Raw genomic sequence first — 51,598 nt, forward strand, 5'->3', positions numbered from 1 at the left:
GTACATGGACCAGCTAATGCATTTGTGCTCTCACATGCAGCTACTTAAGTCGTAACTGGATCATTCGAGGTCTGCAGTTTACTTGGCTGTCAAGGCGGCTGTTATCAGCTGATAAAAGACCTGGAGTGGAAATTTACGGGTCAACACCAGAAGACAGTCTTAGAAAAAGAACTACCAGAATTAAAAAGCTGCTTTTTTTTTTTAGGCCAGTCACCATTCCATTTGTTAAAAATAAATCAAATTTAAAGTTACATTTGCATTTATATATATTCTAGACATAGTCTTTCAGTTCTGCTCATTAAAGCTAGTTTAGATACTACTTCAGAATAAGTGCCTTAGTTACAGCCCTTCACATCTACTAAGACGACTGCACAGTGTTGAGCCTTGACATTAGGACTCTGCTAATACTTGGTTATAGAAAGACAAAACAAAGTGGATAAGACATTTTTCAAAGGATGCTTTTTTTAATGACGGAACACAAACTAATTCACGTGCCAGATAACAGAAGTAGCAGCCTGAACATGTCTAAATTTAAGGCAGCAACATTGAAAGATTCATAAATTCTTTGATCAAAAATTATATTCTCTATAGCAGGCTGATTAATAGCTTTCCCTCTTCTTAAAAATAATATGCTGGAATGAACAAGCAAAGGCTCTGTCACATAACAAATCAGAGCTGTTGGTTTCTTTATTATGACTGCTTAGCAGGCCAGGTCAGAAGTTCAGATATCATCTCCCTGATGGTCCTGAGGGGCATGCCACAGAGGACGCCCTGATGCTTTGCCCTCAGCTCAATCATAGCATCCACAATCCTCTGCCTCCCCACCTCTAGGTGGAGCTGTGTCAGCTCTGCTATCAGAGTATCAAAGCTGCCCATAGTGTTGTGGCACAAAGGTTCCCTTTGCTGTAGGTGAGATGCAGACCACCTTCCTGTTCCTGATGCTGGGCTTAACAGGAGGCGGGGTTAGCAGCTGGAGAGAACAGAGGAACACACACATCAAATTTTATCAATGTCATTTTTCCATCAACAACAGCAATTTTGAGAACTGCCAATGAATTGTTAATCAGGGAGGTTTTTTTATTTACAAAAAAAAAAAAAAAAAAAAAAAAAAAAAGCAAAAGCATAGATCCAGTCCCAGTCAAAAGTTTAAGACTTGAAAAATGGCAAACAAGCCAGCTGACAGAAAATGATGAATAGACATTTTTGCAAAGATTTGGCCTTTCAAAGGGTATGTGGTCCTAAACTTTTGCTCAGCTTTAAAACAGCCCGTTTCAGTTTAAGTGTTTTCAATAAATTGCATGCTCAAGGAAGAAAAAAAAAAAAAACACCATTGTTAAGATCCAACCATGCAAAATCAGATTCCCCCCCCCCCCCCCCATTTTTCAAGTGGTCTTAAACTTTTGATCGGGACTGTATGTTCTGCTTCTAACAAAGATCTGAATGCACACTTAAAGTTTGATTGTTTTAGGACACCTAATGCTCGTCTGCTCACCTCAGTGCTGCTGGAGTCAGTCTTGGAGGTTTGTGGTTTGGCAGCGTCCTGTGAGGAATCAGGTTCAGAGGCCGAGTTCTGGCTGCTGTTCGTGGGTCTGCTGATGTGCTCCAAATGTAAAGTGCGACCTTGCATTCTGCATCCATTTAGCTCTTTCACTGCAGTCTCAGCAGACTGGGGGCCACTTAACATAACTATGGCAAATCTTCAGAACATAGCGAGTTGTTAAACTGGCATGCGTGTGCTGATTTGTGAAGCATTAGAATTTGCTACTAAAACCACACATAAAAAAGTAAACCTTCTAGAATTGAGTAGAAATGTAACATTTTACAGTTTTGTATAAAATTACAGCCCAGGACTTAATTCTAATCTCAGTGTCATTTAATGTAGGATAAACACTAGCATGACATTGCTACTGGACTTTTACATTATTACAAGCAATACATTAACATCTGCTTTTGACCAGGTAGATGATTTACTGTATCACTTTGCACACCACTGTGACTCCAGCGATTACATGGAGCAGGGTGAATACTGCCAGTCTAACAAGAATAGAAATCCCACATGGCAAAACATAATTCCCTAAAGAAAACTGGTGGCCCAAGAGTAAACAGACCTGCTGCAGGTGGAGTGGACACAAGGGTAAAGTAATGTGTTGACAGAAGTACACAAAAAAATATGACAGGATAATATCACAGATCACCTGGAATCAGCCAAACACACGCAAGTTTACTTTGATGTGGTTAAAGCATTTCATACTCAGGATTGGAGTCACTCCAAACATTTTGGTCTCCATTAACGATTTAAAGCCAAAAGCACAGGGAAACAGGGCCCATAATAATGTTTTCCTTAAGGAAAGAATTGATATAAAAACCTGAATGTGTGACTACTTAATAAAACAAGCATAAGGCTGAATAGTGGGGAAAAAAGGACCTCACCTCAAATCCTTTAAAGCAGAAATGCTGACTTCAGTGGGATGGTATTTGTCAAAGAGAAGCATCATGTCACTCTGACCGAGACAAAGTTTCAATTAAAGTCTACACTGCCCTCTGCTGGCGACCACACTGCAGTACAATGGTTTCACATAAAAGGATCATTACACAATTTAACTGGTCAATTAAAATTTCCAATGGAAAAACAACAACAACAACAACAAAAAAAACCAAAAAAACCAATAAATTTTAAATGACTACTCAAACAACATTGATGAGTAAATGTTCACCTCTGTCACATTGCTGGGCAGCTTGGAAACATACAGTACGGAGCTCATGGCCTCCTGACTGGCTGATTCTGGAATGAAAACAAGTAAACTGCGGCTACTTAGAAGAATTTTAATTCTCCAAATGTTCAGCCCTAATGCACTGTTCGCTCTCTCTCACCATCAGACAGATGTGCCGTCACCGGTGTGGGGTCCTGTCTCACAGCAGTAGCTACATCATCTTCTGGAAGCTCCAGCTCTTCCTCAGCATCATACCATTTCTCACCTGTGTTCACCTCTTGACCCGCAGACCCTGTCCACAAAAAGAATTCCTCAGATACCAGTATTCATAAATTGGTTACAGACACTTCTGCACATTATGGTTCAAACCTCCATCTTGAGGGATGAGGGTAGCAGCTCTCCTTGTACTCTCATTTTTATTTTTGAGCCGTTTTTCCTTTTCCTGACCAACCTGAGAAAAGAGAGGGAAAAAAAAAAAGTTGACCTGGTCATGGTAATGAGGCCCAAATACAGGAAATAAAAACAGCAATTATTTAAAAAACAAACAAACAAACAAAAAAACACCCACCCACACAAAAACAAAAACACCAAGCTGAAAAAAAGGACGTGAAAAACAAATATGTGAAGAACCTTTCCGCCTTGAGCATCAGGACGTCCACCATCTCCACTTGGTGCATCCAGCTTCTCCTGGGAGCTGCTTTGGATTAGAAAACATGTCATTATTTGGGGGGTCTGATCTACTCAATAACTGAACCAAAATAACATACAACTACACCGTGTTCCAATTATGCAAATGATATTTTTCTCTGATTTTCCTAAATAGTCGATTCAAATGACAGTCAGCATAATTTGAGTCATCAACCATTAGAGTATAACTCAAATGTTACTCAAAACTGCCAATGAAAACAGTAGGTTTCTCAAAAATAACTGAAAATGCACTGTTCCAAATTATTACACACAGTTTTAAAACATTTTATAGATAGTAGAGAATTGAAAATGGTCATTTGTTGAATTTGCAGCATTAGTAGATCAATTTTACTGAAGTCAAAAGCTATTTCAATCAAAAACATCTGAACAGGTCAAAGCTACATATTAACATAGGACCCCTTATTTGATAGTAGTTTTACAATTCTTGCATCCATGCAACTTGTGAGTTTTTGGAAAGTTTCTTCTTGAATGTCTTTGCAGGATGTCAGAATAGCCTCCCAGAGCTGCTGTTTGGATGTGAACTGCCTCCCACACTCTTATTTTTTTTGTTTGAGGATGCTCCAAAGGTTCTCAATAGGATTGAGATCAGGGAAGAATGGGGACCACACCGTGAGTTTCTCTCCTTTTATGCCGATAGCAGCCAATGATGCAGAGGTGTTCGCCGTAGCATAAGATGGTGCATTGCCTTGCATGAAGATGGTTTTGTTGCAGAAGGCACCGTTCTTCTCTTTCTACCATGGAAGAAAGTGGTCAGTCAGAAAAACTCCACATACTTTGCAGAGGTCATTTTCACACCTTCAGGGACCCTAAAAAGGCCAATGAGCTCTCTCTCCAGGATTCAAAACATGACTCCACCACGTCCTTGCTGACGTTGCAGCCCTGTTGAGACATGGTGGCTGTCCACCAACCATCCACCACTGCATCCATCTGGACTATCCAGGGTTGCATTGCACTCATCAATGAACAGGACTGTTTGAAAATTAGTCTTCATGTAGTTCTGGGCCCACTGCAGCCGTTTCTGCTTGTGAGCATTGGTTAGGGGTGGCCAAATATAAGGTTTATTCACAACTGCAAGTCTCTGGAGGATCCTACACCTTGATGTTTGCAGGGCTCCAGAGGCACCAGCAGCTTCAAATATCTGTTTGCTGCTTTGTTAGCAGCTGCTCTCTTAATCTGATGCATTTGTCTGGCAGAAACCTTCCTCATTGTGCCTTTATCTGCACAAACCCATGTGTGCTCTGACTCAGCCACAAATCTCTTACATTATGGTGATCACGCTTAAGTTCTCGTGAAATATCTAAGGTTTTCATTACGTGTCCAAGGCATTCTTAATAATGTGGAACATCCTTCTTTAGTAGTTTTTCCTGTAATTGGGCTCACCTGGCAAACTAATGATCATAGGTGTCCAAGATTGATTTCAGTCATCCAAAGAGCCCTGAGACACAATTCCATCCATGGGTTTAACTGAAAAACAACTTATTTAATCTTTATGACACTTAAACACAATTTGCATAATAATTTGGAACGCGGTGCAAGTGTGTGTACCTGTTTAGACCTCTTTGTGGGGCCCCAAAATTGATATGATACTATACTTGTGGGAAGCCACAGTCACTTTATGAAGACAAAAGTGCCCGTCCCCACAAGTTTGAAGGCATTTTTGAGACTCAAAATGCAGTTTTAGTGTCAGGGTTACAATTAGGTTATGGTTAGGTTTAGGCATTCATTTTTGATGTTTAGGGTAAGCAGCTAGGGAAAGCATTCTGTCAATTAGATGTCCTCACTAAGATAGCAAAATGATAGCGTGTGTGCGCGTGCACGTGTGTTTTAATGTACCAAGATGAGATTTCTCCCAAAACTTCACAAATGATCTAGACAGGAAGACAGAAAAAGAATTTATTTCCAAATAAAGTCCAAGTCATCACCCAGCCCCACCACAGAGCTGGCAGATGTATTGTTGCACCCCTAGTAAACATGTATCGATATTGAACCATTCGATACAGTGCTTTCAGTTCGGTACGCATATGTATCAAACAATACAACATTTTTAAATTTATTTTATCTACTTTTCTTCTGACGATGCTGTCTGTGTTGAGTGCTCAGTGGATCTGCGTTCGACTACTCCGCCTAGGCTGCACTGTCGAGCGCAGGTCCACTGAGCGCAGCGCAAGCTAGCAAGACAGAAGCTAAGCTCGTTGCAACATGGCAACTGCCTCAACGCTACCCGAAATTGAACCTCCCCCACCCTCATTCAGATCTGGCCTTTGGAACTATTTTGGTTTTCATGTGAAGTATGACCCTGATGGTAAGCGTGTCATGGACTAAAGTAAAACAGTATGTCAGATGTGCCACGCAATGCTCAATTGGTGGGAACTAGTGCGTTAGCGCAGTTAGCTCGTTAACGTCGTCCAGCCCCACGCACGGGGTGATCCGCGGTAGCTCGTTAATGGAGATTTGCCGCGTTATGGCGTTAATGTCATTTTAACAAGATTTACGCTGACAGCACTAGTGGGAACACAACAAATATGACTACACATTTACACCGACATCATCCTAGTGCAAAGACAAGTGGAAGCAGACAAAACAACAAGCACGCATGCTACAAACTTTACGAGTCATTTAGACAGCCGTTAGCACATGATTCTCCTTATTCTCCTCAGGCCTTCAACCTGATATGTTTAATATGCTGCTGAGAATATAGCCCAGAAGAAGCGTATAGTATAGCTTTTATTTTGGAAAGAGCCATTTCTCTGTAATAAACTCTCTTTTCCAAAGAGGAGTGATTTCTCGATCAGATAGATTTTTTTTATTTTTTATTATTTTGTTGTTTCAGAAACATTAAATTTAAAAACTGTACTTTTGAGTTAAAATATATATTTATAATTTTAATAAATGACAAATTGAAAAGGCATGAACATTTTTTTGTTTTGAAAAAATATCGAACCGTGACACCAAAGTATCGAACCGAACCATGAATTTTGTGTATTGTTGCACCCCTAATGTTTACCTGTGCAGGGATGTAACTTGATCCTGTGAGTATCTCCCCAGAGTCAACAGATAAAGGCTTCAGTTGCTGCAGGGGAAGCCCTACCTGAATCTTACTCTTCATCTCATTATAGTCCAACTCCAGTTTTTGGAGAGCACGTATAATGTTTGAAGGAGGATTCTTTGCCCTACGGTGAGATTCGGGACAAACACTATTGTCTCAGACAGAGGCTTATAGGCTCAGACACATATTGTAACTTGGTGCATACTTACACTAGGGTGAGCTGGTTTCCCTCAGTAGAGGTGTAGTATAGTCTCCAGCAGTGCTGTCTGCATATGCTGTACTGCAGTGCCAGGAGGGCTAGCTCTGCTTGCTGAGCACGGTCCATACACTCACACTCTTTATTCAACTTGCCGCCAACACTAGGGAGGGGGGGGGGGTTTACACACACTCACATTAAACTATACAGGTCATGCATAAACAGGTCATGCGTGCGTATATGTCACCTTTTTGTTTTCTCTTTCCCTCCCTGTGTTTTCTTCAGTTTGAGAAATTCCTGAAATATTAATAAACTATTTAAAAATGTTTTGCTGGAGCTTCTATGAATGACAGCTGTTTGGGTTCCAATCTTACCTTGGCGAGATAGTCCAGATCTGCCATGCGTACTTCAGTGTTAATGTGTTTGTCAGCTGTTTCCAGGTCCTCAGTTTGAGTAAAGACTGACAGGCACTGCACCACCTCAGTGCCAATCATCGCATCACAGGTGGGGACGCAGGGCATAGGGGAGGTGTGCTTATCTACACTTTTTACCTTGGTGGCAGACTCATATGACCTCAAGGTCTCAGTGCTGGCTTCTGCTGTAACATCATTATTAGTGGTGACTGGACACGAGTGACCGCTCCGGTTTTGTTCTTTCAGACTGTCATTAGCCAGACAGACAAGGATGCTCTTATCATCCTCCATGAGGCTATGGAAGGTGTCGCTTTGATCTTCAAAGGTTAAGTGAGTTGATGCAGTATGGTCAGTACCATGCATATCCTCATCTCTGCATATATGTTTTGTGGCGTTTTCTTCAGCTTGGCACAGAGGAAACTTACCCTGTTCTGGCTCCACTGCCTGCATAATGCTTCCATCGGTGTACTGTGGATCAATCATCTGAATCCTGTCAGTACTGCTGCAGTCTAGGAGAGACTCTTTGGTAGCCATTGGCCATTCTGACCTGTAACATCAAATAATGTTACTCATTACTCTCAGTCTAACAGGTAGTGCTGTTATAGAAACCAAGTTCTTGTAAATATAATTAGAGTGGCGTAAGAGTTTGGTCTATGGAAATTGCATTTTGTGTTTACTTGGGTTATTTTGGTCTAATATCTAATCTAATGTCTTTGTTTGATGATTTCAAATATTTAAGTTTGACAAACACACAAATAATAGAAAATCAGGAAGGGGGCAACATATGCACGACATTGAATATGCTGCAGATTTAGAAAACTAAATTTTTACATTTCTTTCCAATGTCTAAAATAAATTCATTCACTCTGTAGTTGGGGATAATTTAAATTCACAGTTGGTTTAAAGTAGATGTCCGTAGACACAGACAGGAGCACCAAAGCTGAAGTCAAAAAGCTGGACACTGTCAGCAGCAACATGGATTTTAGACATGCAACACACATCCTGTGGGCCCACCATCCGCCAGAGGCGGCGTAGGGGTCCGGTGCAAGGTGCTTCAGGTCGCTGTCAAAGGCAGGTCCCTTGCAATTTGATTACTCAAGCTGGCCATGGGAAAAGGGAATGTCATCTGTCTGGTATGGAAGGAAACTGAAGTGATGCACGAGGTTGACAGAAAGAAAGAGTAGATGTAGCTGGTTCACCTGAACTGACATATTGGGTCTGAAACTAGTCTCCTCAGAGGGGCTGGACTCTGCTCCAGTCTAGAGTTACATCAGTGAGAGCAGCAGGCAGGTATTCACCAGCCTCTGTGGCTTTGGTAACAGGTATGCACTGTCATTTGCACTTATGTGGCAAAATCATGGTTTAGAATGCCTTCTTGCCGGTCAGGGGTTCAAATCCAGTAAAGGGTAGGCTAGGCCCTCCATGCTACCCAAGGCTACCTAATGTGTATGTGCTACAGATAACAAGCCATACTGGCTTGTCTGTTGCTCATATTAACAAGGTCTGTGTGAGGTGTTGAATAGCTGTTTTAATGCTGCCATGCATGTAATCCCAGGGGAAGGGGTTACATGAAGAGGATGTGGAACTTATGGCTTTGGTAACACCAAACATCTAGACTAAGGGTGAGACTAGTAGCTCAATGTTCCAACATCCAGAAGCAGCAACTGCTATCACAACTAGAGGTTGATGAGGTACAAAAACAAATGCTACAGCAAAGGGAACCCAGGACATCAGCTCAAGGGTTGAGAAATCAACATCCCCGCCCTACGAGATTGGTTACCAAGCTCTAAGAACAACTGGTGGGTTGCTGTTGAATGCAAGAGCAGCTGACCTGAAGTTTATGACTAAGCTGGAAACCTGGATCCTCAGTGGCTGATTACCAAGCCTACGTAAAGTACCTGATGAAAGTCTACCAGAAGATGTGAATGCAGCATTATGGTCCATGGCCACTGTCACAATGTGTTTGGCTATACGGTAATTAATACCGCCCAAAAAAAGTCACTGGCTACCCTCTGCCACCCCTGCAGGCCACCGCCAGATCCTTCTGTCTCAGGAAAACCAGGGCCCTCACAGGTGACTCCTTGCACCCGTTCACCACCTGTGTGAACCGTCTGGTCGGCACCTCAGGTCAATCAGGTCCCACACCTCCAGACTCACTAACAGCTTCTTCACCTGGGCCAGTCGGACTGTTAACAAATACTACCCCCACTCACCTCACCAATCTGAGCCACAGTCTGAGTAACCCTCATCACTCAGGCCACTCGCATACAATCTATACTCAGACAAAGTCCTTTGCACTGTTTCCAAGAACTTTGTTCTCCAATATGTGTCATTGCTTCTTTTCTATACGTTCCTCTAGTTTGTCTACATTTCTCCTGTTTGTTATTTATTCCTAATGTCTTATTTTATTCCTGCAGAGTTGGTGTGGAACACCCATAATTTCATTTTACATATACATTGACAATAAAGGGCTATTCTAGTCCATCCTATGATGAACAGCCACAAAGAACAGTGTCCTCAGTGGAGATGGAGCATGAAGGGAAGTAAGCTAACTGTCGGAACTGCAGGAAGGCGCAATGTAAAAAGCGGGGCCTAAGAACTGTCCACACCTGTGGCCTTAAAAACTGCTAAACCAAGCCAGCCTTGGCTAGCAGCTCGAAAAGGTACACCAGAGAGACAGAAGCAGTAAGAGCCTCACCAAGGCTGAAGATGGAGCAACATTGGGAAAAGGATGCAACACATAACAACAATGCTCAGCGATTAGTAGAGCTCAGCATACCGTAGCAACATTACTGAACAGGATCCAAGAACGTCTCAAGTATAAAGAGTTTGGACAGGACCAGGTCCTGACATGACTCACACCTACTCAATAAAAACACTGCCCTAGGACTCAGTGAAATAAGATGCATACTTACTGTGATGGACTGAAGTTTGCACTCTGGCCTTGTAGCCCTGAAATCTGGTTCCAGGGCTCAGGCTTTCTCCTCTGTCGACATACCTCGAGGTCCGTGTCCAGAGAAACGCTCACCAGGCCGGCTGGTTCCTTGCACACAGCTACACAGCTGCCCGTTTGAAATGAGCACCCATCTTCATTCAGCTGGCACAGTGGCAGTCCCTTTCAAATAACAACAGTGATTTGTCTTTTAAAAAATACAACTTGGACTACACAAACTAAAGCTCTTTAAACACACTTACAGGTCTATAGCAGGCCTTCTGATCATTTGTTCTTTGTGTGACGGGGCTGCTGCAAGCTGCACGGAAGCCACCAGGCATGTGAGCCTGCCCAAACAGCTTTTCTTGATGCTCGTTCCTGTTACAGCCAAGCAAAGTTAAATTCTCCCTACTGGGGAGCATCTCCAAGTCCAGGTGAGTGCTGGGTGTTCCTTGAATAAAAAGCAAACAAATGGAACTGTTACAAGATTGAAAGTATGTGAATGGAACTTGGTCTCTAGACTCTGTAATCTTCAATTAATACTCATTAAATTTGACAGTTTGAGACAAGAAATAAGCCTTGTTCTATACTATGACGTATTGTGAAATTTATTTTTACTACAATTTTGTTGTCATTGCCTGTCTGACACGCACAGTGGGATATCTCCAACTGCAGGATCAGTAACCTGAACTTATACCAGGAATTATCCGAAAGTTACAGGACTTCACTAATTAAAAAAACGATTCCAGATTTAAAGATCTTCTCTTCAAAGTCATCTTTCTGTGCAACTGTGGCCCGCTTTTAGCACGATTATCGTTTTTAGATAACTAACTTCTCTTGGTCCATTTGCATGGTCTGCATGTGCCTGTGTGGGTTTCTTTTGGGTTCTTTCCACAACCCAAAGACATGCATGTTACATTTTGATTCTTGGCAATGGATTTAACACAGAAGATAAAATCCTGTCTAAATTAATAGATATTTTAATATCTATTAAGTGTTATTCAGTTGTAAAATAAAAAGAAAGAGCAAGAGAGAGAGAGAGTACGAGAGAGAGAGAGCGAGAGAGCTTTTGATGGCAGGCCTGAAAGAAAAAAAAAAAACCGTTTTGAGCATATCCAATAACTTCTATGGCCACAGGCGTAGAACATCGAGCATCTAGGAGTGCAGACTGCTTCTACAAACACTTGTGAAAGAATGTGTCACTCTCAGGAGCTCGGTGATTTCCAGTGTGGCACTGTGATAGGATGCCACCTCTGCAATAAGTCCAGTCATGAAATGTCCTCAATACTAAATATTCCACAGTCAGCTGTTAGCTGTATTATAAAGAAGTGCAAGTCATTGCACTTCTCAGCAACTCAGCCACAAAGTGATAGGCCACACAAAATTACAGAGTGGGGTCAGCAGGTGAGGCGCACAGAGGTTGCCAATTTTCTACAGTCAGTTGCTACAGACCTCCAAATTTCATGTTGTCTTCAGATTAGCTCATGAACAGTGTGTAGAGAGCTTTGTGGAATTGGTTTCCAATTCCATGGCTGAGCAGCTGAGGAACCCAACAGAAGTTGGAATGAGAGAATAAAATGGGTAGAGGGTTGGAAATCACACCTTCGAGTTGGGCTATTATCTGTCTAAGTCAGAGCCATCCAGTGAAGCCAGAAGGTGAGTGCACCAGCAGCATTAGTGACAGCTGAATGTGCTCGAATCCGTATCCATTTACTGTGCTGACACCAACCAAACGTTGACAAAGCACAAGGCCACTAACAGGCATGTTAAATATTCATTTTGTAAATTTTTATTTAAAAAAATTAAAGCAAAAAGTAGGTAAAAATAAAGTAAAACAGGTAGACAGCTAATGGACAGGAGCTGAAAATACCGTCTATTTTGGAAGAGGTCCTGAGAATGAATATTAGTTATGTTTTTTAATTGGCAGAGTCCCAGAACTATCCACCAATACCAATAGCACAATGTCCAAAACAATCTGATTAATGCTTTTAAAGGGGTTTCTGTTTTCTGCCTCAAGTGTATGAGATGATAGATCTATCTATCTATATTATATTACCACATCCAGCCATCTCTGTTCCTGCAGTTGTAAACCTGTAAAGAACATGAATTTTAGTGAAGTGATAGAACTTGTCTGATATGTGTCTTCACAGTAACACATACATGTGCTGGCTGGCTGTCACAGCTGTCTGGGCAGGACTGCTCCTATCTGTAAATTTAAAAATAAATTTAGTCATTAGCACACCTAATGCAAGATTTTAGTACTATAACATACTTACCCTTCACATGAACGTGATGCCTATGTATTTCTAAGGCAGGATGTCTTTGCAGGAACTGATGAAACCCTCCTCCTTCTAGGGAAAAGAAAAACGTGATAAGGTAACTAAAATTCATTTTCAATGCATGAAAATGTGCCTACACCTATACACAAAAATGCTGAAACTTATAACTGTTCTACCAGTTATTTAATTTGCTCATCAATGTGACAACTCTAGGTGATATTTTTTGTTACAAATGTTACAAATCTAGAGGGAGTTTGGATGCTCTTCTCGTGTCTGTATGGTTCTCTCAGAACAACTTTGTTAGGTTAACTGGCATTTGCTCTGAATGGTTGCCCTCCCCCGACTCCCCAGTTGAAACAGGAAACATATTAGCCAATCATGTACTGACAGCAGATATCAAAGTTCTGTATTTTCATTTGTAATTTGATTAGTTATTTCCAGATTAAGTTTGCTTGTTTTGGCTAAGTGTCATTATTTAAACCTTTTTTTTTTTTCGTTTCAACTATTAAAGAAAAAAAAATATTCGTACAGCAACTGGAGTAGCTGCTTACTTTAACTTAGTTTAACAGTTTCTCTCTGACCTTTCCGAGTTAACTTTATGAGGACTAGAAAAGTTTGCTTTACAAAACCAGTGCTGGCAAATGATATAGGGACTGCAATTCATTTTAGATCACTTTAATGGTTAATTGCATACTAAGCACTCCAAATAAAATAAGAAGAAAAGTTATAGATTCCCATGATCAAGGGTTGTTTGTGTAGCCTTTGTGGAAGGCTCTGTGCAGGAATGCGGGAGTGAACCGGAGCAAGGTCGAGAAACAGTAGCGCTCACAGTAAGATGGTACCTTAGGCGCATGAAACTGGGTAACAGGTCAGGGAAAAGTGTGTGTGTGTGTGTGTGTGTGTGTGTGTGTGGCCATCCCTAGGTGAAGCTGCACCCAATGGAGGAGAAGAATGGGCTAAAGCAGGGGTGGGCAACTCCAGGCCTCGAGGGCTGGTGTCCCTGCAGGTTTTAGATGTGTCCTTGAACCAACACAGCTGATTTAAATGGCTAAATTAGCTCCTCAACATGTCCTGAAGTTCTCCAGAGGCCTGGTAACAAACTAATCATGTGATTCAGGTGTGTTGACCCAAGGTGAGATCTAAAACCCGCAGGACACCGGCCTTCGAGGCCTGGAATTGCCCATCCCTGGGCTAAAGTCTAAACCACCGCACTTCTCAACAGGTTTTGACCAATCAGACAGAAGCACATTCTCTTTTACAAATACCACTAGTACTGCTGGTTAGCATCATCTCTCTGGAATGGGAAAACCTGGATTGGGACTGAAACCCTCTTTTACCTTAGATAAAAAGAACATGCAACAACTTCATTTATTCATTTTTTCCTAAACCACTGTGTCTTTTAGACTCCATTCCAACACAACTCTTCAGTTCTACTATTAATTAATTATTAAATTTTAAATATGATCAGTTTCTATTAACAGGATGTGTATCACGGGTTTTCACTTTAGCTGCAATGAAACCACTAATTAAAAAGCTTTTACTCAATTCAGCATTTTAGCCAACTACAGACCAATTTCTAACCTCCATTTTTATCTTAAAAAGTCTTGAAAGAATTACTGCTAAACAGTTAACTAAATTCCAAAGGAATGGTTTTATTTGAATGGTTTCGTTCTGGATTCACAGTGCATCATAGCACAGAAACAACACTAGCAAAGTTAACAAATGATCTTTTCATGGCCCGTCATAGTGGACTGCCTCGCCTGTTAGACTTCAGTGTAGCATTCAATAGCACCAACCACAGTATTTTACTGCAGTGATTAGAACACACCACTGATATATAAAGGAAATATTCTGAATTACATCTGATAGATACCAATGCTTTATGTAAATGGAGAGCCGTCTTCACATATGAAAGTTAATCGTAGAGTTCCACAGGGTTCGGTGCTGGGACCAGTACTATTAGCATGACATATACGTCCCTTAAGTAACATTATTAAAAAACAGAATACATTTTCATTGCTATGCAGATGATTTGCAGCTTTATTTATCTATGAAGCCTGATGAGGGCATAAAGATATGTCCTTCAACATGCATAAAAAATATGTAGGAATGTTTTCTTTCATCTGCATAATCTCTTAACATTGGAAGCATCCAGTCTCAGAGTGATGTTGAAAAACTAGTTCGTATGTTCATTACAGCTAGGCTGGGCTATTGTAATTCATTATTATCAGGTCAAATGCTCCCAAAAAGGCTTCACTTAATCCAAAATGCTGCAGCAAGAGTACTGGGACTAGAAAGAGAGAGTACATTTCCCCTATATTAGCATCTTTTCATGGCAACCTCTTAAATCCAGAATTGCATTTAAAATCCACCTCACATACCAGATCTTGAATATTCAGGCCCCATCTTATCTGAAAGACCTAGTAGGGGCATTTTACCCCATCACAGCACTTTGCTTTCAACCTGCATAGCCTTCAGCTTTCAGGCTCCTCTTCTCTGAAACCAGTTCCCAGTTTGAATCCTGACAGACACACTCCCTACTTTCAAGACTGGCTTAAAACTTTTCTTTTGATAAAGCTTATAGTTAGGGGAATAAAACATTTTCAAAAAGACAGGCATTCAAAAAGCCTGGAAGTCTGCTGCCCAAAATCACATTGGCAATAACAAGAAACTGGCGCATTGAAAGCAAAATATGGTGTGGTGTGGCAAAGACATACACAGTACTATAAGTCCTAATACATTCTCTTTCACATCTTTCTTGACCTCTTTATGTTATTCCCCAAGGACGAAAGGTCAGGAAAAGACAGGTCACTTTTTTCCTATTCAACCACAATTTTTGTTGAGGTGGTACAAATTCAATCCAGTAGCTACTGTTAACGCTAAACGTGCAAAATAACTTTCAACTTTCCGGAGTCCACTGCAACAAGCTACTGACTTTTTTTTTTTTTTTTTCACTGTTTGAGTTTTAAAAAGTTACTGCAGTTTTCATCAACCATTAAGTCACAGTATGTTTCACGGATTGCAAAGACTAGTGCTGCGTCAACCCTGGTCAAAGGGAGGGCCAGTTGTGGACAGCTGTGGTGGGAGTACCGACACATACCCTGTATGAGCTTTCTGTCCTCGGGTGACAAACGCAGATACCAGCCCAGCAGCTTGGAGTCAGTTAAGGCCAGTTGCGGATAAGCAGCCACCAAATCATACACAGACCTGAAAGCAGAACCACGTCTCCTTTTTTTGGTTCAGGTTATTTAGCTGGACACAGAAAACTGTCGTGGTTACATACCTGTCCAGAAAGAACTTCCTGCTCTCCTCTGTTGATGCAGAAACCGACGTTAAGACAAACAAATGACAAACTAGTAAAATGTAGTTACTGGTCAAGTTTGCGGTACAGAACACTCTTTACTGAGTAAAAGCCTGGACACAGAATAATATCATTGCGGTCGGACATAAATTGGGACTACTTTTACCCATGATTTCATACTTACGTGGACTGGGTCTTTTAAAATCCGGATTGTAAAAACTGCTTTCTGCCCACACACCCGCAGAGTAATGAGGTGCCTCGTGAAAAAACATGCGTGGAAAGTCACGCCACGATGTTTGATAAGAAGCCATGGGTTGGGTGTCTATAGAAGTCGTCCAAACGTAAAAAGGCCACGACGTCCGCCACGGGTCACGCGTGTAGCACGGCTCCATTATAACCGCGAAATGGCGTCAGCTAAACACGTGAACGTAATGACGGCTAATGTTAGCATTAAGCAAAGCTAATGTTTGTTTGTTAGCATTTGAATTTTCGGTTTCTCGTTTAATATTTCTGAAAATAAAAAGGCATACACGCTTCTCCTTTAAGTTTTCGGAGTTAGCTTGCTAACTTGTTAGTTATGTTACATCCAAACCCCGCGTTACTCTCGAGGCCTTCAGTTGTCTCATAACTACAATAATGGAAGATATATTTTCTCACTCCACTTCATTTTAGCCATGCCGGGGAATTCGTCAAAGTACAGGAATAGTCCACTCTCTAATTTTACCTTTAGTTAATCTTCGCTATTGCCATTTGTGAGCTTTAACATTATCCTCCTACGACACATGCAGCGAGGTCTGTAGGCGAAGGACAGTCAGTTTACCCTGTTGTCACTTACCTCAGTCTGGTAGTTGAGAAGACATACAGATACAGAGATCAAACACTTTGATCTCCGTAATGTCTGTAGTCTGTATGTCTCACTTTTCTTAATAGAATAGCACTCAGCAGGTAACTTTTTTTGAGGGGCGGGATTACATATATTTATACACAGTACAATTTTATTTGAACATTGAGAAAAACTAATACAATTCAAGTACAGTTTTCATTAGAGGTGTGCGGATCGATGTGTTAATTATTTCTTTGGAAAAAGTAAACCTCAAACATGCACATGCACCTCAAACATGACATGAAAAATGTCCGAATCTTTTTTTGTGTGTGCTTTAGAGACAGAAAATTTTAAATTCCAGGTCTCCAAAAGCTCAGTTTCAAAACACATGAAAAGGTGAAAGGTGTGTTTTTTTGTGTTAACTAATTATTGTGGAAAGTAACGATCGCAGTGATGATTAAAACGTGTTCAGAATTTGCAAATTGAGAATTCATCTCATAAGTCGTGGCACACTACTCTCCCCCAGTTAGCTGCCCTAATACTTTTAAATTATTGGTACTGATTGTATCGATATCAAAATTTGTAGTGGCACAGCACAACTGTGAATGAGGGAAAGTATGAATGTTGAATATTTTTGTTGAAATATCCAGGCAAGTATATACATGTTAAATGACAAGATATACACAGAGATAGCGTCAATAAACACACAACTTCAGTTTTTTTTTAATTTCTATAATAATTCTTCATAATTTAACAATAAGAACAAATAGTTTGATGTGCTGTAATCATTATGAAGCTATAATTTGAAATACAATAACACATTGAGTTTTTGTACAAAGTATCGGTATCAGATACTACCCTGAATTTTACTTAATATCTAATTGGAAAGGAAATCAGTGGTATCCCACATCACTAGTTTTCATTTCCTTTGCTATCATATGTATGTATGACAGTGGTAATGTCCATATTAAACATGGCCAAAGTTTCAGGTAATGAGCATGGTGTTAACAGCAGGGATGAGACTTTTGAGGTCAAAGGACAGCATGTTAATTTGCTTTTGTTTCACTCTCAGTGGCATGATATTTAAACATAAGACCAGATTTAAATATCTGAAAAACATATGGGGCACAAACGCAATATATAATTTTTTTAACATAACTGTACAAAATGTACATTATATTTTAGAATAATTTCCTGGGAAAGGACTGCATTGCAATGGTGCCGACATGATTGGCTTACACTAAAAAACAGATACAGTGCTGTGAAAATATTTTTGCTCCCTCTTAATTTCTTTTTAAGTATTTGTTTAAGATCATCAAACTAATTTCAGTATCAACGACAATGCAAGTACAAATACAAAATGCAGTTTTTAAATGGTCCTTTCATTTCTTAAGGAACAAAAGCTATCCAAATCTATCTGGTTCTGTCTGAAAAAGTAATTGCCCTCTAAATAACTGATTGTGCCACCCTCGGCCAGTGTTGGGGAGTAACGGAATACATGTACCGCCGTTACGTATTTAAAATACAAAATATGAGTAACTGTATTCCGTTACAGTTACCGTTTAAAAAGGTGGTATTTAGAATACAGTTACTTTGTTGAAATAAATGGATTACACGGCGGTACTTCCCTGTTTCATATTGTGGCGGGTTTTGTTTGACAGCTACGTTCTGTTGTTCCAGGCAGCAGCGTTACGGTTGCCGTGGTTACAGGGCGACGCTCTCTCTCTCTGCGTGTTTCCTGGGTGAGAGAGCGCCTGTTGTTGTTGTGCTAAGCTAATAGGCAGAATGCTACAGGTATAGCTCTAAAGAATGTAGCATCATAGGCAGTGTAGTCCGTGCTGCAGGGAGAATGGACTGCCATACCCGTTATGTGTCTGTGAGCGAGGGAGGGAGAAAAAGGAAAAGTACGAGCTGTCATCGAGCAAAAACGGGAGCTGGAAGCATGTAAATATAATAATAACCACTGCAGCCAAGAAGAGTGCCTGACGAGCCCAGTTGTAAGTAAGCTATTAAGACTCGACTGTACACTGTGTTCGTGTTTTCCTCCGAAAACAATAAGTTCTGTTGGAGCAGCCTTTCAACGCCTCTCTCTGTCTCTTGCAAGCAGAGTTGACCCAGACAACAAAGTAAAGCTAGTTTTCAGCTACGAGCCGACACAGAACCCACCGTATTAGCCAGAGGTCCCTTTACTATGGTTCGGAGCCGCGGACCTTCAGTAACAGTAATAAATCACAGCAATAGTACATTCATGTAGTTGTAAACAGCATGATAATATATTAAGTAATCCAAAGTATTCAGAATACGTTACTCTCATTGAGTAAGGTAACGGAATACGTTACAGAATACATTTTGGGGCATGTATTCTGTATTCTGTAATGGAATACATTTTAAAAGTAACTTTCCCAACACTGCCCTCAGCAGAAAAAACTGCATCAGCTGTTTGATGACTCTTTCACATTGTTTTGTGTAAAGTTTATATGTCAATCCAGTCCCACTGGTGGAGTTTTGGGCATGAACGCGGCAGATGTGATGGGACTCAAACCTTCCAAAAAAATTTGTTCAATCGGTCCATAAAATATTTACCCAAAAGTCCTGGAGATCAAGATATTTAATGGCAAACATGAGACAAGCCTTTGTGTTGTTTTTGGTCAGCAGTGGGTTTCATCTTGAAACTCGCCTATGGATACTGTTGTTGCTTTCTATGATCAAGTACATTCTACCTAACGTTCACACTCAGAGAGCAACTTGGGGTTAGTATCTTGCCCAAGAATATTTGGCATGCAGACTGGAGCAGCCATGTATCAAACCATCCACCTTCCAATTAGTATGACCTGCTCTACTACTGAGCTACAGCCACCCCGAGTCTTTTCCATTGTGGATAATAGGTGTCGCTGTGGTTCACTGGAGTCCACAGCCACTTCTTCCAGACTGATAGATGTCACTGACTTTATTTCTCATCTGTTCTTGAGTTTCTTTAGATTGTACCATGATGTGCTGCTTTTCTTTTTATGTTTTAGCCTACTTGGTTTCTTCATTCATCATGTCTGGCAGTAATCAGGCCTGAGTATGGCTAGAGAAAATTACTCATGTTTTCAAGAACTATTCATCCATTACCTTTTCATATAGGGTCAGGTAGGTTTAGATAGCCTTTTCTCTTAATAACTGAAATCAAAATTCTAAGATAAAGTATATATAATAATTTAACTATCATAAGTTATCTTTTTCTAACATAAAAATGATGATCTTAAACATGCAAGTGTCACAAATAAAACAATAAAAAATAAGAAATCAGGATGGGGGCAAATACATTTTATCAACACTGTACACGGTGTGGAACAGGCCACCTATACTTTACACCTATAGGAGCTGCTCAGCCATGACAAACTCAGAACATATTTGTTACTTAAAGTACTGACTCTGAGCCTTTATTTTTGTTGGTTATGGCTGTCAAACGTCTGGCTGTACAGTAAACACATACCGTGCACAATATCGTGTTAGTCATTTAATTACAAATGAGAAGGTAAACCAGATGCCCTACTACTTACTTTATGTGCTTTAGTAGAATTTCTCCACTAGAGGGCAGAAATGGTTAAAGTAAAGTAAGCATGACCCTCATAAAAATCAGAACTAAATGCCATGTGGGTGGTGTGTGTGTTTGTGAGAAATCAGTTATGCAACAGAGTTTTGGTACTAAAGTCTCACCATGGTAATGAGCATTGTGTGAAACACAGCATGTTAGCCAAATTCTGTGAAAGATTTGAGCTGTTCCCTGGTAGCGTGACCCAAATTTCTCAGTAACTGAAGCCAGAACAGTGCGGGTGATCCTCTCAAACTACAGTATAAGGATTCTTTGTGTGTCTGTGTGGATGGACACATCTGAAAGCTCACAGCAGAAAACACATCACAATGAATTGCTTTGGTTCAATAACTTAGATACAACAGCTCACAGTTGTGTACTGTATGTATGTGCGAGGACTGCCCATTTTGTTGCTCTCTTTTCTCTCCGTTGGAGCCAAAGGCAGTGTATCAAGCACTCTGTTTGTGTATTGATTTGGAGTGATATTTATAATGCTGCCTTAAACATATCGACACCCTGCCCATAACTTACTGTTCAACTTTGTCAAGTAATTTAAGTGGTGATGGACAAGAAGAGGTGTTTCAAAGGTGACAGGACTTTTTCAGGGCCTCATTTGCTCCTGTGAAATGAATCACAGTCATTGTATTGGCTTATTTTTGATCATGGACAGCAAGTTTGTAACTGGGAGAAAGAAAACTATATAGCACCTCAGAATTAGGTGGTCATTTTCAGACCCATTGACAGTCTACAACGTGCAGAAAGATCTGGATAAACATGTCAAAGATGACCTGTTTTTCTTATTTCCAGTTTCATTTTATTCTTGCAAGTAGCTACAGCAGCATTGAATGATTTACAGTTCAAATGATCTAGCAAGAGCTGTGTACAGACCTGAGATGACCGTATTAAAGATATCCCCTCTCACAGACATCATGCATACGCAGCCTGTCTGAAGCAGAGTATTCCGAGCAGTCTGAAGCCTGAGCCTGTGGCTGTCGGGAATTACTGGTACATGTACTGACATCATTATTTGAAACTTTGGTCATGTTAAATATGGCATCCACCACTGGCCAGGCTCTGCTGGGAGCACTTAGTTGCATTTGTGAACCTCTCTTTTGTACTCTCTCCCCCATCACCCTGTCAGTGATCAGGTACCCTGCTGGGATAATAGGCTGGCCAAAGGAGGAGATAGAAGCCACTGATATCAAGACCAAGAAGCTCCTGACGATGCATGGAGGGTTTCAGCCCAAGTTCAGCACCCTGAGGCTGGACGCTAAGCAAAAAGAAGGAGCCCTGGGACTGGTGAGTGTCAGAGCCACAGTCCAGGAAGAAACAACGAACATCCACGAATACATCAGGAAGATAGCCATGACCGGCCGTGTGCTCAGTGAAAACCTCAGGCAGGAAAAAATCACAAAAAAATCACAAAAAAATCACGGTTTTAGTAAGGCAGTAATGCAGCGTGCTTACGGGAAAGTAACAGTAATCTAATTACCTTTTTTGCAATAGTAATCCCTTACTTTCCTCGTTACTTGAAAAAGTAATCGGATTACAGTAACATGTTACTTGTAACGTTACTTTTAACGCGTTACTGCCCATCTCTGTTCAGCACTGTTGGCAGTATTCCAGATGTGCTAATGCAGGATTCAGGATTTTGAACTGGGCGCTGATGCCAGATGGTCCCTGTCCTCTTCAGGCCATAGGATACTCTATCCACATTTTAGAACAAAAACAAAAACAAACTTTGGCTCTTCAGATCACTGAGCAGTTTTTCACTTTGGCTGAGTGCATTTTAGTTTTGGTTGAGAGAAAGCAGCAGTGTTTTTGGGATCAGGAAAACTCACATTTATGGATGGTACGGTGAACAGTGTTCAGAGATTTCTAGACATGTTGCTGAGCCCATATAGCAATTTGCATAACAGAATGTGTTTAATGCAGTGCCACCTGAGTGAAAATCACAGGCATTAAATATTAATTTTTGTCCCTTGAGTAGAGCAACTTCTCTACCCAAGAACTTTGTGTGGGTTCCCTTCGGGTACTCCGGCTTCCTCCCACCATCCAAAGACATGCAGCTTGTGGGGATAGGTTAATTGGAAAAATCCAAATTGCCCATAGGTGTGAATGTGCGAATGAATGTGAGTGCGAATGGTTGTCTGTCCCTGTGTGTTGGCCCTGCGACAGACTGGCGACCTGTCCAGGGTGTACCCTGCCTCTCGCCCTATGACAGCTGGGATAGGCTCCAGTGCCCCCCGCGACCCTGAAAAGGATAAGCGGAAGCAAATGGATGGATGGATGTTCCAGGATTTTTCTTTTCTCAATTTCAGCTGTAATCAACAACCTCAATGCCATTCACCCATCTTAAGTGAACTTTTGTACACTTGCCACATTCTAGTCAACTAAAACCTTCCTTCAGCTGCTTTCCTGAGGCAGAAGAAAACACAAAGAGGTTAATAAAAAAATGTATTATGAGTGCTGTTAGAAACTATACTCATATATACACATGATATCAGGCAGGGGAACCTCTCTGGAGCTCACTAAAAGGCCTTTCATAGCATTCAAAGGCACTCTGCTCTCTCAATCAATGAAAAGTAGCACCAGGCTGTGTGAGTGGAGGCCAGAGCTCGGCTTTTACACTCCGTGGTTTGATTAGGCTCTGACTCATCACCACGCAGAGTGCTGCTGGCCATCGAAACAAAGTCTGAGTCTAAAGCTTCACAGATACTATCGGATACCATCATGCCATATACTTGAATTTGAGAAAAGTTGCAGTTTAACCCATTAACCATATTATAAGTCAGACACTGTAGAAATACAGGCTAGCAGTTCCCTCGTGGTCCTGGTCATTGATGCAGCTTTTTGAGATTAGACTGTGAGGCCCTGTTTATTATGAAATATTATCTCTTTGATTTGTATTTTGCTTTGTTTTTCGTCTTCCTGTGTTCCCTTGGTCACATCCTCTTTTTGATCTTAGTTCCAGTTTGGATTTGTTTTATTCCCTCATTGTTCCCCGTCTTGCCTTCTTGTGTCAGTTTCCCTAGGATAAGTACATTTAGATCTCTGCCTTTCTCCATTAGTTATAATTCTCACATCCTGTTTTATTTTTATAGTCATGTATCTCTTCTCTTTCCTTTCATTTCTTGTATTTAATTTTACTTCCTCTTGTCTTTACATTGCTTGTTTTTTTCTGGAACTGTCGCATTCCTCTGCTTAGCCCTAGTTTGTGTATATTATGGCGTGCTCTTTGTCAGCTTACCTTCCCTTGTCTGTTCAGTTTTGCCTTGCTTTTTGGACTTTGTAAACAGCCTGAATGAACAGGTTCACATTTTCAAAACTTCAGTCTGCCTCCCAAGTCTACATTTGGGTCAAAAAAATCATAATACTACTACGCTTTGACTACAGTTGAACCCCACAGATTTGGAACTACATGAATAACAGCAGTTGATCCTTTTTTCCTATTCCTTTTTGTTTTAAAGGACGGTGACTTATCTTCAGAGGAACTTGCCGTGAGGGCTCCCACTGCGTGGTCCAGGAGAAGGCCTCACCTCCCTGGTCACTGGTTCTCAGCTCCATATTTAACGGTTAAATATGCAGCAGCTAGCCACCTGCCTGAGCCCGATTCCACCATTTTTGCATCTTCAAAGAGGAAGCTTGTTCTTGTTGCAACTGCCACAAACCTGAGCCAAAGTAAATTATGCTTCTTAAAGACCATGCCAGCTCCTCTCCACTCCCGGTGCTGAGAACAAGAAATGCCAGATCCATATCAGGTCTTCTACCTGGGCCAATGGAGACTGGGCACCTGCATGTTCCTCTGCCTCTGTTTCTACCTGGGTCGGCTGAGGTTGGGTCCATGCAAGTCCCTGCTCTAAAGAGGAAGAAGGAGGTCTATATATGTGCTTCAACACCACTGCACTCAATACTATGGATTGCAATTGGTGATGGTTGTTGCAGCTGCTGGAAACCCATTCCAGGACGATCTCCATCCACTGTTCTTGAGCTAAACTGAAGGCCACATGAAGTTTGAAGGTCTGTAGCGATTGACTCTGCACAAAGTTGCGCACAAGCAACCTCTGTGCACAAGCACCTCAGTATCCACTCACCCCGCTCTGTAATTTCATGTGACCTACTACTTTGTGACTGAGTTGCTATTGTTCCCGATTGCTTCCACTTTAAAGACGATTAACAGTTGACTGTGGAATATTTAGTGGCAAGGTGCACAGGTGGCACCTTATCACAGTACCACAAGATCAATAAAGCCTGAAGTCCACCACATAATGTAAGATCCAAGGTATAGGCTGTGCAAAGATGCCCCTGAGACAATCCAGCACATAATGGCAGGGTCCAAAATGCTAGCAGGAAGAGGATATGTGGAATATGTGGGATATATGTGGTCTGCATAGTATACAATAATAGCCATGCTGAGCATGGCCTGGAAATCTGAGTCCATCTGACAGACATGAAAAGGTCTGGAGAAGCTGTTGAGAATATTATGCTGGCTGTGATGTAGTTCAGTGTGACTGGTTTGGTAGTGATCAGTGATGATCTAGGGAGAAATCTCCATAGAGGGATGCAAGGAATTTTACAGGCTAGCCAACAGAAGCCTGACTACCATCAGGTATCCGGATGGATTTCTCGTGGTACAAGACAATGCCTGGCTCTTTGTGGTGAGAGTATGTAGGCAGTTCCAGGAGGATGAAATAATTGATACCACTGACTGCCCCCACGCTTTCCTGAACTAAGTTCAATAGAAAACCTCTGGAAGGAGTTCTACAGGCTGCACCTCAGATAGTCCAGGAGCTCAATGATGCCCAGCGCCAGATTAAGAGTGTACACCAATGTTGTCAGGCATGCATACAAGCACCTGCAGGCCAGAAACTACTCAATACCATTTTTAAGACTAGCCTGCTGCATAATTTTTCAGTGATTTTCGAGCTGTCTTTAAAATCAGTCCTCTATATGTTTATTTTCTATAAAAAGATGTGGCATCCTTTTGTCCATCTGTCCATTTATTTACTTTTGCTTGTCTGAGGCCAGGTGGGAGCAGCAGCCTAAGCAGACCACCCTCTTCCCTGCCACCTCCTTCATCTTATTTTGGGGAATACATAGACATTCCCAGGCCAGCCGAGAGATAATATCTCTCCAGCGTGTCCTTGCCTGCTCCAGAGCCCTCATCTCACCTCCCTCATCATATGTATAAGGGAGAAGCCAGTCACCTTTCGCAGAAAGCTCATTTCTGACATTTCTATCACAATCTCATTTGTTTAGTCACTACCCAAAGGGTAGGGATGTAGATTGGCCAGTAAATAGACAGCTTCACTTTTACGCTCGGCTCTCTGTTCACCACAATGGACTGGTACAGCAGTCACATCACTGTAAGTAAGTAAGTAAAATTTTATTTATATAGCACAAAAAATCACAAAGTGCTTCACAAGGTATAAAACAAAAACAGACAAAAGTTAACAAAATGCAATTCTAAAAAGTTGTTTTTTAAAAGTGATCACTGAGTCCGCAGATCTTAAGTTCTGAGGAAGAGAGTTCCACAGTCTGGCGGCCACAGTGGCAAAAGCTCTGTCTCCCTTGGTTTTCAGCCTTGTATGCTGAATAACAAGTAGGCCCTGATCACAAGACCTCATGGACCTACTAGGGACATAGGGCTGTAAAAGTTCAATGATGTAGGCTGGTGCTTGTCCTTGAAGAGCTTTAAATGTCAGAACCAGTATCTTAAAATGGACTCAACGGGGAGCCAGTGCAGCTGTATAAGCAACAGTGTTACATGAGAGTACCTTGCTGCAGCATTTTGGACAATCTGCAGACGCTCCAGGGAGTTTTTGTTTAGACATCATGATTGGACTACTGTAATTCACTGTTTACATACAGTGAATTACAGTAGTCCAATCATGATGAAATGAATGCATGAATAACAATCTGTAGTCTGTCAATCTCTCAATCCCTTCTCCCCTCACTTGTGAACAACACCCTGAAGTGCAAAAACTCCTTCACTTGGGCCAGATCTCATCCCTGACCCAGAGTGGACCTTCCACCTTTTTCTGGCTTTTCTGGCTGTGGACACTCAGATTTGGAGGTGCTGATTCTCATTCCTCGCCGCTGTGAATGACTCCAGTGTGATTTGGATGCCACCACCTGATGAACCCTATAGAACCACATCATCTGCAAAAAGCAGAGATGGAAATCTGAGGCCACCAAAGTGGAAAATTTCTGCTACCTGGCTATGCCTAGAAAGTCTGTCTATAAAAATTACGAGCCATAGACCTCTCAAGGACGCTGAAGAGTGTGATTCCCTGTAGCTGGAGCACACCCTCCAAACCCCCTTCTTAAAGATGGAAACTACCATCCCAGACTGCCAATCTAGAGACAGTGTATTTGTAACTTTGAAAAAATGTGTAACACAGTTACGCTCACAGTAAGACGGTAAATTAATAGTAATTCTTATATACTGTAGTGCGTCTCCAAATGAACACTCAAAGTGCAACATGCAATACAACATGCTTCATTTACCCTTTCACACAAGCACTTTTTTCTATTCATAAGTGCTCTCTGCCTAACATTCACAGACATCCAGATTCTGATGGAGCAACTTGGGGTTAGTATCTTTCCCAAGGATATTTGTCATGCAGACTGGAGCAATCAGCGACTGATCATCCAACCTTACAATTAATCGATGGCCTGCTCTTCCTCCTGACCTACAGTCGTCTAGGACCCCAGGTCCTAGGTTGAATCAATCAGCCAATGTTAATGTAAATCAGCCAATTGATTCCCTCCCATAGTCCCGAGTCATGGATGTTAGGTTAACTGGTGATTCTCAACTTAAGTGCTGAATGAGAACAAGATTAAGTATTTGCTATTTTCTAGAGGATGCAATATTATGGGCAATAGCAAATAAACTTTCTGATGACAGTTTTAGATGCTACCGTTGTAACTGTATGACATTAATGAGTTGTGTTCATTATAAAGTTGGCTTTTCAATTTAGGTAATGGAAAAATATGATTATATTTTGTCTTCAGTGTGAATAAGAAAATCTGAACATCATTTAGCCAGCCTATACATTTTTACTAGCACAAACAGGACAATTGAATGACCTTTAAAATAGCGATGCGGACACAGGTTAAACTGCAGATTAAATAAACTTCATGCAGACTTGTCTGAATTCTCAAGTTGTACTGTATGTTTTTTGTACACAGGTCTCAATGGACTAAATATTTAACAAATTGAATAACTGATTATCAAAAATGCTCAAAAGCCTTAACCTGAAATATAGCATTAAAAAAAAAATGCATGTATATCTTTGTCTCCTTTTTTCATTGCTCAAAGCATATTTGGATTAAGCAAGTAATCATTTACCAAGAAATGCAGCAGAGAGTCAGGAGAGGCATGTGACTCACACATCAGCCAGGTCAAGCAGTGACTGCCAGACCACCACAGCTAGTCAGCTGACTGGCTCATTGCAAGTAGGAGTAGGAGTGTGTGGATGGAAGGAGAAGGGAAAAAAAAGAAGAAACACACCACAAGTGCAGGCAGTGAAGCATTAAGGACTGTTTATTGTACCCAGTACAGATTATCAGAAAGCCAGCAGTGTAAGAAACACATCGTGAGGAGGGGGAGCTGAAGCCTGTACAAGTGCAGACAAACCCTGTGCCTGAGTTGCATTACGTGATAGAACACGTGTTCACTTTGGCCTTTGCTGGTACTCTGGCCTTTATACGCATACATTTTACAGGCAAGATAATATCTCAGCCTTTCTCCAACCCAACACAAAAAAAAAAAAAAAAAAGAGTAGTTGTAGTCTGCAGTAGTTGCATCACAAGAAAAGATTTTTTTGTTTTGTTTTTGTAAAAAAAAAAAATTTCTATTAGAGCCAAAACTATACAGCTTATACATTAAAATCAAAACAAACGCAGCCTTATAGCAAAAATATATACTTTATATAAGTTTGTCTTTGCCCCCATTCAGAAACAGATAAACACAAAAAACTGCAGAGAATATCACAAATATCTTCGTTGTCCAATGACAGTAAAGCAATATGTTAGTGGACACAGTCTTGAACAGATTACACCATGCAAAGAGAAGCAGAGGTCTCCTGCTGACAGCTTGTGATTGGCAGAGGTGTCAAATGTCCAAGTTTCACCTCTTTTTCTTTTTTTTTTTGCATGCAGCATCCTGATGCTCCTGCCATACTGGTGCATCAGAGGAACTAGTACACTGCCAAGGAAACATTAAGCACCCAGACAGAAATACAAAAAACAATGAGCAATGTGACCATTTATCATACAACTTCTTAGGCTTAAAAAAAGCAAAGAAAAAAAGGAGATGGGAGTTCTATGCTAAAGTTTGAGCAATACAGACCCAGCAGTGATGAACGGACATGAGGAGTGTACTGTATAGACCGTAGGCTCTTACTGTGGGGTGCAGTCTTTAAAGGGAAGCGGATACAATCTCTTACACGGGCAGAACAGTTAAAGAACATTTACACGAGAGAGCAGCCCAACCAACTGACTAGCCTGAAATACAGCAACGCCTCAGAAAGGACCTGAGAGTTCTGGGTCTCTGAAGTCTTAACAGAATCATAAAACAGCTGGCACAAAAACAAAAACAAACAAGGTTGTCCTATCTACAGAAATGTTTTCAACATATGCTGTGTGTTTTGTCAATCAGTTTTAATGCATTTAAAGCCCTTTCACGGATCTCATGGTTCAAATGTGGTGACATGAATAACTTGGGGACCATAAAGGCAACTATTAAGTAGTTTAGAATATCTCATTAGATTCGTCATGTTTATACTCTCTGATTGTTTTAAGAAGAGCAGATTGTCACAAAATCAAAAGTGTAACAATTTTTTTTTCTCCAATCTCTTACAAAAGGAGGGGTGGGAGATCTATCAGTCCACCTAAAGTTGGCTGCCTGTGGCCACAATTCATTTGGTCTCCACAGCAACAGCAGCCCATCTTGCTGAGTAACCTAGTCCAGTTCACCATCACTGGTTTTACAACCCTCTCTTCTCTTGTTCTTTGATGGTGCAAGTAAGGGAGCCTCGCAGGCCCCCTCCCGCCCTCTCCCTTCATTCTCAGCTGAGGAGCCAACAGAGTTCTATTTTCCAGCGAGCAGGAGAGGGAACCAAGAAGGAGCAGAGTGCCAGGATGTTGATCCAAGTAGCTCAGCAGCTCCAGCTCTGGATTCTAAAGACTGGGCGCCAACAGACTTATTGGGAGTGTTTGCATGTACATGTGTGTTTGTGAGTTGGGGAACCCCCACTGCTCATTTAGTAGCCGTAACCATCTGGAAAGGGCAGGCCTGCCACACACTGCTCCCCGCCGTCCAGCAGGTAGGGAGCAGTTTCGTCATAGTGGGTGAGGGGCATGGTGTCATCGTCGAGCCCCGGCAGGCTGTCTGGGTCAGCCTTAAGACTGGGCCTTTGTTTGTCGGGGAAGGCCATGGAAAACAGAGCCTCGGGGTCACACACAAACTTGTACACGTACCGCTCACCAGCCACCTGAGCAACGAGACAAAACACACTGAGATCAAATAAAGAGCTTTAGATCTACAAATGTGTCATTTTATTTGTACAAAACCTCTGCGCTACTGAGTAACCTGATTCAAAAAACTAATTCACCATTATTCTGTGTTTTTCAAATTAAAATATAAATGATTTCTGTTCATTTTAATGCACTAATTCAAACTGAGTCAGACAACATCAAACAAACACGCACGAGAGCCTATTTACCAGTGGTTAAGATCAGAGGATGGCTCATGGTTGTATTTAAGTATCAACGTCACTATATTAGCCTCATTTAGCACACAGCTGCTGAGGGAAGAAAAAAAAAAACTGAACGTGCCTTTACCTTCTGCATGATGCCCTTCTCATAGTAATAACGCAGTGAGCGGCTCAGCTTGTCGTAGTTCATGGCAGGTCTGTTCTTTTGGATGCCCCAGCGACGAGCCACCTACAGACGACAAGAGACAAATAAAGACTGTAGATTACAAACGTCACAAAGGATGTTAGTAATGCTGCACAAAGGCGAGGACTGACCTCCTCGGGCTCAATGAGCTTGAATTCCATCCCACGACCAGTCCAGGCTATGAAGTGACCGTTGGCTGGGTCGTCCAGTAAGGTGACCAGGAACTGCCAGAGCTGCAGGGAGCCGCGGCGCTGGTAAGGAGGCCCATCACGATAGACTGAAGGCTCCTGTTTTACTTTACCTTTGAGCAGGAGAGGATGGAATTGAAAGAGGCCGAAGGGGAACAAAGCAGGAGGGAAAAAAAGAGAAAGGCTAAATCAGTAATGTTCTCCAGGACAGCCACAGTGTGGTGAGACATTCCTGCCAGATGGTGAAGTGCGCTTGTTTATTAGGCAGTGTGTAGAAAATTCCCACTGCTTTAAGGGCGTATAATACTGCTTTTGTTTTTCTCCTTACCTTCTAATCTTTCAGGAACCACGCATGTATCATCAAAGTACAGCTGAGCATCTCTGTCAAAGGAGAAGCCTGGAACAGAAGAGAAAAGAAGACATCCAGCAGATGAGAGTGAGTATATTTTTGATCTGATATGAAGGCCAGTAACCATGGTCAGTCCAGACATCCAAGCTTAATGCAAAGCAACAGAACTGAGCTGCTTGTATGGATGTAGCGCACTGAGGCCCTGGTGATATTAGAAATGTACTGTGCATGTGCATCTAGATTGACTGATAGATTCACTTCCCCATGAATGCTGCTGACCGCTCTTTCCACCTCATGCTGCGCTTTCAGTGGCTCAGTAAGTCGTGAGGGTCACAGAGGAGAAACTTCACATATGAAACGATTCAAAAGCAGAGAAGAAGCTGAACTTACTGTCATGGTTATTTTGGTAGAAGCTTCCAGCTCTCCCGAACGATGACTGACAGTTAGGCACTTCTGTAGACAAAGAAAATACAGGACTAAATTTAGACCAGAAGCACCCTCGTTCTCACATCAAACATCAAAATCCACCTAACAACTGATGGATATATTCAGGCCACTGTGCACAAAGACACGCGGCTTTGATGCTGTACTTCAGCAGAGTTGTGGTTACATTAATTTTGTCCAGGCTAAATTAATGTATTACTGTATTTTTGCTCCACTTCACACATGGCCTATGTTCATCTAGAGGTCCAACAGCTGTGCAGAAAAATGCATAGTCTGCTTACACATTTGAGTGGACTAAAGCCCAGAGCAGAGCACACTGCACCGCACTCAACATCCCCTGCATGTCCTCCAAGCCTTTAAATAGGATTAGCACCATGGTGGCTGTATTAAATCTCAATGACAATCAAGTTACGCCAGTTCCTCCCCCTGAGGGGTCAAAGCCTGCCTTCCGTTTTCAGCATGTCTGCAGAGTGTACTAACCATCCACACCACAACCTCCATTGCTCTGTCTCCTGTCTGCTGATAAGAAAACCAGACATCAATATTAAACAAGTGTTTCTTAAAGGAGCTCTGTAGCTGCTGTTATTAATAACATACATAATCTTTAAGTAAACTGAAGGTGTGCTTGCAACGTGTGCAAGCTAGCATCAGTCAAAAGTGATGCATGACACCGTCCACCCGCGAGACTCGGGCACATGCAAGTATCAATATAACTGACCTGGACACGAACCAGCCCCTACCAGATACCTGTACCTGTTGTAGTCAACTAGCATTTCTACTCAAATGCGATTTTCCTGTTCATAACATTAGCAAGCAATGTAACTATAGCCAGCTAGTTGCATAAATCTTGGGATGGTAGGCTAGTAAAGTTGGCTGATAATAAAGCCACTAATTTCTACTTGCAAACAAGCAAGCCAGAGTTGGCTAACATTTCTCAGAAGAAAACAGCACTAAGCTCAATTTTGTTCCCAAAAACAAAATAACTCCATGCACTGAATTTTCTTTTGCCTTTCTGACCACTGTTTTCCCTCCACATTCATGTGATCAAATTCTTGTTTGGCCTAATGACCTTCAATACATAAAACTAGCTTTCTCCTGGATAAACATTATGTGCCAAAGGAGACAAACTGCTCAATACCAATGTACCAGCTAGCTAGCTTAGCTCACCAGCCAGCAAAATACTATCTGACACTATATTCACTTACGTATTTACGTATGTTGTTTAGTGGAGGAACACAGCTCATCTGAGGAAAATCTATCCTTGACATAGAAGCGACTCTAAAGCATGTTGAAGGCAATTGAATGAGTTGGTCTCCTCTCTCGAAAAGACTGGAGTCTTACTATGGTCTGCAAACGCTCAGAAGAGAATAAATTATATGTAGATATGCCCAACATGAACATGTCCCCTCCATCTAGAGATATGAGAGGACTGTGACGTAGGTATTTAAAGGCTATAAGAACCTAAGAGGATTTGTCATTACATCACAGTCCAGCCAGCCAGTGATGTGCCCGCACACAGAAAAGGAATACAAAGTGAGTGACGGGGTAAAGATAAAAAAATAAATAAAGAGTTGCAGAATTTCAGGAAACAGGGATGTTAATGCAACAGGGCAGGGATAACAGCTGGCTGTGTGGGCGTGGGGTCGCTCTGGTTTGCTTGAATTAAACCATGTGAGCAAGCAGCCTCTGTGCCCTCACTCATAGCGATACTTTTTTAAAGAGGAGCAGCATCATTTGGCCTCAAGCTGACAATTTCAAAGCCCTTAGAGCCAACTTTGCTGTCCGTTTTGGGCACTGGCCCAGATCCTTTCCAGGTAGGCTCAGTGAAGACAAGGTTCTCTGCATCTGGCTGAGTGACCCACTTATTTCTCTCCCTCCCTTGGAAGCTAATGTTGAGCTAGAAGAGCCACTTTTACTGGCACGACTCTGGCTTTGAGGATAATTGTGTGTTTAAAATGAGCAGCCGTGTCCAGACCTCTGCTGCATACTAAAACTAACAAGCATGTGCTGGTGCCCAGAACAAACATGGCCAGGCACATTCCTCGCTCTCAGTTGGGCCTACTTGCAGTCCTGAACAACTGCTTTCACACAGCTTGCAAATTATGCGCAGAGAAAAGTACCCAGAGAACTCGACAAGGAAAGGTGATGAGCGCTTCACATATTTTATAAAGTGCTGCCCTTTGACTCACCGGAATCGAAGCAGAAGTCTCTAGGCTCCTGTTTGATAGCCATGGGGTGGAAAGCTGCCTGACGTGGAGGGCCCGGGGGTCCCATGGCGGGGACACCCTGCTCTGTGTATCGTGGGTCAACGAGCTCCTGCTTGAAACTCTGGGGAGGCACAGCCACCAATGGCTCTGACATCTGCCTGTGGTATGGCGGCCGGCCATCGCGTGGCAGGCTGTTGGAGCTGCTGCTGGGGGGCTGAGGCAAGAACTGGGGGCGCCCTTGACTCTCAGATGGGGGGAAAAGTAAACATGGTTCTGACATCTGTCTCTGGAATCTACACACGGAAGAAGAAGTAGAGAGACGATGTAATAAGTAAAGCAAAAAATAAATAAATCAAAATCACAGAACGCAACAGCAAAGTTCATCTGTGGAGGCTCACCTGTGCTCAGGTGTGAAGCTGTTGGCATCCTGGCTGACAGGGGCACAGGGCACGGCAAAGGGCGGGCTGTGGTTGTTGACTGGAAGGCCCTGCGCGCTGGGAGGGGCTGTGCTCGCTGTTATAGACTGCTGGATGTGCACTGGACGAGCGCCTGGGGTTGGGTTAGCTACATGGGAGTGCAGAGGGGGGGTCTGTTCACTCAGTGGGTGGGTTACTGCTGTGCTGGTGGGGCCACAAGGAGAGACTGGTGTGGAGGGGGGAGTTAGTGGCTTGAACCCGGGAGTGGGCTTCCTGTCGCAGGCACTGGGGATCAAGAGAAGGGACGGAGGTCAACATAAAACTGGCTAGAAATCCTTCATTTAGAGAAGGATGTGGAACGTAATGACACAACATACCTGTAGCTATAAAGGCACTTCTCTCCGTAGGGCATGGGACTCCTGTCCTGGTGACAAGGAGAAAGCTCTTTGGAAGGAGTCAGCTCTCGTTTGATCTTGGCTGGTGGCGGGCCATGAAACATCACTAGACAGGAGGAGACACAGAGACAAGGAACACGACTGAGTGCATTAGATAAACTCCAGATATGACCTAATTGAAGCCATAAGCATAAGTGCAGCAGTTCTCTTAACCAGATTTGGAAGTGAGGGATAAATGGATGCATGGACAATGTCTGTATTCCCCCGACTGACAGAGCCACTTAGCAGCTATTTATCATCTGCCCTAATGACGTTTGACTGAAAACAACCATCTATCCACCATCACTAGGTAGCATGATACTAACTGCGCTGTACACACAAAAGCTATCAAACCTCTCGTCTGATTCCCATTACAGCTGTCAATACCCATACTGATGAATCAGTGGAGCTGTAATGTAATGGCTGTGAATGATTTTCATTCTCCTGTGCTGTAACCATTAGACACTAGCTGCAGCTTTCTGCCGATCGGCCGCCGTTTCCGGGGCGCCACATAATAGCCAGGCAGAAACTAGATCCCCAGGCACAGGGGAGCACGAGCCAAATAAATCACTCGGCGTGCTGATGGACCTGTGTGGAGATAACAATGGGCACGTGAGCTCCCCCGAGTGCACTCTGAAACCTAATGGCTCAAGTTAGACTGCTCACACAGAGAAAAGTAACTAATGGGGAGACTATGCATCTTTTCTCACTGCAGACCAAAGCAGAAGTAGGTCAGGCTTGAGCAAGCGAAGGAGCGGCTCATCGTGTGATGTCCTGCCGACTTTGCAAAGGCTGGTTTCGCTGAACTTGTGCGAGAGAACAAGCTGCAGCCTGGCAACAACAACAACAAGTGCCCCTCTCTCTCACACACACACACGGCATACTGACAGCACAAGGTCAAAGACTACGTCACAGCGGCATTTTACAGCGCTTACAACACTGGATGGAGCCTTCTATGAAAACTCATCAATGCATCGACCTCCATTTTCTCCACCTCTGCAGGCTGGTGGACCACAGCGGCCAAAACTGAGAAAGGCAGCCCTGACAATGAGACATTAACCACACCCTGTCTACACCTCTTACGCGCTGGACCAAAACATAAACTCAGAGATAGGAGAACGGGAGGGGGTACTCCACTTGGACATATATACACTGCCTCAGTCCTCTGCAGCTTTAAAATGACCTATGAAGACAGTTTGAAAGACATGATTTGTGGAGAGCAGGACTGTAACAGGCAGCTCTATCCACTGGAATCTAGCCCACTTCAGCAGCAGGGCCTGAGTGCGGGAAAGTGTGAAATCAGATTAGGAGCTTGGCTCATGTGATGCCCCATGCCAATCGGCTGATTAAACTCAAAATGGAGGAGCGGGAGAGAGGGAGGGAGAAGAGAGAGCAGCTTTTCCCAGAGCTGTGTTTTTGAAGACAAAGAGCGATGTTAGTGAAGACGTTCTGACAAAAGACAGAGACATGAACCAGCAAGAGGGGAAAAAAGACAGTAGGAGGAATAAGACATCTTTAAGACGGTTTCAGTTGGGTTTTTAAGCCTGAAGTGCCACCGCTGCAGGACTCTGTGCACAGGTTTGCCCAGGCTCACTAGTTAGAGCCAGGACGAATACAAGACTATCAAGACTATGTCGACAACAGTAGGACTCAGAGATAAACAACAAATATCAGGTACTCACAGTTATCTGACTGGAAATCTGGAACAAACTGTTCGTCATCAGGCACCTGGGCTGTAAAAGCACAGGAAAAATGTAGCATGTTTTAGAAGAATACACACACCACACAGTAAGTGTCCTACTCTCCAAAAAACATGAAAAAAAAAAACCACGAAAAAAAGGGTTTTAGCCAGCAGTTTGCACAAGTCGTACTTTGCTCTGAAGGTTAACTCGGAAACAGTTAATCTTTGATGTTATAACTTTACCAATTTCATTCTGTTAACTATTTAGAAACAAAGTGGCACACAACACATGACTCTACTGATGTAACTTTTACCAGAAGAATTGAGGGTTTCTGAGCAAAAACAAATGGAGAACAAACCTTCTGCGATCCAGATCTCCTGGAGCTGACTGAGGTCTTGGAAGAGTTCTTAAAAAAAATAGAAAAAAGATATTAATCATAAAGTACAGTAGCTTCTATCTCAAAATGCTGATCGACACCAATGCTGTTACCTTCCGTGTCCTGGGCGAGTTCCGTGTCAATAAATTTCCTTTTCCTATCGTTTAGAGGCCTGCTGTGAGCTGCTTCCTCCAAATGGGATTTGTGCTGTTGGAGAGGACAGAGACAAAGAAATGCGAAATGTCACGCAGCACCAGAAGATAGGCGATGGACAATGCAAATGATCTACTATCAAGGCAGGTGCGTGTGGCGGGGGTGGGGTCCAATCATGATGTAAAGATAATGTTTGAAAGTGTGATGAGGCTGTGTGTGTCCACTTACACTGGGTGGGACCATAAATGGGACTTGCTGGTCATAGAATCCGTCCATGTTATCTGCGTCGATTGGGTGGGGGCTCACAAAATTAAGGGGAGGGGGAGGTATTTGCTTTAAAGCGACAGCGTCAAGCGACTTTCTGGGTCACTGGAAAACAAACAGCATGTGTCACAAACCTGCTCGGATAGCCCTGTTCTCAGAAGCACCGACTGTTACGGTCAAATTTTACAATCCGGTACACCTTGTTGTCATTTCTGAGCTCTGACTTCATCTCACAGGAATGTATACGTGTAGTTGCACCATATTCTTGTGCCCTTTATCTGAACTACAAAACAGCTCTTTGAACCACAGAGGCCCAATGTAAACACAATCATTAAAGAACACATGTAACATGGTTATATAAGCCACACTCATTGTCCATCTGTGGGCACTACCTTCCACTATAATCAGCTTGGAGATCTTGAGTAAAAGACTTGGAGAGATGTCTGTGGCATGCTTTAAATCTCAAAGCTTCCTGAATGAGATAGGAAAATGGGCCAGTCACAGAGCTGATTAGTGTCTTACAGAAGCTTGGAGCTATTGTTGGGTGACAATGGTGGTGTTCCAATTGGCAGAAGCAGAGCTCCTCGCTCCCCTGCGTCCAGTATCATCCAGTTAGTGACACTAGTTCCCTTTAAACAATAACACTGGGCAGGAGCGCTGCCCTCTGTTCTCCCTCGGCACACAGACATGACTCACTCCTCTTATCTCCCGCTAATGGATGACGAATAAAAGGATAGCTGTTGGGCAATAATTACAGGCGCCCAGCACAGATACTACTTTTAACATTAGAACTCACTGTACAGCATGTCACGTGGGACTTTTGTTCAACTTTAAGCTGAAGTTGGCGCATTTGTTTTCTCGATTTTGACTCCGCATTCGCACTGATTTGTTAGACGAAGTGAGAATTTAGTTGTACGCACGAAGCAGGCGTTTCGAATATTTTTATTCAGACAGTATACTTAGCTATTTCTTTGTCTTTATAGTAAGTGCGCTGTGTCGAAATTAATACATAAAGCGTTTATTACCATCGTTAAGTACAGCGGCATACCGCAGTAGGTTTTGGCACAAGGCTGGTGCTCAGAAACGTGAAATACGATGTGCGACATAAACATACCAAAACCAGACAAAGTTAAGCAGCTCTAGTAGAACTGAAAAAACTTAAACTCTCATACGGCGCATTCCAGACCTTTCCCTAAAAGAAGAAAACATCTTTTGGAAAACTTTTTGCACTTCAGCCTTGGCCGGGGACTGGGGGGCTACGATCACCCGACACCCCCCCTGCTGCCGCCTCCTACCCGCCCTTCCCCCACCCACCAAGCCCTCCCTTGTTTTTCTCAATGGTGTGAAACTCGATCCGTGTGGAAAAAAAGCGGCCAGTCCATTCATAAAAATCACAAACAGTCGTCTGAGCGTGCTGATAAGCCAAAGCTAACATCCACGCAGATAAGCCAGGGGTCAAATCCAACACATGCTGGGTTAAAACAACACACACAGCGACGATTTCACTCGGATATAAGTAGATATAAAATGGTTAAGATGGCGTTGCACTCGTTCGTAGTCTAAAAAGAGCATTAGAAAAACATGTACCCATACGAGGGATTCGCAAAAGCAAGTTTTTTTTTGCCAAAATAAAAAATTGTAGCCTACCTTGTTTGTCTATATATGTGTATATATATATATATATATATATATATATACACGTCCTCTTTTTCGAAACAATAAGATAAAATATCCAGAAATAAGAAACAGCGTGTCGAGAATCCTGTATTCGCCTGCGTACAGACAGACTGATGTGTCCCCTTCGACTAGCAAAACTTGACTGAGCTTTTTTTCTTTAATGGCCCGGACGACTCTCCCCTAGGCTCGAGCGGCACGCAAGAGACGCACTCTGATTGGTGGAATTAATCTGTCCGTTAAGTAAAGACCCAATGGTTTCTCCGGAGTCACGACTTATACATGAAGCTCGGCTTGGCCAATCACAGCGCAGTGGTGGCCTATTTTTATGAATGGCTGGATTTCATTCACATTTTTTCAACCATCAATGCCAAGAGGTGTTTGTTAAAGGGCCAGCTGCAGTGGAAATATACAAAAAATCGAAGAGGCACAAAAACACAGAGGCTGCCGGAGCGACGTCAGCGTCACGCTGACTTTTTCCTGTGCTATATAATGATAGATCATTATGCTGTCAGAACAAATTGGATATTAACTGTGCTTTTTGAGACACAGAGCATTTAAAGTTAAATTTAACACCGTAGTAATGTAACAGATTAGTTTTTCAGGAGAATGACGCAAATGACAGAGGATTAATATGGATAATGAATAAGAAAATGTTTCATGGTAGCGAATGAATTTTAAAAATGAAATGAAAAGCTGCAACACTGTTGCACCATGACTGTGTGCGCATGACACTGTGTGTATAGTTTGCGTCTGGTAAACCTACAGAATTATCTCACAAAAAATAGGATCAGCAGCATTATTTACATATTATATATCAATCTCAATAACCATTTGGCAATGCAAATGTGCAGCACCGTCAGAGCGCTGAAGCTAAGTGCAGCTGAAATAGGCAAAACATGCTTGTGTAAAATGTAACTGGTGCAAGAAGCTTTGATGAACACACAGCCTATATAGACAAATACTTTCTCAGCATTTAGTTTGTAACTCTGTTGCATCCTGTAGCTTCTTGTTATTAATATTGTGTATTTATTTTTTACATTGTAAGTATTTTTTTTGGTTACAAAGCTTTTCTTTCTGAGAAATCTTATCCTATTAGCAACATACAAACATTTACCCCTCACAACCACTCTGTTCCCCGTCATTTCCGTTTCTCTCCTAAAAGGAAAAAGAAAAGTCTTTGCTATTATCATTTATAATGACTAATTAATAATAACTTTAATTAATACATAATAATGTAATTATGTATTATTACATATAAGTTCAATTTTTTCACATTTTTAACCATTTGTTGTCCTTTGGTTTTCTTTATCGTGAGGCATTTCCTTGAAAGTCGCTCTGTCCTACAGTTTGTTAAGATAACAGAATAATAATCTCTATGATGTTTATTGCAGTGACTTTGAAGGGAACCAAATATGCTAATTTCTAATACCGTTTGTTTTTTGGTTTTGGACTAGCTTTGCATGATTCTTGAACACACACTAATCTTATCATTTGAAATTTTGTCCATTTTCTTTTCCCATGACATCCAAAAATGTCACAGTATGTAATTGAAAATAAGGACAAGCAGAATGGGGCGACTTTTTTTTGACACATCAGGATTATTCCCTAAGACGATTTTTATTTAGGCTTTTCAAACTGCACCTTCTCATGAGAGGTCTTTAAAGCTTTTAATAAATATAGCCTCATAAATGATTTTGAAATATCTGTATGAAGGACTGGTTATTTAAACCCAGACGTTGTAAATAAATCACCATTGACACCATCATTTCCTTCACCAAATTAGGAATCCCTCAAATAAACTATCCCAACGTGAACGTCACTCAGTGTTAAAACAAATTTCAGCAGCTGGTATGAAAACTATAATCCCCAGCAAATCCCTGGAGCCATGAAAGAGAGATTAAGAAGCTGCTGCATAAGCAATAATAGTAAGAAGACAAACACATGTAGTCGTCACACAGGACATGGTCCTATCTTCACTGGCCAGTCCAGAAGTCCAAAGCCAAAGGCAAAAAGGTTGTCTTTCATCACATGGGTTCATTTTGGAAATGTCACGCTGAATAATGTGGAGGTGAGAGGGTTTAAAAATATCCACTGCCAGACTTAATTGTACATGTGTGTGAAGCATTAAATAGCAGAGGACATATTTCAAAGGCAGTAGCCTGCAGGTCCGCTGTATGGTGCACCTCTTTGCTGGTGAGGATGTAGTGGGTGGTCACTTGGAGGCGTGTGGAGAGCAAGCACATTGTGTTGCTGTTCTTACTCTTTCCTTAAATAAATGTGCCATATGTAAAAGGGTGACACACTGCTTGTGTACATACGTCTCTCTCTGGATGACTGCCAGTGTGGCAGTGGGTGTCATGAAAATGGGGCAAGATTCAGCATCCCTGCTTTCTGTTTCCCGTCACTGTACCAGTAACTGTAGGTTAGTGGTACACTGGCACAACAGCCAGGTCAGTGGCTCTGCCTGGGTGCTAATCCTGACCCTCACCACACCAGGTGAAGACTGTCGAGGAACAGTGTCCCCGCAACCTCTGATCATTTATCACCATTCATCCAGCATTTGTTTGTTCTGTTGTCTCTGAATTTGACTTACCAGAATTAGTTTGTCTTTAGTACTTAAATGAATTTTGTCCATTTTGTTGGTTATTTTTATTTAGATTTTCAGCTAAAAACATCTCCACATTTACTCAGTAAGAGCTTCACAGCTATGAAGCCAAAATGAGATGAAATACAATACAATCAGACCAGAGCAAGATCTAAATAAGATAAAAGTGTACCCAAGCTAATAGACTGTATATAAAAGTGAGACCGAGTTAGTGTGACATATCACATAGTATAGTCAAGAAAATCTTGGTGTTTTGACACCGGATGTGAAAAGCAAGGCATGACCTCGCTGAGAAACCAAGAAAAATGTTCAGTAGCTAGTCACAAGGTAGGAGTGGCTTAAAGCTTAGTTTGCTGTTGGGCATTGTTCTTGGCCAGGGACTGGGAGGCCAGTCCCCCCAGTCCTGATTACTTGTAAGCAAATAAATAAATAAATAAAAAAGGTACAGTTTGCTGTATTGCCCTTTGAATTATGTGGGTGTACAAAAGGATCATCATGTTCTAATGAAATACAGTCTCATCAGAAAAGTATTTACTGGGTCATCAGTAAACATATCTGATCTATTGCACAAAAAGACAAGAGCACAATGGTAAAGTGCAAACTGTGTCTAGGATAGAAACAACTAGGGCTGGGTATCGTCACTGATTTCTAGAATCGATTTGATTCCGATTCACAAGGTCCCGAATCGATTCGATCCACGATTTGATTTTATTCGATTTTATTCGATTTGAATCTGGGAAATTTTGCCTCCGACAGTCAGAAATATTATAATTCAGATCTGTACATTAACATATTTTTGTATCTATAAAAAGGAAGCTGACACTCGCAAGACTTTATCAAAGGCGTAAGCATCACAGCAGATGCCTTTGTGTCAAAGTAGCTGAAGATAAAATACAGAAAAACATGAATTTTCCTGGCCTGGGATTTTATAAAAATATTCTGCAGTACATCAAAAACGAAAGAAAACCATTAATCAACACATGAACATTACCTCTGAAGTTACAGCGGTTTTATTAGAGACACGGCTAAGCGTAAAAAGTTTACATTTGTTCAGAAGCCTATTGAACGGCAGAAATTCGGTTTTCTTTTCGGAAGTAAGTAAAAGGAAAAAAAACAGCGGCCGACAGCGCTGTAAACAACGGTAGACTTGTGCATAACAAGCAAGCAAATAATGAAGAAAACATATTTTTAGACGGGAAACTGTTCTTGAGGTATACAGAGAGAGAAAGAGAGAGAGAGAGCAAGAGAGAGAGAGAGAGAGAGAGCGAGAGCGAGAGAGAGAGAGAGCTGTGCATGAAGTGTGATTTTATTGTGGTGGAAGCAAAACAGTAAAAGTCAGAGGGAATTCATGACGATGTTTATGTGAAGCATAGTTTGGCTCTTCTTTTGCTGCTGGTTCAGTCAATATTGTTTGGAGAGAGATAAAACTAACAGCTCTAGAATCAGCGCAAAAAGGGCGTAAACACAAAGCGTGGACCTGCCAAAACATCAGAATCAGCGAGCTGTTGGCTTTCAGCCCCGACCGTGTCCGTGCCGTTGGTGAGAAAGGCGACATCTCACTGATTGCGCTTTGTGTTTACGTCTTTGTGCAGAATCCGTGTACCTGCTCTGATTTACTGTTTTAGCTGTTTGGTGGTTGTCGAAACTGAGATTCTGGATTTCGGGCAAAATAAATTTATATTAAAAAATCGATTCAGGATTTTAATGAATCGATATGACGTTATCCAAGCCAGAATCGATTTTAATCGATGAATCGATTATCAAAACCCACCCTTAGAAACAACCCCTATTATAGTGCTAACGCAACTTTGGCTCTTTGCGAGCATCTGCACCAGGGGCGATTCTAGGATCAGAGCTTTGGGGGTGCTGAGCACCCAGAGAGCTGCCCAGCCAGACAAGATAAACCTGTCTCTGTCAGTCCCTGCATCCTTAAATGTTGTCCCGAGTTCTCTCTGCATTTAAACCCCTGTTCCTCCCTGTCCTCATCGTCTGTTTTCTTCGTCTCCGTTATCAGTCATCATAATTTTACCATCTCTGTGCAAGTCTGCAAATGTCTTTATTAAATCATAAGATTGTTAAATTCATCAAGTCTCTCTGTGCCTGGGTCCTCTTCACAAAACATGACATCACTGTTTTGTGCATTTCAACACAATTTAATCCCCACATTTGTGAAAGAAAAGCAAAACACTTTTTTGAAAAGTCTGTAACAAACCAAATCTGATCAAAGTTATTTAAATGCTGCAAAAGAAGAATGGATTGGAATAGAAAAAATACATATCCTAACCTTAGTTACTGGGGGAGAATAATGAATGATGCTCATAGTGAGTAAAAAGTAAACTGAGTGCATTTTTTGGACAGAGATTCACTTTTAATGTGTATGTATAATATAATACAGATACATAAAAAACACTCCCAAAACAGAATAAATTATTACAAATAAATTATTACAAATAAATTATTACAAAATATTAATAAAAACTATAAAAATGGAGGCAACTTTGCCTGTGGTAGAATGTATACAATGTATGAAAAAATCTTTATTGCAGATACTAATTTTACTAATTTAATAATAATAATTTTGTGTTTTAAGATTTATGACTTTCATGCTTTCATAGTGGTACTTAGGAGAGCTTGACATTTTTATCAGGTGGTACACACTGTAAAAAGTTTAAGAAACACTGATAAGTGTATGTGTGCTTTTGGAAAACATTTAAAGCTGCAGTACAGAATCTTTGAAACAAGCTTAAAACATTTTTAGAATATAAACACAGCACTCTGCTTTTCTTTACAGCTCCTCACTCCACCAGGGCTGTTTGGCACTTTCTGATAGTGCGCAAATGTGATGTACGTACTGCGGCAGTCACACAAACAACTGGACGGTCCAAAAGTTGGCCTACCTATCACTGGCTGAGGTTTTAGTAGAGTTGTGGCTGAACCACATAAAAATATATTATTAATTTTAATCTCCCCAATCAATTATAATGTTATGTTGGAATGTTGTTAAAGAGGGTCAAAAATGTTTCAACCCGGTTTGTTTTGCATATTCTGTATAGCAGCTTTAATATAGGGAGGACACAATGAGTTTTTTTTTTCTCTTTGTCAGTTTAATAGTTTCTGTTGTGCCTGTCACTGTTCCCTGTCTGTTTTCTTACCTGGTTCTTTCTGACCGTGCCCTTTCTCCTCATGTTCCCCTCTTTCCTCTCTCCCTCTTTGGACTGACAATCATACACAAATAGATTGTATTCAATTAAATGAAAAATTACATTAATATGAAAAAAATTCTATTAAGATTGCTAACAAAAAGTCCTCTCTCAGTCTACTTTCAACCAAAAGGCAAATAACCAAACCACACGAACATCTAATAAAAGATCTAAACATTGAAACACTGATCCAACATTATTCTTGATTGACGGATCATTTGATTTTACACTTTTACCTGAATGTGGCTCCTTTTTTTGAAAAAACTTCCTTATATCCATTATGAACCTGGCTGTCTCTCTGTACACAAACACACACACACACACACACACACACACACACACACACACACACACACACACAACAGGAGTTATAAGGTTAATGGGCATTCAGTCAGTTAGCTAATTAGTATCCATTTAAAACAGGACAGTGGTAACAACAGTAGGCTACGGACAATTTTAAGTTTTAGATTTTAAATAGGCTGTATACATTTCAATGGGAGCAACAGGACGGTCAAATGTCGCTGATTTTACTACAGAGCAGGACGGATTGTAGAGTAGCAAACATTGTCAGAAAACACGTTTTCAACACTGCAGGTTACCTGGTGTAATGCTTTTCAGCTAAAAAGAAACATGGTCTGACTCCTACCTAACTATATAAAGAGTAACTGAAGGTTAAATGCAGCTAATATGTCCTGTTTTAAGCCAGGCGATCACACCTCCGCTCTGTTGGGTCTCAGCCACCATCGCTCTGGCAGCAAGAGCGCTAGAGCCAGAGCAGGGGAGAGGCGAGCTGGAACAAACCATTTTGGGAGGAGGGGTATCTATACTTTTGTTGTTAAAATGTTACATCTCAAACAAGTACAGTACTGTATGCTTTTTATATTTTTAGTATTGTGTCACACAAACAGCAAATATTATAAAAAAAAAGAAAAAAGTAAGAAATCTTTGGAGGTGCCTTGATTCCAAAATGGGCTAAAATCGCCCGATCTGCACAGACAGCATGCTAGTACAGAGCTAGCCACCAGATGTGATGTTAAAGCTGAGTGAAATGCAGCCCAGCAGCCAGAGCCTATACTTGAACAACAAAGGTGTTTCTACACCTCGTGTTTCTACAGTAGAATCACTGTCTTTGTGCTGGATTTCATCTTTAATTTGTGTTGTTTGCTTTGTATACATAAACGCCAAAGAGAAAAAAAAACATTGTGGCTGTCCGCATTAATATATAAATTTGTGCAGCTGTGTGGAACTGTAAGTATAGTAAAGTATTGTAATGAGTAGTATAATGGATTACTTTATCAGGCAAGTAATTAAGTAATGTATTGCATTACTTTTAAGAAAAGTAACACATAATGTGTAATACATTACTTTTTCTGAGTAATCAGGTCAAAACTGTGAAAAACCTTCAAAACCACTACCTTGATCATTGAACCTCTTCATGATAAACAAACCATACATACACCTTAGAGTTATTTCCCATTGTTGTCTTTATTCTGTTTGTGAACTGACCTTTATTCCATTTGGAGGTACAATAACAACCATAGTGTTGAAACACAAGTGGCTGAGAGCCTTATAAATGAGAGTCTTAGCAGTCTGCCGTGGCTTGCAAATGCCTGTCAAAATGCACATTTCAAAAAGAGTTAAAATGGGAAAGTAGTGCCTCTGGGTGCAGGATGCTCTCTCACTGAGGGACAAGATGTGACTTGCCTGCTATTAATAGCACTTTGGGAGATAATTCCTGACTTGTTATCTCTGCAGCCGTGCTCAAGAAGCCTTGCCAAAGGCAGACTCTTCTAAGGCTCTGAGTTGTATAACCATGCTATCTTTTATTGTCTCTCTCAGTCTAAATTCAATGCATGCTTCTTCACTCTCTGTCTGCTTTAGCTTGAAGCTACTGGGCCACAACTCAGGGCCAAAAGGGCAACATGACTAAAGCCCTAACAATGATGATTAGCTGCAAACAATGACCTTTGTTCTGTTGTAATTATCTTATTATTGTCTCAGAAATAAAGTCTATTTATGTAACTGCATATACAATCTACATGAATACTAAAAAATGAAAAGCTAAATGTTCTCAAAGAGTATTTCTTCTGGATTTTAAGGTGCAAAACATCCCAACACCTATAGTTCACATAGATTTATTTCAGTTTAACTGGTGATTCTGAGTTTAAAAGGCTGCACATAAATATTTATATATAAAATATATTACATTCATTCATGTGTACTCATATACCCAGCTTTGTGCAGTTTCTTTGAAAGAAGTCAATTTCATAGTGATTGTTACTATGAATGGTCTCTATAAGCGACAAACCACAAGGTGCAAATTGTACTCCATGTCAGGGAGCATTAACTTAGAGGGTACTGCTCAAGTGACAAACTACTGTAACACTTGAGGTACATTTTAAGAGATTTGTTTTGAGAGTGTACCTTGACATGTTACCATCTGTGCCAGTAGTACAATGTTAAATGTATTCAACACTAAACAGAAAGTATTGTTAAAAGTAACAGTTAGTGTCTCAGGTTTTTCATTAAAACAGTGTGCAGCAGATGTATGCATGAAATATAAAGGCATTCAATCTTACATGTTTCTCCATTGTTTACCTAAAAGCCAAAGTCAACCTTACAGTCTGACACTGGTCAGTGACTCACAGCTGTTATTGGATACGTTTCTCTTCAAATCATCCGTGACCATCAAAAACAATCAGCTCCCTGTCTTTGTCAGTCTTCAAGTGTGACTTGAACTCCAATCTCCTGATAGAATGATGTGTATTTTTATTTTAATGTAGACTTTGTTGCTCTTTGTTTATCTGTAGCTGGAGTCATTTGGGTATCTATTTTGTCCGAGTAGCTTAAACCATTAAACCCTTAAACTGTTTTTTGAAATTTCTGCCTGAATCCTGTCCAGCTAATTTTATTCCACAACTGCAGGTTCAAAATTAAAATGTCCTTATCTCCATGCAGTGTTGGGAAAGTTACTTTTAAAATGTATTCCATTACAGAATACAGAATACATGCCCCAAAATGTATTCTGTAACGTATTCCGTTACCTTACTCAATGAGAGTAACGTATTCTGAATACTTTGGATTACTTAATATATTATCATGCTGTTTACAACTACATGAATGTACTATTGCTGTGATTTATTACTGTTACTGAAGGTCCGCGGCTCCGAACCATAGTAAAGGGACCTCTGGCTAATAGGTCGGGTTCTGTGTCGGCTCGTAGCTGAAAACTAGCTTTACTTTGTTGTCTGGGTCAACTCTGCTTGCAAGAGACAGAGAGAGGCGTTGAAAGGCTGTTCCAACGGAAGTTATTGTTTTCGGAGGAAAACACGAACACAGTGTACAGTCGAGTCTTAATAGCTTACTTACAACTGGGCTCGTCAGGCACTCTTCTTGGCTGCAGTGGTTATTATTATATTTACATGCTTCCAGCTCCCGTTTTTGCTCGATGACAGCTCGTACTTTTCCTTTTTCTCCCTCCCTCGCTCACAGACACATAACGGGTATGGCAGTCCATTCTCCCTGCAGCACGGACTACACTGCCTATGATGCTACATTCTTTAGAGCTATACCTGTAGCATTCTGCCTATTAGCTTAGCACAACAACAACAGGCGCTCTCTCACCCAGGAAACACGCAGAGAGAGAGAGCGTCGCCCTGTAACCACGGCAACCGTAACGCTGCTGCCTGGAACAACAGAACGTAGCTGTCAAACAAAACCCGCCACAATATGAAACAGGGAAGTACCGCCGTGTAATCCATTTATTTCAACAAAGTAACTGTATTCTAAATACCACCTTTTTAAACGGTAACTGTAACGGAATACAGTTACTCATATTTTGTATTTTAAATACGTAACGGCGGTACATGTATTCCGTTACTCCCCAACACTGTCTCCATGACAAGACAATTCATGAGATACAGTCTCTGTTGCCAGGCTACGTATCTGGAAATTCTCCAGGAAAAGGGTGCAAATCTTTGTTTTTACATAATAAAAACTGTGAATTAGAGAGAAGTAATACAGATGCACTGATGTCATTCTCAGCTATAACTCTTTCAATACTTCCAGAGTGTTACATGAACCATTGTAATTATGTAACTTGATTTTTAATCAAGTTACATAATTACAATGGTAATTAGTACTAATCACAGTATTAGCAGGTAGCCACACTCTTACTGTAAATTATGAAGAATTATACAATAAAATTTGTTGAGTATATAGATGTATAAGGTCCTGTGCAAAAGTCTTATGCAACCCTCATTACCTCCATGAAGGAGGTTAAGTTTTTGTTTGTGTGTGTTTGTACGCCAGGGCTGGACTGGGACAAAAAAATCGGCCCAGGCATTTTGACTAGAGACCGGCCCACCAGGTATTATAGAAAAAATCATAAAGCCTTTGAATGAAAACAAACGCTGTTGTGACAGTGATGTACAGTCTTGTTGGTATATGTATGATTTCTATACGTTGTACATCAGATAAAAACTTTGGTTGTAAGATTCAGATAATTATTTAATAAAAGCTAGATATTTTAAATGAGAATAAGAAAGAAAAGTATTTCTTTGTGCCCCCTCTCCCTGTTAATGCCCCACCTGCCCCCCTGGCAAAACTTTGCTAGACCCGCCCCTGCACAGTTACCAGCTGTCAGCTACACAGAAAGGATCCTGGTGTTATTTGTCTCTCAGAAACAGTTCATAACTTCCCTTCAACTCAACCATGTCACCTAAAAGGTAAACCTGTTTCTCCATCACCTGTTCAGCTCTGATGATTCAGTAAGGACATCTCTTGGTTTCATCTTCATGTTTCCCTCTCACCAGATATACAAACCGACATCATGACCAGCAGCTTTTACAGCTGTGGCTGCAGCAAACATCAGCTGATACTAGAAATGAATATTAAATAAATTCTAACAACAGCTGATCAAGCTTAAACGTGCTGCTGTTGTTTAGCGCGACAACCGCTGGTTTCCTCTTTCTGGCGCAAAGTGGGCGATAAACAAGCAAGAGAGAAAAGCCGATCAGCTGATCAATGATCAGTTTCACGATTGAATGAGAGAAGAAGAGACAGATGACAGCGTAAAGTCAGAAAAACTCCAGCTTTGTGTCTTTTTCCATCCTGGCTCAAGTACGGGACAAACTGTGCTCCTTTTCACCTCAATACAAACGCGTAATATTTTCTCTGAATGCGGGACGATTCCATTTTTTAGGGGACGGTTGGCAACTCTACTAACTAACCTTATGAATAAAATAAAGTTCACTATCAGTAACATCATAGCACCCACCCAGCTGTAGAAACTCTGTCATGCTAGCTAGTACGCAGTACAAGTTATTGTAACTGACTGTAAAAAGTCAGCACAACGAAAACAAACTCCACCTAAACTTGGTTTATATCTGACCCAGATAGACTGCAGGTCATAACTTCTTACCTGAAGTTCAGTTCACCTGACACTCGGACCGGCAGCCGCCTTGGGTCTCTCCTCCTCCTGCCTCACCTTTCCCTCATCCACTTGCAGGCCTCTTGTGGAAGCTCCGCCATAGCCACCACCAAACAACCGAGTTATTTTTACACATCTACCAGCATCTGGCCAATCCATCACCTTTCATTGTTTATACTGTTATAAAAATAAATAAATAAATAAAAAATCATCTGTCGCATTTGCCCGGTGGGCCGATGGCCAGTCCAGCTATGTTGTACGCGTTAGTCTGTCTGTAAACACAACTGCTTGAAAAGTTATGAATGAATTCTGATAAATCTTTGTAAAGGTGTAGAGCGGGGTCATCTTAACAATTTTAATCTTAGCTTGCATCCACCAAGGTCTTCAAGGTCAACTTAATGATTTATAGGTTGAAAATGGGCCAAAAGTCAAAAAGTCTTATAATTTAGAAACTATAACTCTCACAACTGTGATGTCTATTGTCAGCAAAGTACTGTATAAGGATCTCTGACTTCTCCTTCAAGCTCACTATATTTATCTGAAGGTTAGTGACAATAATGGTATAGAGACTATACTTTTTGACTGTAGTTGATTCATTTTCTTAGGACTTTGTTATGTACATAACAGGTTTGAAAGAAACAGTAACCTTTGAAATACATCATAATTTGAGTACATGTAGGATGTTCCCGAAGTTTTTGAAAACAAAACTTTTACTTACTGCATATTTAGTACTTATTACGAAACATTTAAACAAATGTTATTAAACAATGAAATGAGTACTACAATGTAATATATCCACATAAATAAAGAAATTATTATACCCAAACGATGTCAAGTATGTTAAAATAGGTTAGAACAGGACAAATAACAAACGCCTGCCGTTGCTTTTACTGTAGTAGAAACTTCTACTACAGAAGAACAAAGAAAAAAAGAAGAAAGAAGACAAAACAAATATTATTCCATTAAAATGAATAAACACTGGTCTCTTGGTCTCATTTTTTTGTTTCTATACAATTTGCTTCCAAGGAGCCAGACCTTCTTGTAACTTTTAAAGTTGTCTTGAGAAAAAGTTTTTCTTCTGGCAGATTTTCACTCATTTTCTGTCCAGTCATTGTTCATGGCTATTTTCAAAGGGATGTTTTTTGTTTGTTAAGCCATTTAACATTGACTTATGAATCATTCAAGCATTAAAGAGAAGAGGGAGAAGCCAGTATTTTATCTGCACATGACAGACAACTTGGCAAAGAAACCATTTTAAATGGTATCTTTGGGCACTTTATTATGGACAGGCTGTCAAATAAAACCTATCAAATCTTCCAATTTCTTTGGTTGAATTTACTGAAGGAGCCAGCTCTAAAACACCAGGGAGGTTTTGTAATGGCTTGGGACTGCATTTTGCCCAATGATGTTCAGGATCTTGTCAAAATTGATGGAATTATGAAAAGCACTGCCAGATTTTGATCCACCAACAACACTATCAGTCATGGAGTGGCTTCCCCAAAGCCCAGAACTCAACATTACTGCAGGTTTTAGATGTGTCCTTGATCAGCACAGGTTATTTAAATGGTTAAATTACCTCCTCAACTTGTCTTGAAGTTCTCCAGAGGCCTGGTCATGAACTAATCATTTGATTCAGGTGTGTAGACCCAGGGGGAGCTCTTAAACCTGTAGGACAACGGCCCTCGAGTCCTGGGGTTGGCCAAGCCTGACTTAAAGAAATGACGAAAAAGCTTGCTGATGAAGCTTCCGGTTGCTCTGAAGAATAAAGGAAATCATAGCAATTACTGACTTTCAAGCTCTTTGGAATTGTACAAACCATTTTATCTTATATTCTCTGGAGTTTTCCAATTTCCCGTCGCACAGTATAAAGAAATCAGGGGTCTCTGAAGAATTTTGCATGGTACAGTAAATGGCAATAAACACACTGTGTGTCAATTTTGTCCTGAATATTTTCTGTGTAAAACAACTCGGTGTCTTCCTACCCTCTGCTACCAATTGCTGACGGTGCCTAAAAATAATCCTAAAAATGCAATAATGCTGATGCTGTAGTCCGGATTGGTGCTGCAAGATCAGCTCTCTGGCAGAAAAGCATGCTTTCAGTTAATGTTTTACTGATAAGTTCCATGTTAGACATGCTAATCAGCAACATGTTCTAATTGCAATGACAGAAACACAATTCTGTCACAACTGTGTAAAGTTGTAAATGACCTCACAGCCCATTGTTCCTTCAGTGGGCTGGTTTCAGTCATTATGCAAATGTACTGTTTATAAGATTGGGGA

The 51,598-nt window shown here is 41.2% G+C and overlaps 2 protein-coding genes and 1 long non-coding RNA gene across 11 annotated transcripts; 1 reads left to right on the forward strand and 2 right to left on the reverse strand.

The window, feature by feature from the left end:
* Positions 1 to 423: 423 nt before the first annotated feature.
* On the reverse strand, positions 424 to 16,383 carry rbm44 (RNA binding motif protein 44). 7 transcript variants are annotated; one of them, XM_006805781.3, is made up of 21 exons: positions 15,771 to 16,383; positions 15,569 to 15,596; positions 15,386 to 15,492; positions 12,283 to 12,357; positions 12,167 to 12,212; positions 12,063 to 12,097; positions 10,270 to 10,457; positions 9,990 to 10,189; positions 7,500 to 7,621; positions 7,036 to 7,391; positions 6,909 to 6,958; positions 6,675 to 6,824; positions 6,424 to 6,589; positions 5,253 to 5,287; positions 3,342 to 3,408; positions 3,081 to 3,162; positions 2,872 to 3,003; positions 2,715 to 2,782; positions 2,431 to 2,501; positions 1,493 to 1,697; positions 424 to 970 (listed from the first exon to the last, which is right to left on the reverse strand). In XM_006805781.3, exons 1-21 carry the CDS (start codon positions 15,976 to 15,978, stop codon positions 863 to 865), a joined length of 2,499 nt encoding a protein of 832 aa, XP_006805844.3. In that variant the 5' UTR covers positions 15,979 to 16,383; the 3' UTR covers positions 424 to 862. The 7 variants fall into 7 exon arrangements, with proteins under 7 accessions (XP_006805844.3, XP_087685936.1, XP_087685935.1 ...); XM_087829810.1 differs by having other exon boundaries at positions 3,342 to 3,405; positions 7,036 to 7,621; XM_087829809.1 differs by having other exon boundaries at positions 7,036 to 7,621.
* Positions 16,384 to 18,355: 1,972 nt separating this feature from the next.
* LOC148098195 (uncharacterized) lies at positions 18,356 to 23,510 on the forward strand. Its single transcript, XR_015716610.1, has 3 exons — positions 18,356 to 18,406; positions 21,128 to 21,285; positions 23,457 to 23,510. It is a non-coding gene; the product is annotated as an uncharacterized LOC148098195 (long non-coding RNA).
* Positions 23,511 to 27,899: 4,389 nt separating this feature from the next.
* etv5a (ETS variant transcription factor 5a) lies at positions 27,900 to 38,216 on the reverse strand. 3 transcript variants are annotated; one of them, XM_006805782.3, is made up of 13 exons: positions 38,053 to 38,216; positions 36,370 to 36,510; positions 36,102 to 36,195; positions 35,971 to 36,018; positions 35,613 to 35,663; positions 33,874 to 33,997; positions 33,479 to 33,781; positions 33,063 to 33,373; positions 30,820 to 30,882; positions 30,409 to 30,477; positions 30,024 to 30,193; positions 29,836 to 29,937; positions 27,900 to 29,486 (listed from the first exon to the last, which is right to left on the reverse strand). In XM_006805782.3, the coding sequence occupies exons 2-13, from the start codon at positions 36,415 to 36,417 to the stop codon at positions 29,256 to 29,258; spliced, it is 1,614 nt and encodes a 537-aa protein (XP_006805845.2). In that variant the 5' UTR covers positions 36,418 to 36,510; positions 38,053 to 38,216; the 3' UTR covers positions 27,900 to 29,255. The 3 variants fall into 3 exon arrangements, with proteins under 3 accessions (XP_006805845.2, XP_087685833.1, XP_087685834.1); XM_087829707.1 differs by having other exon boundaries at positions 29,830 to 29,937; XM_087829708.1 differs by lacking the exon at positions 38,053 to 38,216 and having other exon boundaries at positions 29,830 to 29,937; positions 36,370 to 37,699.
* Positions 38,217 to 51,598: the final 13,382 nt, after the last annotated feature.

The sequence above is a fragment of the Neolamprologus brichardi genome, chromosome 16, assembly GCF_056152115.1.
Source record: "Neolamprologus brichardi isolate AB-2024 chromosome 16, ASM5615211v1, whole genome shotgun sequence".
Classification (NCBI taxonomy): Eukaryota; Metazoa; Chordata; class Actinopteri; order Cichliformes; family Cichlidae; genus Neolamprologus; species Neolamprologus brichardi.

Coding starts and splice junctions, on each gene's coding strand:
- rbm44 (XM_087829809.1), bottom strand. CDS start 15,978: ATGGAGCCGTGCTACACGCGTGACCCGTGGCGGACGTCGTGGCCTTTT. Junction 15,597..15,770: donor TTTTAAAAGACCCAGTCCAC/GTAAGTATGAAA, acceptor CTGCATCAACAG/AGGAGAGCAGGAAGTTCTTT. Junction 10,190..10,269: donor AGAAGGCCTGCTATAGACCT/GTAAGTGTGTTT, acceptor GTTATTTGAAAG/GGACTGCCACTGTGCCAGCT.
- etv5a (XM_087829707.1), bottom strand. CDS start 36,417: ATGGACGGATTCTATGACCAGCAAGTCCCATTTATGGTCCCACCCAGT. Junction 33,782..33,873: donor AAGTGCCTTTATAGCTACAG/GTATGTTGTGTC, acceptor CTTGATCCCCAG/TGCCTGCGACAGGAAGCCCA. Junction 29,938..30,023: donor AGCTCATTGAGCCCGAGGAG/GTCAGTCCTCGC, acceptor TGTCGTCTGTAG/GTGGCTCGTCGCTGGGGCAT.